This window comes from Henckelia pumila, chromosome 4, assembly GCF_033568475.1.
Source record: "Henckelia pumila isolate YLH828 chromosome 4, ASM3356847v2, whole genome shotgun sequence".
Classification (NCBI taxonomy): domain Eukaryota; kingdom Viridiplantae; phylum Streptophyta; class Magnoliopsida; order Lamiales; family Gesneriaceae; genus Henckelia; species Henckelia pumila.
Window position 1 is genome coordinate 28,451,891 of NC_133123.1, and position 72,089 is coordinate 28,523,979.

A 72,089-nucleotide genomic window follows, 5' to 3' on the forward strand; every position below is an offset into this window, starting at 1 on the left:
TGGTACAAAGAATTATCCGTAAAAATGGTATCAGAGCCTTAGGTTAATTATTCAGACATAATATTATTCGTTAATTCATGCTTTTCTTTGTTGAGAAGAAGATTTTTTTTTAAAAGATGACTTCAAACAAAGGTTTGAATCAAGAGGATTTTATTCATATGAAATCCTATAAACAAGTTAATCTATTCACAATAGATTACTTACAACAGCTTGTGATTAATGCTCTTAATTTTGAAGAGATAAAGAAAAATGATTTCTAACTCTTAATTTTTAGATATTACCCCAGATTCCTCTAAACTCTCCGGAAATCTTAGAGAAATTCAAAAGACGGTACAATATTACAGCAATCAGCTGTATGAAATAGCTCGGCAAATTGAAGAAATCCTTAAGAAACAAGAAGAAATTCTTGGAAACCTAAAGGATCTTCAAAATAAAATCATAAATCTAGAACACACTTCGGGTTCTAGAAAATGAAATACAGGAGGAAGGTTACCACTCTCATTTGGTACCGAACCTTTGTTACATCAGAAAGATAAAACCAAAATGGTTCAAAAACCTTTAACCAATGATGAAATGATGATTAATCTTATAAAAGCAGTATCAGAAAAAAACACTATCTGATGACTACTTTAGAAAGATTAAATCTCGAGGATCTACAAGATCTTGCGGATTCTTTTGCGAATCTCAAAGTAGTAAACCTAAAATTGAATTTTTCTGAGGGTGAACAACCCATAGGGAATCCCCCAAGATATGTGGTTAAAACAGAAGAACCACATAGTGAGTTCCAGGTTGGAGAAAATTCACATCTAGCAGGAACCAGATCGAGAAGGAGTAAAATCCTACTCCATCAAACTCCTTACGAAAAAACTGTTTTAGATCCAATACATCCTTACGGGGTTATGTTAAACCTTGATGTTCTGGACTTTAAAAACAGAGAAGATCTTATAGATGATTGGACGCCAGCTATAAGAATAGCAACAGTGACATTAGATCTCAATAAAGAAGAATTCATTAAAATTCTAGAAATGAGTCTAATGGGATTTGTTAAGATCGCATGGGAGATGACTATGCAAGAAACTAAGGAATCAATCTTAGCAGGAGAATCCCTCAGAGAGATTGGAGAAAGAATGACCACCCTATTTAAAGCACAATTCATAGGGGTAGACTATTTCAATAATCAAAATACAGAGAAAAAGAGAAGATATACTCAAGCTCTTTATAGCCTCGAGTTACATGATATCTGCTTAGTTGATGAATACATTATGTTATTCACTAAATACAGATGAAATTCGGGGGTCGAGGAAAATATAGCTATTCAGCTATTTTTTGCAAAAATGCCAAGTCCCTAGAGAGAAATGCTGATTAAAGAATATGTTACAGGCAATCTTGATACATTGGCAAGACGTGCCTCCTTTTTGAAAGGAAAATTAGCAGAATGGTGCCTTATGGCAGCATTACAGAAGAACTACAAGAAAATAAGGGGTATTGATAAGCGTACACCTTTGTGTTGTAGAGAAAATGATATTCCAACGATCATTGGAAACAAATCACAGGGATTTAAAAGAAAAAAATTCAGAAATAATCCCTATAATAAAAGAATGAAAAGTTATTGGAAACCAAGAACATTTTGGTCCAAACAAAAGGTCAGATCCTATAGATCAGGTAGAAAAAGTGGACCTACAAGAACATCCCCAGCAACAGGCTCATCAAAAAGCAGAGGAAGAACACCATCAAGAAGAACTTTCAGAAGAACTCATACAAGAGCAAGTGAAAGTTTCAAGGATTGCAACTGCTGGACATGTGGAGCAAGAGGACATATATCTACAAATTGTCCAGAAAACGAGAAAAAAGGAGTTAAACTCTTTGAAGCAACACCAGATATGTATGATGCGGTCTTCTTTCAAGATCTAGTCCAAGTATATCAATTTGAGGATATCCCCTCAGATGAAAGCATATACGAAGAAGAGATATTGTTTAGTCGAGAAGCTTCTGAAGATGAATCAGAATCAGAATCAGAGTAAAGAGGAAGTGTTTCGCCATGAAACACATGAAAGTTTGGCTGGTTTCTTTAGTCAAACCACGATATCTCATAATATGGTCCAAAGGATTATGAGAGAAAATCCAACATTACAGAAGTACCAATGATTTTTGGCAGGACAAGTTGAAAGAGTCTTAGGAAACTTAGGGCTAAGACAAAGAAGACATAATTTGATTTATAAGGTATCCAGAAGGGAAATGGCTATCCCTATGGAATTAACCAGTAATCAAATTGAAATGCAGTTAATTCCCTTTGAAGAAATTCGAGAATAATTACAGAAATTAAAAGCAGAAGTAGCAAAGACAATGTCTTGAATTCATATTGGAGCAATCCAAATTATGATCAAGGCTATTTTTAAAGAGGGAATAGATTCACCCATAGATATCGTAGTATGCGATAAAAGAATGGAGAATATACAAGATGCGGTTCTAGGAACTATCTCGGGAAATTTATGTGCAGAAAAAATTGTGGGAGTTATTTATCTAAGAATAGCCTACAATTTAGCTGATAGAGATTTTAGTCGAGCCTTGACTTTGCATCAAAACTTCAAGGAAAAAAAAACTAATGAAGGAAGGTAATAGGCCATATTCTATTGCGTATCAAATTTCATATGCTCTTTCTAATACTCACCATTCTGAATTATTTATTAGAAATGAGTTCATTGAAATTCCAGAGATCTTTGGAAAAGTTGCTCAAGCAATATACCCGGAAAGAATCAAGTTTCCTTTAATTCAGGAAACAGACATTCAAATTCAAGACAGACCGGTTCTATACAGAGACCTTAGAATAGAACCCCGAAGGTTATCTTTCCAAGGAGACAGAATGACAAGCAGGAGATGGGACAAATATCCTATTTAAGAAATTCCACCAGAAGAAAAAGAGTTTTTTATAATAGGAAAACTTAGATCTCCAGAATGATGGAAAGAAGTGAAAATAGTATTCGAAATTACAAGTCATCGGAACTTGTTCCCTTGTAACTAGATTTACTATTTGGAACAACAGAAAAAAGGAACTTACCAAGGAGTGATAAATATTAGATAATTGGAAGTTCAAATCTGGGAAATTCCAGGAAAAGAAATGGATCAACTCATTCTTGGTCTAGAATTTCTGGAGGACCATAAACCATGGAAACGCCTTGAAAAAGGAATAGAGTTCATGGCAAAAGAAAAGACTTGGAGGATTCAATAAGAATTCTACGAAATGGAAAACCAAGAGAATTGGATAAGGGACAATCCCTTAATCAGATTCGAGAACTCTGTTCACAGACAGAGGAAGAAGCAACAGTTAAAATTAGTAAGTCATAAACATGATTTACTATAACGCATTGAAGAAGTAGAAAGGAGTAATCGAATTACTGAGTTACAACACGGTCTGTTAAAAATGGCGGGGCCATTTAGTAATCCCTTTAAAAATAACAACAAGTCCTCTCTCCATATACATTCCGATAGAGATGTTATATGAACAATATAAGGCTGAGTATTTTGCAGCTTATATTGACTCGGGAGCAGGAATTTGTAAAGCAAAAAGAGGAGTCTTCCCTGAAGAATGTGAAGAGGAATTGCCAAAAATTGCTGGACGAGATTTCTCTCGAAGAATTTTAATTCTTTGCAAAGGAATAAAACAAGAAGAGATCCTTATGGGAGGTGCAGGTCAAACACCTTGTTACAAGGTAAAAATACCACCAATCTATTTTCATGATACAGGAGCTGATATCCTGTAAGGGAAATAACTTCTTACAAATGTTTAAGAAGTACACACAAGACAATGAGTCAAGAAGACTTATGTTCACTACAATTTGTGACCATAATATTATCGTTCAAAGACTCAAGGTTGATTTTTATCGATAATTGTCGATAATATTTCGCAGCCAGTGTGGTGATAAATGACAACTTTTTCACCCAAAAATGAAAGATCCAAGAAGGTTTGGAGAAACCATGTTGAAAATAACAACAGAACAAGAACTCCAAACAGAGGATATGGAGCTTCTCAAGGTAACTCTAAATCACAGAGATATAGAGTTATAGAATAAAATATCCCTTGAAGATGTCAAAAAGAGGCTCAAAGAAAGTTACAACGAGCATCCTTTGGCATGGTGGGATAGAAATCAACTCAAAGCCAATCTTACTCTAAAGGAAGGGAAAGAGTATGAATTCGTCAGATATAAGCCTATCCCGATGAACATAACAGATCAAAGGGATATAAGAATGATTATCAAGGAACATTTGGACCTTGGTTTAATCAAAGAAGGAGTTTCACCATATAGCAGCCCCGGTTTTCTGGTTAGAAATCATGATGAAATAAAAAGAGGAAAACCCAGGCTAGTTATTAACTACCAATGTATTAATAAAATCCTGGATTTTGATGGATACTTCATACCGAGTAGAGAACACCTAATTAGATGTGTACGAAATGCTAGAGTGTTCTCAAAATTTGATTGTAAGTCTGGATTTTACCAGATTCGAATGGAAGAAGGAAGTAAAAAATTCACAGCCTTCTCTACTCCACAAGGACACTATATTTGGGAAGTTATGCCTATGAGATTAGCAAATGCACCCCGGATATTTCAAAGAAAGATGGATAACCTTTTTAAATATTATTTCAACTTTATGTTTGTTTATATTGATGATATTCTTATAGCATCAAAAAATATAGACGAACACGTTAAACACTTAGAGATTTTCTCTAAAATTTGTAAACAAGAAGGACTGGTTTTATCTGAAAAGAAAGCAGTCATAGCAACGAAGAAAATTGAATTCCTCGGTATTGAGATTGATGAAACTGGAATAATTCTACAACCCCATATTGTGGAAAATGTAAAGAATTTTCCAGATAAACTCAAAGATGTAAAACAACTCCAGAGTTTTCTTGGAGTAGTTAATTTTGCAGGAATGTTCATTAACAATCTAGCAATGTACAGAAAGGTGTTCAGTCCTTTGTTAAAAAAGGATGCTAGGTTTATATGGACCGATGACCATACGAAAAGGGTAAACCAATTAAAAGAGATATGTAAGAATCTCCCAAAAATGGCTATACCCGTAGATGAAGATGATCTGGTATTATTTACGGATGCCAGTGACGATTGGTGGGCAGCAGTCCTTACCAAGATCACTCCAGATGGGGAAATATCATGCAGATACTGTAGTGGTCTTTTTTCAGAATCTGAGGCCATTAGATGACATATCAACGAGAATGAATTTTATGCAGTTAAAAGGGCTTTTGAAAAATGGCCATTATTTTTACTTGCTAAAAAATTCACTCTGAAGGTTGATAACACCCAGGTAAAAGCTTTCCTAAAAAATAAGATTGAATCTAAACCTGAGAAAGCTAGGTTATTAAGATGGCAAGCTTTATGTCAAAATTATATTTTTGATATTGTTATTATTAAATCTCATGAAAATATTCTTGCAGATTTCTTAACAAGAGATGGAAGACAGTGACGTGGATTCCATCATGAAAATGCAGAGGCATCTCAGGGAACACCTTAGGTTGCTTCAAAACGAGTTCAACCAGTTAGCCATTAATGCTGAAATGGCCGGTAGGTTATAACAAGCTGATCGGATCAAAGTATCTAATCGAATTACAGGATGTATGCAAGCTCAAACACAACTATGGGCTGCTATTCAAGGGCCAATTATGAAGGCTATAGAGAAACCATTGGTTTCTCATAAACAAGATATGCTAAAACCATTGGTTTTACAAGAACAAGAAATACAACCACCGGTTGTGAAACAAGATGTTGAGGAATCTAAAACTCAAGAAACAAGTGCTAATCTATCATCAGCCTTTGATGATCTGGATGAAACAACAATTGATGAGGATAACTCATCAAGTCAACCCTCCGCCTCTGGGGTAAAAGAGAAAGAGATCAATCTTAGGCCCAACACTGGCAAGAGCAAATCTAAGATTGATACTAATCCATCTATTATTTCTCCATTCCAGGTTTATCAACAAAGGTGGGAGAAATTGAATACAAGGAGTGAAATCAACCCGAACACTTGCAGGGTTGATGTTGCAGGAATATATCAAAGGGTTTGGCTAAAAAACAATGTCAATCCTAAAGATGTAAAACTCTGGTATGAATTTGGGGCTTTGGCCTCAGTTTATACAACATCACCAAGCTTTCCGGAGATATCACAGTTACCAAAATGGATCAGTCCAAGAAACATGGGCAAATAATGATCATTTGGCTAGAGGAGATGTGCTTGAGTTATACTTTTTCAGTGCAGCTCCAGAACCAATAGTGAAAGGATCACACGAACCCTTTCATTTTATCAAGCTGAGGAGACCTGATATAAACAGTCATAAATTTATCAAAGATCCTAAAACTGAAGAAATACTCTTGGTGTCCACTTTCGGGGAAAATGAGATCTCAACCAGAAGGGCATGGGGTATTTGGATCTGTCTTACTGAGATGGATAAAGTCAAGTTTCCATTCAAATTTTATTAGAATTATGTGAATGAATCGTTCCTGTTAAACACAATGACAGGAAAAACTACAGCATTTGCGGAAGAACTCTTCGAAAAGAAGAGAAATCTTTTGTGGAACAACAAGCTGCCGGGGAGTAAAGAAACTCGCCGAAAATTCTGTAACATGACTCATATTGGACGATGTTCAGAGAATATCTGCTCAGAATGCCCAAATCAGAAGGAGCCAGAATTTGGAAAAACCTTTAGACCCCGAACGAATCGAAAAGATTTTTCCGAGACAAGCAAAGGTAGACAAGGACCACCGAAGATGCGTTTTCACAGGGGCCTACTTCAAAATCAAAAAATGTCCCGACAACAATAAAGCAAGTATGTGAGGAGAATAAATCCAAAAGAAAATGACAGACATGTGATTCCTCCACTAGTAAAAGATACCATCAATAATGGCATAAAAAATTCAAGACAACTGCCTCCTTTACTAGTAAAAGATGTCATCAATAATGGCATAAAGAAATACAAGACAGCTGTGAGATTCCCTGAAGTTTCTCGGTGAAACGAGTGAAACTACGGCTATAAATACAGGCATTTGAGGAAGCTGAAAATATCGATCATTCCCTTCAGTTTTCTTACAAATAAATTATTGTAATATTTCTCTCTCTTTGTATTAAGATTTCTTTTATATATTTCAAGAACAAGGCTACTATGAGTAGCTAAACAAGTTGTCTTCTCCTCTTCAAAGGAGTTGATTTATGTAATAATATTATGTCTGAATAAATTTCCTAAATCTCCGTTCTTTCATGTTCATATTTTATAATTAAATTTATATACCATACGCCTTAAAGTAGAAAACGAATTAAGGCTGTGCTGGGTGTCGTTGAAGGAGCTTGTGCAGAAACCATCTGTTGCGACTGCGTGGTTGGAGTGTGAGGAGCACTTCGTAAAACTCGCCAGGTATGACCCGACGACATTATGGTCAAAAAGGTATTTAAATTTAATTCATCTTACGAAAGCATGTTGGACCCTAATCTGGAGTATATCGGCTGAAAACCTTACGTAACTAATAGTCTTGCATGGCCGGGACTGGTTCGATAGGTATAACAAAGCCACGTACAAAAGATTAGTTTTAATTATATTTTAATTCAAATATGGGGGCCACTAGGGAGTGAAAATAAAGAAAGAGGTGGGTAGAAAATTAAGTTAAAGAGAAGTTTGGTAGTGGGGAGTTTAAAATAATTTGCCCTTATAATAATACTATCAAAATTAGGGATGGAGTAATTAATTTAATTTGAAAATTCGATTGATTAATTAAAAATCTGATTTTTTTATTTTAATTATTTTCGTCAAATAGCGGTTAAAGTTTTATAAACATCATACACCGAGTTTCTAATTAAAATCCAAATATTTTTATATTCAATTTTTAAATAACTGTTTATTACTAATATTTTAATGCATAGATATCTTTTGTCAAGAACAAAAAAATATTTTTGAACATGTGAAAAAATATAAAATTTATCAACAGGAAATAAAAAAATAACTTTACCGAATATTGATAATTAGGTTTTTGTGAAGTTTTTTAATACAAAGAAATTATTATAATCCTAATTCCAAATCATGGATTTAAAACTAGGGAATTGTAATTAAAAAGAAGTCACTTTATTATAATTTTTTTAAAAAATATTATAAGATATTGGTAAATAATAATATTTTTTTCGTATATTATTATTAAAAAAAATAAAATAAAACCCAAGAAAATCTCGAGGAAGTGAAGCGTCACTGAAGCCAGAGCTGCCGTCGGATGAGACTGAAATGGCTGCAGTGTTGCATTCAGCTCCTCGCCTCCAAATCCCCATCAAAGGTCAAATCTTTTCCCCCTTCTTTTGTTCGAAATTGCAATTCTTTGGCAAATTCAACGTGGGAGTATGTGAAAATTCTGTTCCTCTGTCGATTTCTTTGTTTATTATGAATATTGTGTAACGTAGGCAAACGGGGAGGTTGCAGATTGATCGATGTCTCCCTTCACCGCAATAGGAATAAGAAGGAAACCCGATTTCTGAACCACTTTTTCTCTGCCAAAGCAATGCGTGCCGGTTACCCGGGAAAGAAGCAAGTGTGGATATGGACGGAGAAGAAAGAAGCTATGACCGCCGCCGTAGAGAGGGGCTGGAATACTTTCATCTTTCATTCTCACCGCCGTGAACTCGCCGCTGAATGGTCCTGTGAGAATACGCCGTCCTTGGCTGAAATTTTGTTAAAATGAATTAGTCAAAAGCGTAATTTTTAAATATTATGGTTTTCTTGACATTTATATACACAATTGAACATTGAAGATAAATCCATTTATTACATTGTTGCAGCTATTGCAGTAATTTGTCCTCTTTTCATTGAAGATGGAAATCTCTTTGATGGTGAGCACAGGAAAGTGGCTACTTACATTGAAATCTCTTCACCTCATGAACTGGAGAAGCTGCAGTCATTGAATGAAGAATCAGAACATGCTGTTGTTAATCTCCTGAATTGGCAAGTAAGCTAGCAATTTCTTGTATTTTTTGAGCGTGGAAATAATTTCATCTTGGTGCTACACAACCAGCCTCTGCTGTTAGTGTAGGGCTGTCCAAAACTGTGCCACGCGCTCAGAATGGACAATGTTTGAATGGGAACTTAGTAGTCCCCGTCGTCGCTTCTTATCAGCATGTCTTTTAACCGTGGTGTTGGTTGCGCTATTTGTCTTACATATGTCTACTAGGTGATACCTGCAGAGAATATCGTTGCCACAATTCATGGTACTCGAAAAACAGTCTTTGCCATCTCAAACTCATATTCTGAAGCTCAAATTTTCCTCGAGGTAGCATCTTGTTCTGAACCATTGTGTTACTTTTGCTTGGCTCTACAACTTTTTAACCTAATATATCTATATAGTAGGCACTGCAGCATGGTTTGGGGGGTGTAGTTTTGAAAACCGAGGATGTTGGATCCATCTTTCAGCTGAAGGTAATAAACTTATACATAATAATGATAATGCTCACTATATAAAGCTGCGGCATGTGGACCTTATGATGTACATATTATCAGGACTATCTCGACAGGAGGGACGAGGAGGGTAGCCTTTTGGAATTAACCAAAGCCAGGGTAACTAAGGTTCAAATGGCTGGGATGGGTGACCGTGTCTGCGTAGATCTCTGCAGTATTATGAAACCTGGTGAAGGCCTTCTGGTTTTACTTACGCTTACTTTTACGCCTTGGTTTCAAAATCCTATTTTTGACATATCTCATGAATCACAAACGTTAATCATTAATTGTGTGTTTCTGCTTAAGGTCGGGTCATTTGCGAGAGGGCTTTTCCTTGTTCATTCAGAATGCTTAGAGTCAAATTACATTTCCAGCAGACCTTTCCGAGTCAATGCTGTGAGTTGTAGTGAATTCAGAAAATTTATTTATTTCTGTAATCTACGCTTGGCTAGTGCAATATACTACTTTCTATCAGGAAACAATCAAGCACGCTCAAATTTTGAATGGTACAGGGTCCGGTACATGCATATGTTGCCGTTCCAGGGGGGAAGACTAGCTACCTGTCCGAGTTAAAATCAGGAAAAGAGGTTATTGTTGTTGATCAATCGGGATTGCAGCGAACAGCAATTGTTGGTCGTGTAAAGATTGAAACTAGACAATTAATCCTCATTGAGGCCAAGGTCTGTATATGCCAAGGCGCTCTTAAGTTGCAGGCGCGTTGTCTCTTGTCTAGTTCATTGGGGGCAATAACCGCCTTTAGTGTCCCATGTTGTTGTCAATGTGAGTCATTACAAAATGATGAGTACATGTTTTTGGGATGCTATGTAGTTTAGAATATCCGAGTTCCTCTTATACCAAAGCGACGGTTTTTCTCCAGTAGCAAACACCTGAATCTACAATTAGTACAAGAGCCATATTTACATGTCCGACTCCCATAAATTGTGATTATGCAAATTGGAGCAATAATTGCCTGCAATATTCTGTGTGATAACTGATAATAATTGCCTGCACTATAGCTTTTGGAGTAGGAACAAATATTTGGTCCTGCATGAATTTGAAAAGGTTTTTTTTATTGAGTATTGGCTAACAGACATCTTGGGGGTATATGCTGGGAGATCAGGATAACCAAACTTACAGCATTCTTCTACAAAATGCCGAAACGGTTGCTCTAGTCGCCTCCCCTGAAGGTAATTGAATCTCATTCAACACCGTATTCTCGAATGCAATTTGTTTTTAATTCCATGATAATAGATGTCGCGGCAGAGGGGCATCGGTGTACTTCATTCCCAGTGACCTCACTCAAAGTAGGCGACGAAATTTTGGTGAGAGTGCAGGGAGGTGCTCGGCATACTGGGATCGAGATACAAGAGTTCATCGTCGAGAAATGAATCATGGAGGATAACTTGATCTTCATCACGTGATTCCGAACGCTCGGGGTTCTAGGCTTGGCTTCTAACTTGCTTGATGTGAGTATTTGTTTGATGTGATGGTATTTGAATGCTCGTGTTAAGTCCTAAGCTTGACTGGTGGTATTATTTAAACAATTGTTTCACTGTGTTTGATCATTTGACATAGAATATGTTTATGATTTCTTCTAGTTATAACTTTCTTTTATAATTTTGTTTTTGTTTTTGTTTTTTTTTAATGAAAGAAATGTGATTGGAGACAAATGGGAAGTACAGAATGCAAGAAAGAGAAACATGTTTTTGTATACAAACTATGGCCCACGCCAGAGTAGACCATCAGAAATCAACGGCGGAAGCATTTGTCTATTTGCAAAAGTAACATGGATCTTTTCTAACAAACGAATAAATAATGATCATCATATGATACAAAAATCATTTTTTTAATCTTATTTTGCAAATTAAGTATTCCAGAATATATATATCATTACTCTCTGAAAAAAACACACATGTATATATACATCAAGAAAGCAAAATTAAAACGGTATAATATTATTGATTTCTTCTATATGAAAAAAACGAAAAACAAAAAAAAAGTGCATATATAACATTTTGGTGTATAATCCATGAACATACAACTTGCCCATTTTGTGTTCGATTTAATGCAATAGGTTTTGTTGTTCAGGCCAAGGCCAAAATTCCGGGTTCTCGTCTATGTTACCAAAAACATTGCAAAAACCTTCATTCGGAGTTGCGGCCGGGCCGGAGAGATGATGATGATGATGATGATCTTGCCTTGACATGCTGTGGAGCAGTACTTGTGTCAAGCTACCAGAAGGAGGTACCACACTCGACGAAGGCAAAACGACTGCGTTTTGGTTGCCTGTACAAGGATATAATGTGCTGTCTTTTGGTGTCGCATTAAGGTTGACATGATCAAAACTGTTGTCACTTCCATGGCCCCAAGATTTCTCATTGTCTTTGTTGAGGTTTGCAGGACCTGGCCCCATCGAGTCTCCACTTTTGAGAGCCAACAGCTGCAAATATATACTCCAACCATTATGCATGAACAATAAAAAAAAAAAAAAAACAATTGTAACCCAACAGTCATAATTTGTAAGTCTCCCTCATTTGGATTTGGGTAGCAAGATTAAAATTTTAAAACTTGTTCATTTCAAGAAAAGGGATCATGATCCTCCTGGTTTTATGTCCCAGAAAATTTTGAAACCAAGGCCAAAACATTTGCAATGATAAATGAAACCTGAGCCTGAAGTTTCTTGTTCTGGGATTTCAGGTCATGATTCTCTGCTTTAATGGCCTCAAACTGTTTCTTCAAGATATTGTAATCCTTCTCCAGTTGCTTGGTTTTCAGTCGGGCCCTCCTGTTTTGAAACCATATAGCGATCTGCCTGGGCTTCAGCCCCAGAGCCCGAGCGAGCTGCATTTTCCTCTCGGGCTCTAGTTTGTTTCTCGACTCGAAGCTCTTCTCCAGGGCCTTCACCTGGTCTAGGCTCAGCCTCCTCTTCTTAATCTCTCCGAGCGACAGCGATTCGTCGTCCGACATATCATCCTCCGGCTGCATCAACTCCTCGGCCCGATCCATCCCCGGATACGAGACCGATGTCCTCATCATGAACTGCGCCACACCTGCAGACAAATTTCGACAAGAATTAGCCATGAAATTTGGTTTTCAGTGACCAAAGTATTGCCACAAATTAAGTACCATGGTAGTCTTGTGGAGCAAAGGATGATGATGAGGCCAAATGGCTACTTTCTTCATGGTTCCCAAACATTGGATGTTCAAAACCAAGAAAATCACACCTTTTGTGCGTGAAAGTTGAATGTATAAGTAATTTTCTTAATTTATAAGTAGAGATTTTGAAGTGGGAACATGGGTAGCCAGCGATAATCTCTGTTGTGACAAAGAGAGAGAGGAAGAAACGTGAACTGTTGAATATATAATGCTCAAATTAATGTTTACTTGCATATAGAAACTAAATTATACTCATAATAATGTTTACTTGGCTGCATTATTTTAACTAAAACGTCATTATCAAAGATACTATTGCATGTGATTTCGGATTATACCCCTTATTTTAACACTAAATATATAATGTGGAATCATGGTTGCAAATTAAGGTGTGTTTGGCCTCTTTTTGATATTTTTCATTTCGAACCAGAATCACACTCCATTATGTTGCATTTTGATAAATGGATTTCAAGTTTCAACCATAAAAATAGGAGAAATACTAAGGTATAACATAGATATTTTAATGACCGATATGCAAATTCTCGATCAAAATATGTTTTGTATTTTTGGGGAAAAAACTTAGATATTTTAATCACCGATATTAGTTAATAATCTGCTCAGAAATACGGGTGTTTATGTTGTCTTCACGATGTATTTAAATTGGTGAAGTAGGTGAGTGCAATGCTAAATATTTATGAGTACAATGTATCTGTCAATACGTTTTCGCTCGAGACTATCACACAAAGCTTATCTTAATGATCACTAATGACTAGGTGTTGCCCATAAAAAAAAAAATTTTAAAAAAAGAAAGAAACAAAGAAAGGGTTCTATTAACAATTTGTTGAACAAAAACCTTGTACACAAAGGCATTGTTTGGCAAAGACAGAGAAATATGTAAAATTCAAGTTCTAGGACCGATTCATGGACACACAAAGATCATTCCATAATAAAGAAAACCCTACGAAAATTGGGTGAGGCCTAACGCAGCTAAACTGGGAATAGAGGAATATAGATCGACTCAATGCTAGCCATCAATGTCTCTATCACATGAATTATTATGTTAATGTTTCTCAAACTATGGTTTAAATTGATTTATCCTTTTTTGTGAAATTTTCATTTAGAAAAGTTGGCTTGATTCAGAGAATCTAATCAGTATTGTTTAAGGAAAATACATTCATTAAATTTCTTACTCGTAGACTTGGTACAAATTCTCGTTTATAAACAATTTGTGCATGTAACATTCTATATATATGGTATTTATTTTCGCTTACATCCCATATGTTTTCATCACTTTTGCATCAGTGGAACTTTATGCGAGTATTAATTACAAGCATTAATGTTTTGAATATGCATGTTTACATGACTTTGGTTGGCACTTGGCATTTAACTTGAGCATTTGAGAGTAGGGGTGGGCTTTCGGTATACCGTATTAAAAATATTGGTAGGAAAAAAATTCATACCGATACCGATATCGAATTCTGAAATTTTGGTATGGAAAAAATCCATATTGATACCGTATAGATATCGAAAAAAATTTGATATACCAAAATAATGTCTATATCTCGAAAAAATTTCGGTACGGTATCTCAAAAAATTGGTATTTTGGCTCGGTATCCCAGCCCTACTTGAGAGTTGAGTCATTTCAAAATTCGTGTAGAATGTTTTATTCTAGTGTGTGTATTTATTATCTAAAATACAATGAAGAAATTAAATGTGCATCAAAATACGAGTATGAAAAGATTAGGGAGAGAGGGAAAATTGCAGTTCTAGTTTTGCATATTTATATATTCACTATTTGGTTTTATATATTTTAAAATTTCATGTTAGTCTGTTATTTTTTTCATTTTTGTTTATTTTTCCAACGTGGCGCAATCTTAATACCGATGAGACATTTATATGTGCGATGCTACGTATCGACAGTTCATCACCTTAATGAAAATTAAAATGAGTAAAACTATAAACTACATATATATTACAAAGAACCACTTTTGACAATATATATATATATATATATATATATATATATATATATATATATATAAAGCAAATTTGTAAAAAAAAGCAAATTAACATTAAATACGATAGTTGAAGTTTTCCAAGAGGAAAATGTGTGATTTTAATAAAATAGAAAACGAAGTGAAATAATATATAGTTGAGTGTTGAAACTAGTCGTTTATTTGGAAAGTTGAATAATAATTTAATTAAATGAAACAATTTAAAGCTCAGAATAAAATTAATAACACAAAACTCCTATAAAATAGTTTCACGATGCAATTTTGGGAGATAAATCTCTAATTCAATTGGATTCATGAAAATAAATATTACTTTTTAGGTCAACAATATAGTTTCGTTATAAATATAAGCCAGATCGATCCATTTTATGTAGGAATGACAGCGGGGTGGGTTCGGGGCGGGTTTGTACAAACCCGAGACCCGCCCTGCCTATTTTTGGACCCGACCTGTCCCGCCCCGTGAACCCGACGGGTTCAATCCGGGTTAGACACGTTAGACTCGCTAAATTTTATATAATTAAAATTTTATTAAATAAAAAATTTTAATAAGTAAAAAATTAACAAAAAATCATTAAATTTATTTTCAAATTTATATTAACAATATTTAGGACAAAAAATATTCTCACAAGTTAAAATGTATCATTTTTTATTTAATTAATAATTAAGAACTAAAGAAATTTTATAATAATATATTTTCATATTAAAAATATCATATATCATGATATATTAAAATCATTTCAACGCAAAAAATATTATAAACTCAAATTATAGATAAAGTATTGATTATTTAATATAAAAATATAATTATATTTTTTTTTTGACCAGATATAATTATATATTATTAATATATATATATACATATATTTTATATTTATAAAATATTAATATATATTTTTGGCGGGGTGGGTCCGGCAAAACCGGGACCCGCCCCAGACCCGCATGTGGACACGCCCCGTCAGGCCGGGTTCGATGCGGGGTAGGGTTTAGACTCGTCCTATTGTCATCTCTAATTTTGTGGATACAAATTAAATCAATGAAATCGTATTAGAAGAGACCTAATCAATTAATAATATCTTTTTAGTTGAATCGAATGCTATTATTGAATTTGGAAGTCCAGATTGACCACACCTTACTAATTTTTATTTAAAAAAAAAAAAAAAATCAAAACAAAGTCGCGCTCAATCTTTTTCTACGAATACCGAAAATTTCGAATTGAGGAAATGATGATCCAAGACGTACTGGGGTAAATCTGAACGAATGTTAATTAGCTTTTTCGTCTCCGTCTCCGAATCCTTATCGAATGCCTCGAGCCTGGCTAAATAATCTGAAATTCGATCAATTGTTGTTACAACTTAACACAGAATCTTCATACAACAACTAGATGATTCTGAAGTTAAATCCACTGAATGGGTTTGATTAGCTAACTATACGGGGCTAATTCGAGCGAATCACATGATGTGTATATGGGAAACACTTCTCGTGAAGTGGAGTACTGGAGTAATTTCATTTGGGACGTGTGCATTAATGGAGGCCAGGACCACAACCTGAGATATTCATGTTTGGTGACCAAGCTTAATTAGTCAGTAGTCATCACCCTATTCCAAGATATATATACCCTAGAGGACAATAGTAAATTAAATATTGGACATTCTTAAAAATATCTGGCTTTGATGCTTAATTTGTGATATATATACTCACACCTCATTTTATTGAGGCTCTTTCTCTTAATCAACAGCGTGTGTTTCTGCCGTATGATTCGATCGAGATCATGTAACGCACGAGTTTACGAACTCGAATGCGAATGCGATTATTATCGTTGTTGCATCCTTTGATTCTGAGGAATGTTGAGGGATATATATACCAAATCGAGAACAAAAACAAAGTATAGGGACGTATAGTAAATTATACCCCAACTCTTATAATAGATCGGCCCAGGGCCTCGTCTTTGGACTAGAAGCATTTGCCACATTTTTAAATAATACAGATCAAGAATCTGGGCCCTGGATTATCAAGTAGTACTAGTTCGTTCCCACTAAAAATGGCTCAATGGGTCCTGTTCAATAAATACAACATTGTCTTTTTATTGCCAATTTGGCCTGGTGGGCCTCTACGCTAAATTCATCATTAATATTTCAACAAAAAAAAAAATTAATAAAGAAAATAAACATACAGAAGAATGCACCGTTATGTTTGGTCATACGCACACATTTCGAAATCGCATACGTTGGATTGAAATGATTATCCTGTTCGCAAATCATCGAGTCATTGTGCTTACATCTCGCTCTATCTCTCTTGGGTTTGCTCTCAGTCACGAAAAGAAAACAATCAAAATTTGACGTTTATGTTATTGTTGTTATTTTTAGAAGTTTTCAGTTACATCTATATTACATGTAATATTTGAGACATAGCGCAGACAAAATAGTGTTCTACGACAATTTTTATTTAAAAAAAATCTAAAAAACTTTATTAAAAAAACCGATCATACAAACACGGGATGATGGACACATAAGGGCTAGTTTTAATTATTGCGAGGCAAAGTTTTGGTATAGTGTGTCACATGCAGATCCTATGATATACGTTATTAGATTATTTAACATTTACAGGTACTGGAATTTAGGGAGGACAATAAATAAGGCCAGTGGCGTTATTGAAATTTAGGGAGGACAATAAATAAGGCCAATGGCATTATGATATCATATTATGCCAAGTACTTGAAAATTGAAATCCCCATGCTACCTATTAATAACTAACAATTTTATGATATATTTAGCATATGTTTGGAGAAATATTTTAAAATTGGTTTTAGTATTCTAATAGTTTAAAAAACTTAATATGTGTTTTGATAAAAAAAAAATTTAAAATATTTTTGAAAAATATAAGTGTTTTTAAAATATAGTTTTAAATAACAAATAACATGTTTTTTTTATGTTTTTAGAAATTGAAAACAACGATAATAAAACAAAATATTCTAATTTTCAATTATAAACACCTTTTTATAAAACAATTTTTCAAACACATACTTATTCTTTAAAAAAAATTAAAATATTATTTTTATTTTTTTAAAAAAATTTATATAAAATTTTTATTAGTACTTGTCCAAACGAATCTTTAAATTGATAGCTAAAAGCCCCTTATTATTAAGTATCTGTGATGCATGCACTTTTTTAAACATGCGCGTGAAATTACCCCAATATTAGAATCGTCAAAGACTAATGTTTGTAATTTTGATATGAAAATACATGTTCTTTATATAGATTTTGCCCAAGTTAACATGCATTTTATGCTTTATTTTTGCTAGATATTGGATAGAGGTGCAAACAAATTATCCTTGCTCGAAAATAAATACTTTAAATGTTCCTCGATAATTTCGAATACGAAGTTTCGAGAGCCTAACTCAAAATTACACCAACAATCGCCGGCTCCTTGGTGCCACTCTCTATTGTCTCCTCGTAAGATTTTTTTTATTTATTTTTTATTTTCTTAATTTCACACCTACAATTAAAAACAATATAAAGTATTATTTCACCAACCCGACGCCTTTCTTTGAATCTTTCTATTGCAAATTGTGCGGCACCACTCATTGCACTCATCGCTGTATGGGGGTCTTTTCAGTTAATCCCATTTCTTTACATTCCCATTTCCTATTCTTCCACACGGCTATCTATCAAAAAGTGAAACCAAAAGGGAGGTGAAAAGAAAGAGGAACAAGTTGCTGGATAAAGAGCCTTTTTCTTCATCGGCTTCTTGTTTTGACTTCCTATTTCGTTTTTGCTTCCCGATTCCAGATTCAAAACATCTGATTCAGCGTTTCTATTTATTGCCCGTCCAAGATCTCCGGTTTTCTTGTTGATCATGCTCTCAAGTTTCAATTTTTGGTGTTTTCCATTGATCGAAAGGTGTTTATTTCTCTTGGTGTGACTGAGTTTTCGTTTTCCCATGATGATTACATCATTCATTGCTGTGTTTTGCAGAGAATTGACAACCAAGTTTTCTCTCTCTCTCTTTAATGGGTCTGAGATGTTGAGTATTTTATTAGTGTTTCTTTCTCGATCTTTCATTTCAGGCGCGTAAATCTCTGTTCCCCGGGATTTTTTCACACATTTTCAAAAGGCTTGTGGGAATATTTAACGAATATATTACGTACAGCCAGCTTGTTCTTATGGGAATGTTTCTTCATCCTCTAAATCTTTTTACTTGCAATTTTCGATAAAGCTGTCAATTTTTTTTGCTTTTTTGCATTGCCTTGATCATTTATTCTTGTGGGATTTTTTGTGTTCTTTTTGTGATAATGGGTTGTGGATCATCGAAAGATAAGGTCTGCCAGAATTGCCAGGCGCCTTATATTCCGGTGAGGAGGACATATTCAATGCACGTTCACCATCCATCCAATGGAACAGGGGATAGCTATCATCTGGTGGCTCTCAAGTCATCCACGTTAGGTTCTTTGAAGCTCGATCCTTCGATTCAGAATCGTATGGTAAATGCTGAAAACGAGGATCAGGCTCTGTTGATACAGAATCGTGGTGTTATAGCGGATAAGGCCTTGATTAGCAATGGACCAAATGGGGCCAAAATTGGGTCGGAAGGGGCAGCTAAAGATCAATTTGCGATGGGTATGATCGAGGCCAAGACTTGGTCTAGAATGATCAACGAAAAGATCCCGAAATTTGTTCCTAAAACACCGGTCAGAACGCCTCCGGGAGAGCCAGAGATGATCAATGCTTGGGAGATGATGGAGGGTCTTGAAGACATTAGTCCTCCTCGACATGTTCATCATTTTCGCAGTTTTTCGTTAAACGTCCCTCGAAATTCTGGTCTGAATCCTATGGATGATCAACACACTCCTAGAGTGCAAGAAAACGGCACTGCATCACCTAAGCCCTCCTGGTTGGACTTGGCTGATAATGACTCAAATTCTAATTCTAATTCTAATTCCAACGACACGTCTATAGTATCTGAATTCGATCCTGAGGTGATTGCGGAATTCAGAAAATCCCTAGAGGATCTTCCTCCGACCAATCCCTTTTATCTCAAGTCATTAGGCAGTAGAAAGAAACCGGCCTTGGCCGGTGAGGGTCGTGCATCATCGGAGGATGTAACGGATGACAAAAAGGCCGGTAAACACAAGCTGATCGTGTATTTCACAAGCCTCAGAGGGGTGAGGAAGACGTACGAGGATTGTTGTCATGTTCGAGTGATTTTGAATGGACTAGGAGTTAAAGTTGATGAAAGGGATGTGTCAATGCATTCAAGATTCAAGGATGAGCTGAAGGAGTTGTTGAGAGGGGAGTTTGGTCATAGTGTTGTTAGCTTGCCTAGAGTTTTTCTGGGAGAGAGTTACGTCGGCGGGGCGGATGAAATACGACGTTTAAACGAGGAGGGAAAGCTCGAAAAGATGGTGGAAAGGTGCGAGTTTGTAGGTTATAGAAAAGGAGGTGGAGGTAATGGTACTCATGTTTGTGAAGCATGTGGAGACATTAGGTTTGTTCCTTGTGAGACATGTTCGGGTAGTTGTAAAATCTATTACGAGGGCGAGTTCGAGGACGAAGAAGACCAAGAAGAAACCGAAGGAAACGAGCACGAATACGGTTTTCGTAGGTGTCAAGAGTGTAATGAAAATGGACTTGTGCTGTGTCCGGTTTGTTGTGATTGAGTTGTTTCGGTGTCAATTAAGGATTTAGGTTTCCCTTTTGTGAGTTTGTTTGCTGTACAGTGCGGAGTTTTGATTGATTTGGGGAGGAGATCAATGATTTCTCTATACCATGTTTCCCAGTACTTTGAGAAGCATGTTTTCTTTTTTCTTTTATATACGACTTTATCCCGATTATTTAGATTTCATTTTCTTAATTGGTTGTATCAAATATATAGTTCAGTTTATACTTTAGTAGTGTTTTAATTTTTTTAAACAATGTAAAAAAAACACAATGTAGTCTATTAACTATGGTTTGGAAAACGTGCAACTATTTATTCGATGAATTAAATTTAGTAAAAAAATAGAAAGTTTGTTTGTGAATTATGATTTTTTAATCTGCATGAAAAAACAAGAAGTTTATGTATTTAAGACGGATGAAGTATAGTATATATTTAAGAGTGCAACTTTATATTTTTGTAAAAACGTTCATCCATCAAAACGCACGCATACGATCATATATATGATGCTTAAAGAGTTGTTAACTAGTCAGGTGAAAAGTTAATGGTGAACACATGAGCATTATTGCAATTTGCAAATTAAGTCACCTATGTCCAATTGAAATTTCCCACCAAACCGTGCATCTAACTCAAGGTATTGAACGAGAATTTAGAGTAGTTAAAACTCTAACTTTTTGGATGTTTCTTCATATTATAATATAATTATATTTTTGGTCAAATAATTTACACGGTTTTTTTTTTAAAATTTTGGTCGTGTTGTCGGTCAATTCACAATCTCAACATGTTAACTTGTATTTTCCCCTTTCTGATTTCAGTCATTTTGTTTTCATGGAATTCAAGTTCCCAAAAAAATTGTAAATTACATGATTAAAAATATAAACTTTTTCATTGCTTATTTTTGCTTTATTCAATTATTTTACACATCACCAACACTTCCTTTACAATGTTTTTTTGAAACGAAATTTTCTTGAAAAAAAAAGACAATGTTATGCTTTCACAATTTAAACTAGCATATTTGCACACCAGTTGTGTGTGACGAAAAATTTGATTTTTTTTTATTAAAACTAATTTTGAAAAAAAATTAATAAATTTATGGAAACAAAAAATAAATGTTTTTTGGGTTAAATATCAGTCATAAGTTTATGAATAGTATTTAAAAAATTATGAATTATATATTTATATTAGTTATTTTCCACTATTTTTTTTCAAATAATTTAAAATTTAAATTAAGGTCATGCTAAAAAATCAAGTTGGTTTCTTTAATGCTCTCACACTTAAAATAAATAGGTATAGATGTATAGATAATGACATAACTTAGGAAATAGAACCTATTATGGGCCACCAAATAGCAATAGAGGGAGCGATTTCTTTTAATTATACAAGCCTTTTATTTCTTTCAGCTGCCACATTAAACGTCCCAGCTGGTTAATATTGTTTTCTATATCATTCAAATCTTGTTAAATATAATTCATATTATAATCATTATAAATCTATATCGCTCATGTCCTCGGTTAAAGTTTTTAGGGAACTATATATATTTTATTAATTTATTATATTGAATAACTATGTTGTGTCAATGTTATTCATACAATTTGTAAAAAAAAAAAAAATTAGGGGTCACAAAGGATCGAATGCACAATATGTCATATGTTGGTATCTTAAATTGGTGATAATAATAAATAACGTTTTACGTTGGTCGTTGGGCCTTATTGTTGAGTTTACTTGTGCAGTTATTTTGATTGGGCTTATTTTGGGTTCTTATTATATGAGAGGTATCAGGGCTTGTCTAACATGGACTTCTCCTAATTGGGCTAATCGCATTCGGTCCATGTGAAATCCATATTGTATATAGGTCTCCGAGTAAAATTAACAAGCTAGCAAATCCTCAATTTCTCAAATACGAGCTTGATTTTTTTTTTTTTTTTTTTGAAAAAGAATACGAGCTTGATTTGAATACAACCACATATTATTAGAGGTGTGTATCGTGTCGTACCAAAAATTGCATACCGTACGTAATTCGTACAAAAAATTACGGTATAAATTTTTTTATATCGATATCATACTGAAACTTTTGTCATACCGAATTTCGATACATATAAATAATATATTGATTTCGTCGAAATTTTATGTGTATCGAGATTGCGGTACGATATCGGTATATACCGTTTTATACCGAAAAAAATATATTATAAATATTTTAAATTACCATAGCGAAAAAATCGGTATCGTCACCGTAACGTAAAAAAATCATCGGTATACACAAAATTCTATAAAATTCAATATTTTTTCGGTACGATAAGCTCGATCGAAAACAACCGAATATATTATTATTGTAAAAAAATTTATGTATCCTTAAATTAATTATTAGAAATCATGTTCAAATCTAGTTATTAACGGGTCTTTGAGTTTTAAAACTTTTTAAACATAAGATGAATTAAGATTATTCTAAATAACATTTCACAAGTCAATCATCCTAACACTGTGTTTGGAATCACGGAATTGCATTGGATTTGGTGGGATTTGGAATTGAAAATACCGTTTTAGTGTTTGGTAAAACGGAATTTTAAAACGGGATTGGTATTTGATGGGATTTCATGGGATTTCATTTAACTAACTGAAATCCTTATAAAATTGGTCGGATTTCATGGGATTTCACGGGATTTGAGTTTATAAAAATAATAAAAATATTTTAATAATAAATATATATACTTTGGTTATAAATTTTAAGTTTTCTTCAAATTTTTTTTATAAAATATCATTTATATAAAATTTATACCATCAAATTCCAAAATATATTTTAATTTTTTTTCAAACACCAAAATGGAATTCAAATTTCATATATTTAAAATCCAATTCCAAATCCAATTTCAATTTCAAATCCAAATCTTATTTTTTAGGTATCCAAACACACTGTAAGTAAACGCAATCTTACACTATTAATTACACACAACATGGACTTTTCATAGCGACCGAATCCAATTAACCACGAGCTATTATTTCGATTTGTTCAATTATAGTGATACGCACATCATATTCCAGACACGATCGAGAAGCATCGGTTGAATTCTCCCACACAATTAACGATAAATTAATTACTTTTCAAATATTAATTTAGTTACATGCCCCCTCATTTTTTTTTTTTGCTCCACCAAACACATCAATGATTATTTCACTTAATCAAAGTTTGGACAAAAACCTTAATTTAAATAATTGCAATAAGCCAAAACCCAATCACCCATGATTATCGTCTTAAATCCCATTAAATACCCACAATTTAATTAATTAATTATCCCATCCCCTCATTTCCAATCCACAAAACCAAAAGTACAGACACTGAATTTCATGTCATCCCCCCCTCGAGGTGACCGGAATAAATAACTATGTTTATTAGGTTCAAAAAATAAATAAATTACACTGTTTTTAAACAGTCATATTAATATATATAGGCCTATTATCCTTTTAATTATTGGCATTAACTAAGATGCCTTTTTTGATTAAGACACAAATTCAAGCCAAAAGGCAATGTCCTTTTCTTTCTTACTTAGGCTGCATATTAATATATACATTTTTTGTACGTAAAAGAAATCGGGTTTGATTACATATCAACTTTTTTATTAGTTTGTTAGTCGGGCAAATATGGGGAGTATATGTTTTCACCATTTACATTAAAACGACTTGCTAATCGTCATTATAGTAATGTAACAGTGAATTATATGTAGTCGGCAGCTTAAAAATTATTATTTTAACTATATAAATTTATAGAATTTGTGATTTAGATTTTTTTAATTAGTTTTTGGGATGAGGTTTGTTGCATTATAGGTTCTCGAATCTGATACTCCATTCCAAACTTAGATCTTGGTGTCAGATGAACTATAAATCGATAAAATATTTAATTTGTTAGCGTTGTCGGTCGAGGTTGCCCCAGAGACAAACCCTAGAGAATGAGATGCAGTTGTATGATGTTACTAGCTAGGTTTTTGTTCTCGAATTTAAATATTTACGTATAATCTTGGTTTATTGTATAAGATATATAGGAATTTAAGAAATTGTAAATATATATTCACATACGGGTAAAATTTCTCTAATAAAGATTTTCATTAGCAGGAAATAATTAAGCCGGACTAATTCCAAGTAAGAAAACAAGCTTTCGAATATTATAATTCGACACAGTTACAATTTAACATTAAAAAAAATACGAAACATATATTAATACATACAAGGAACCTTAATTAGCAGCAAAGTACGACTATCGGTTCCTTTATTACAAACAATAGATACGCGTGATTACTAAATTCAATGCACCTATATATAATTATCTTACTTAATTCTAAGAAAGGTTCGATTTAATATATAATAATAAATTATTAATTTAATGACATGATAATTATAATAATATTCCATATGATAACATCAATTAATTAAATTAAACTCCTAATTATTGCAGCCTCCGGGCTATTAACTTCTATAGTAGACAGCAGCTGGGATAGCCTCTGGCTCAGATCATCCACTTCTTTGTTGAGGTTTCTGATATAGTTGCAAGTCTCCTCCAGCACCTTATTAGCTGATGCCTGCTTTATATAATAAAACAAATCATTTCTAATTTTTTTTTTGTTAAATTTCTCATTTAATTTATATAATTTTTGCATGAAATGTTATACTTCTCGAGAGAAACATATATATATATTAGAATTCGTTTCTAATTCTTCACAAATCAGTCTCGTGCTCACAAAGGTGCGATGAAACTTGATAGACGAAGGTCTAATTTTGGCCTAATCCGCGCTATTTTTGCTATATAGACGAGTAAGGGATCTGTCGAACTCCCTCCCTCAACTAGTTGGTGTTTTATTATTATTTTTAAAAAAAGGATTTTTACTGAAAGGTGTGATCATACATGCATATAAAATGCAAAATATCAAGATTCTAAAAGATAGAATTGTATACAATATATATACACACGTATATGTATGTATATGTGTGTATGTGTGTGAAATGTGGAAATATTTTGATTTGGTTTCCCGTTTGTCGCCGTGCATAACACGTAGAAAATGTAGAAGGGGTTTAAGCAGTCTTTGTTGAAAGATTTTTTGTGTACGTGAAACATTTTTTCCTTTATGGGGATGAACAAAAGTGACTTCTCGGAAGGACAAACATTCATGAATCAATTTATTGACCTCCATAGCGCAACATGATTTAGCTATTTAATTAATTAATATACATCTGGTGAGTCACTTAAATTAACCCTCAAATTAAATTATGGAAACTAATTGACAGCTAATTACCCATAATCTCTATCTAGCTAAATTCAAGAATCTTGATATAGGCATGGAAGATGATAGTTTGAAGGATCGAAGGTAATTCTTCATGATATAGTTGTTATTATCATTCAGTACTGACGAAAATTCGTGGATGTAACTCGATCATTATCAAACGAGCTTCTTATTGAAAGAAAGGTCCACCGGTACTCTCAAGTCTTACCTATTTTTTCTAGCTCTGCTACAATTATAATTAGTACGTAAACTGGGATTCAAAAGCAACAAGTAACTAATTAAGAATATACATGACACATATATAAAGAAACACACGCATCATGTACGCGTATATATATAAAACCCTAAAAGCTTTGATATCGCAATGTATATGTACCTTGTTGGAGCGCCTAGTACTGTTGCGAATCTCCGGAAGGAGTTGATGCAATTTGGACACAAGTTCAATGATCTGCTCATCGGTTATCCTAGTATTCGAGTTACTCGGCTGCCTCGACGACCTTCTCCCGGACATTATTATATCTAGTTATGTGTGTGTGACTTTGTGGGATGTTTTGAAAACCGAAAGAAGGTAGCACGCACTATAAAGCAAGAAAGCGGAAAGGAAACTTGGGAGGAAAGTTTGCAGATTGTGTAGGAAACAAGAGGAAGATGAAGCATGTATATATACACACAAAAGAAAGAATGAATAAAAATTTGGTTAGATGATGGGATTATTAGCTTAGCTTGGCTAGGTGATGAGAAAATAAAGAAAATGATGTGTAATGAACAAGTGATAAAGTGGAAAGGACCACATGAAAGAGATTAATTACTGAATGAAAGGAGAAGGGGATTCAATGGAGAGAGAGAAGAGAGATGAGAGAGTACACAAAAACATAGAAAGTGATGTTGGATATGAAGAAGACAAGTGCACTGGGGAAAGATGTGGTCTACACAACACCAAATTGGGAATTCAATTATAATGCTTCGGTTCAATTTTTGCCCACCCTTGAATTTGTGATTCAACATCCCTTATATCATCTACTTGTATTGATGGAGCTGGCAAAAATTGCAACTCTCCTTTTTAATCTCTTTCATGGGAGTCAATCTTGGAATTGAAATTGGGAAAATAAGTTTTTTGTTCTATTAACTTGTTCATGTTTTGGTTTTTGTTCGTTAACTTTTTCGATGTGGGTTTTGGTACACTGACTTTGCATTTTCAGTGTTTTTTGGTCCAACTGCGCACGTGTCAACTTTTGATTGGTCCAAAATGATGACATGGACCAATCAAAAGCTGACACATATGCAGTTGAACCAAAAAACACTGAAAATGCAAAGTCAGTATACCAAAACTCACATCGAAAAAGTTAATGGACCAAAATCCAAAGGGATAAAGTTAGTGGACTAAAAAACTTATTTTGCCTTTTTCATTTGGCAAAAAAATAAAAAATAAAATAGTAAATAGATTTTGAATTTTATCGGAACAGATAATTAATTAGGCAAAAAATAAAAAAGGATCCGGTTCATCCAAGTAAATAAAAGGGAAAATCATTTTTTTTCCCCTTAAAGACTTGTCCAATTTTTTGTTTTGGTTCGTTAAGTTTCCAAATTTGATTTTTGTACGCTAACTTATAATTTCGTGTATATTGGTTCAGTTGTGACGTAACATCTGACGAGTAAATATATTTCGATGTCGTGTTAACAATTTTTAATGACATGTCAGTATTTTCTGGTGATCACATATATCAGCAATTGAGCCAAAATAACTGAAATTAAAATTCAGTGTACCACAACCAAATTACTTTGAAACTTAGTGTTTAGGATCTTTGGACATCGATTCGTCGAAGCCACAAAATGTATTCAACAACTATGTGTGTGCTCTATATAAAGCATTAACTCGTACGTCCATAATTAGAAGGAAAAAAAATTTCTAGGTTAGAATTCAGAAACACCTAGTTACAAAACCTATTGGATATATAGTCACGCACGCATATACAAGTAGTAAATAATCTCCATCTAGGATGATCAAACTCATATTCGAATTACAACAACACATCAAACATGACATATTGTGACCTCATGGAGAGTTAGAAATTAAAACAAGTCTCAATACAATATTGCTTTTCTATTAATGTCGCAATGGCTTCTTGGGTCGTGAAGATTAATAAAGAACAAAATTTAACTCAAAATTTGAACTACTCGAATACCTAATGAATCTAGGGTAAAGAATGTTTGGTGAATTCATCTCACACACACACACACACACACATATTATTATATATACACAAGTATATATCTATCTATATATTTGTGTTCACCGATGTTACTTTTATGTAGGTTTTTAAACCTAATTAAATCATGTAGGTAAAAGATATAAATTGTTTGCTTTAAATATTCTTGTAAGAATGTGTAAAAGATATATAAATGTAATTGTAAATATTGGATATCATATGGACACGCACGTCCCATGGAGGATTTGTTATGCAGACTATAGTACGCATACCAATTAATATATGTTACCATTGTCGACTACCGTTCACTGCTCATATCTTAAAAACTATGGATTTATTTAGTCGAAATATGAAATGAAAGAAATGAAATTCAATATATGTAAATTTGAACGAAAAAATAATGAAATTAATTACGTGGTTAATGTTTAAAAAATAAGGCAAAAGTTGTTTTTTGGCATATATTCATTAATCTATATATCAATCCGTTGTTGATCATCATCAAATGTTACATAATTAACTTGGAAATAAGAAAAGAATTAAGGGTTCTGATATAATTGTATTTGATCGAGAATTCGAGCTTATACTCGAGAGATCGAATATTTCGGCAAACTCATGTTGTAGCTCAATTTAAGTTATTCATGAGCTTGTGAGTTTAGCTTTTATTTCATAAGAATTTACACTGTGAATTAATATTAACATTATATATTAATTATGTCTAAAGAACACGTTAATAGCTCTAACTGATCAACTAACTAAACGTACTAGCGAGCCGAAGCTGGAGCCGAAGCCGAAGTCGATTTAGGTCTTTTAATTTGTTGAGTTGGAGTCTGATTTTTTATCAGTTTATAGAGTCATTTGTATCATTGTATGTATGGGGGGAACCTTTTCAAACAAAATTGGTCACATCGATCATATTAAGAAAAACGAGGAAGTGTATGAAGAAAAAAAAAAAACAGAGTTGATGGCTGAATAATTTTTCAAGGTCCTACAATTTAATTGTAACAATAAATAATATATAGAGAATTATGGTTAGAGAAAAGGAAAAAAGTAGTGGTCTAGGTTTTATTTTTGAAAGGAGCTAGTAATTGGGAATATATTGTTACATACACAAAATCTTTTAAATTAATTTTCAATGTTTGCAATGTTGGGGTTGATAGGTCAAGTTGGCTTTCAAAGTTAATGTAACGTGCTTGTTATTGTACTGACAAGTGGGCCTTTATGTGTATGTCTCAAAACGCAAGACCATGTGATCATTGGACACTTATAACCCCTTATTAACCCACCACTCAATCAAATTAATTTGGTGTGACACTTGTGTTTCATATTAATTACATCATTCCCATATCAATCATTTATATAATATATATATATATACACATATATGTATATGTATGTGTGTGATTTATTCGATGTCATATTGATGCTACACTAAATTTTTTAAAGTTATGTTTGGATGAAAGAATTTAAATTTATAAATTCAAATATATTTGTTGTTTAGAAAAATAATATTGTATATTTCAATACCTTATATTTAATTAATGTTTATATAGTATTTCATGTTATTAGGATGGATTTTAAGTTCACCCAATAAGTTGTGTCATTTGAAATCTATTATACTTTATATAAGTAATGTGTAAGTAAAATACGAATTTATAAAGATTTGATATATTGATTCATTGTTAACAATAAAATTATAATCGAAATCTATATATTTAAAAAAATTTCATCTATATGTAACTAAGAGTTAATTTAATGGTGAAGTATGAATAATCTATTTTTCTCCGTGTTGTTTAATGCATTATCCCACATGAAAAATCATATGTAACTCTTTAGATCAATTCTTAGTACATTACTCTAGAGATAAATATGGAAGTAATTAATTCAAAAATATGACACCCTTTTTTCATCTTCACCAACTATAATAGGAGCACGATTATTTCTTTGATTAATCGATCAAATATTCTTTAGACTTCGTCTTACATAAAATAAATATTATTTTTAGATTATACAACATAATTTAACAAATAATGTTGTTTTTTTAAAAAAAAAAAATTTGTGGACACACTCCGATAGCGATAAAGAACAGAGAATTCCCAATCAAGTGGACTGTTTGTACATGTTTTATGACATTAATAATATTTGGTATGTTATCACATGATTGGCACATGATTAGCACATGATTACTGTCACTATATTTGTTGGAGGCAATACTATTATTAGGCTCGGGTAGTTATGAAAATTCAACATATTTTATTTCGGAGTATGATATATCAAGGAAATATTTCACATTTATACTTAAGAATAAGATTTTTTTGCGAGATATATATTCATGAGACGTGTCGAATGGATCCATAGGTGCAATAAAAAACAACATTATTTACATGAATCGACTTGAGTTGAAGATCCGTTTTAACAAAAATAACATGTGAGATCGTCTCATATCATTAAATATATATATATATAATAAAATAATATATATATGATTATCATGTGTTTTATATATTGTTGATGTGTCAAATCATGAGACATTAAAACTATCATTGGGATATTACCCATATGATAGGTTGAAATCTACCGTGTTTGATGCAGATACGAAGCCACAAAGTGGAGGCGATCGAATATGGAAGATTACCATGAGTTAGATTCAGATACGGAGCCAAAGGACCGCCCCCCTCAACTCCCCTCAATCTCTTCTTCTTATCCTTATTTTATTTTTATTTAAAAAAAAAAAAAAAAAGTTAACATCATGTCCTCTTTTAATTTAGCCAAAATCTCTCACAAATCACGACCCTAATATTTCTTTTAAATATGATTTTTTTTAATTTAATAATTAGTAATTTATTTTTTTTGTTAAAAAAACTACTAGTTCAATCAATCCTCGGGTAAAATTGTTAAATAATAATTTTTTTACTATTAATATTGATTTTAATAGTATTTTAAAAAATAACAATAATAAATATTTTTCATTTCCCAATGAAATTTCTTAACTCCGTCCCTGATTGAATCACAAATCGAAGCTTACACAATTACTTAGCTTAACGTTTCTTTGTTGTAAAGCAAGATTAATATATCATGAAGATCATCCAGTGCACGCAGACTGCAACATCGTTAAATGATGCGAATTCTTCGTAATTTTATGGAAGATTAACCTAAAGTATTGGAGATGAAAACTTTTATAGGATATTTTACACTTGGTGGAGTGAATATGAAGGAGTTTCCTTCGAGTAAGAGACATGACCACGAGTGTGTTTAAATGTAAAAAATGGATGTCACATGAGTTTCCGGTGCTCCACCCACGACATGATACGTGGCACAGTAACATATTTATTAATAAAAGGAGATATTATTACTTAAAAAGGCAACAGCATTAAATAACCCTTACTATTGTCGACCCTTGCTCACATGTCAGATGCAATTTTGTTGACCATATACTATGATATTTTCTTTTTATTATTACTTAAATTATATACATGTCCTCTAAAAAAAATTATATATATGTGTGTGTTGTGGAAGTATTTTCAACAAAGTGTTAGCAAAATTCGAGTATAGAATTATCATCTGTTACGACTATATGCATACATGGATTTATTCGATTGAGTTGGTCCAACGATTTAATATTATGGACATATTATTTTTCATATTATCCAATAAAAGATCTTTACATAAAAATCATATGTAACTCATTGTATGTAAGTAGATATATCCAAACATTCTTCTCCGAAATGGAAACAAAGGCAATAGCATCGAATCAACAGATGATCTTATGTATTGGAAATATTTTGATCAACAAGTGGTAGCAAAAGTGGAGTGTAGAATTATCATCACTTATGACTATGATAAGTTTTGATTGATTCTAGAGGAATACATAGAATGCAATTATGCAAGGGACAAACGCTTGATACTTCACTGAATTTTTTTATTTAAAGTAAAATTTGTCAAAATTATTAATATCGTTCTTCTTGTTGTTGTTCTTATTCTTATTCTTATTCTTATTCTTATTATTTAGTATAAGAAGTGTCGACAAGTCGTAGTACAATTATTAATATACAAATATGTGGACTAGTTTATTCGAACCTAAGACATGTGGGCAGTTTTCAGTTTAATTAGCTGCGAGAGATTTCAAGAAATAGAATTATAAAATATGTCATAATGTATAGCTCATGGTCTAATTCGTTCGATTTAAAAGAGAACTACTTTTGATAAATATTGATATGGGTAGTAATAGCACTTCAAAATAACCATTGATTCAATTAATTATTAGCTAGGCTTGTATGTCCAAAATGTAAATTGTTAATTAAGCTCTATTATAGGGCACATAAGGATAAAATCTCACTTTCAACCCTAAAACATCTATAAATAAGTGGATAGCTTCCATGTTTAGAGAATTTTTTCATTCTCGCATTTTAGTTTTCTTCATTAGATGTAGTTTCTGAATAGTGTTGACATTGTTCGTGACGTGGGTAACAATTTAGGAAGTTTGATCAAAATGAATATATCATAATTATTCAATTTTAGACTTGTATGTTATGATGTGTGACATTTTTAGTCTTGCATATCTTTCGTTGAATTTTAAGCATTCTCGTCAAAGTTAAGTGATTAATTGACTAATATACTTGTTACATTTATACAATTACATTGCCAAACAAACATGCTTGATAGTAGTTAATTACATGATTTTTATAAAAATGACTAAAATGTATATTTATAATATAATTACAGGCCTATATATAATTGATTTTCAAAAGATACATAACTAAAAATGTCAAGCATAAATACATTATGAACCAAAATTGGCGTTTTGCCTTTGTTAGATTATGTTGCATAAACATTAAATAAAAATTTATTTTATGTAAGACGACGACTGAAGAATATTTGATCGATTAATCAAAGAAATAATTGTGTTCCAGAATTTGGAAATGTAGTAATCTCTTATGAAATTATCCCTTCAAGAAAGGTCATTTTTATTAACAATTAATTTTTTTTTCAATTTTCCTAAAAAAGGGTGCAGTTTTTCTTCTTTCTTCCTTTCTTTCTTTCTTTTTTTTGTTTATTTATTTTTATTTATTTTTTTGAGAAATTTATTAATTGTTTATTATTTTCTATGAAAATCTACTGCTCATTTGACGTATCAACATCCCTAGCCCGATACAGATATTGGGCCAATTTTTACTGGGCCTGTTAATTAAATGGGTTGGGCAGATATGTGGATTGAGTAAATTAAATCTTAAAACCACCTTAGCCCAGACTATGAAACATCAGACTATCCATTAATCAATTTTTAGCCCAAATATTTGGGCCGTTGTTCATTAACATCTTGGAATCAAGCTTGCGTTTTGGAATTCGGTTAAACTATTAATAAAGGAAAATTTTGTCGACCATCAAAACGGTTAGGGCTGGCATACCGAATCTAAACACCGAATTTTTGATATTGAAATTTTTTCGATATACAGATATTTTTTTGGTATACAGAATTTTTTTTCAGTATTTATAAGATATCAATATGAATTTTTTCTATATCAAAATTTCGAAATTTCAGTATCGATACCGATATGAATTTTTTTTCATATCGATAATTTTGATACGGTATATTGAAAAACTCACCCCTAAAAATGGTATTATTTTAAGATTCGACTGCTTCCTTCAATATATTCGACAAAGAGCATCTGATTCAAAAATTTTATTGCAAAGTCCACATTTATTGGATACAAAAATATTATTATTATTATTTTGAATTGAAAATATTACTTATTTTACATAAAAGGGTCTTGTACTTTTTTACTAAAAGATCACAAAATTCATATAAGGATCAATTTTGTGATACATGTCTCTCATTTGAGTCATTCGTGAAAACATATTGTATATGTCAAAATATTACTTTTTATTATAAATATAAGCAGGATCAACCAGTCTCATATATATCGTCTCACACAAAACTTACTCAAAAAATATATACAGATAATGTTAATGGGATGAAATGGTGATTCCTACAAACTTGTGGCACCACAAGTGAATGTTTTTTACCCCCATCAATTATTGGTCTTTACACACAAAAATAGAGGTGAGAGTGAGAGTAGTTGTATATCATCACTAGCAAACAAGGCAAAGGGGAGCGAGTCAAAATGAGCGGCTCCACCCCACAAAAATAACCGAAACACCACTCTGAGGTCCTTCATTTTTTTAACGAGTCTTTGGAAATATCAAAAGGGTCCACCCTGAATCACTACACATGATGGCCTATTAGGGGTGGGGGCTCTCCCCACCATCAAATCTCCATGTGAATTGTCCTATCCCTAGGACCATATTACCCACCCTCCCTATCTCAATCACACACAAGTTACTTCGTTCGTCCCTACTCTCGATGTAATATTCTAATGTTGAATTGAATCCATATAACATTCGTGTTACGTTATAGTTTTTTTATTTTAAATCATATATATAAAGAGAAAACCATGAGTACTATCGCATGGATACATGGAGGAGTTATTCTCACACCCGAGATACTATCGGATTGGATCATGATCACTCGACCGACCCCATCGATCGAGAAAGTTTTAATATTTTAATCAATAAACCATATAAAGAAAAAATTTGGAAGTGTCAAATTTGGGTGCATTTGTATTTTAAAAAAAAAAAGATGATCTGAATTGATTGAATGTGCAAGAAAATGAGTATTAAAATTGAAAAAGACCATTCCAATTAAACTGATTAAGAGGGTGTTTGGCTAAACTTATTAAAAAGAGCTTATAAGCTTTTAGAGCTTAAAAGCTGTTTTACGAGCTTATAAGCTGTTAGAACTTATTTTAAAAATAAGTTGTTAAAGTGTTTGGGTAAACTTATTTTAAACAACTTAAAGATGTTGATATGTTTGGTATTATAAGATCTTTTATTGTCAAAATTACCAAGAAGGGTATAAATTCTATGAAAATAATGTTTCGAGTTATACATATACAAAAATAGTTTTAGAATAAACCTATATTAAAAAATAATTATTTTTAATATTTTACTTTTAGAAAAATTTATGTGATTTGTAATTTTTTTTAAAAATAATTTTTAATATTTAATGAGTGGAGGATAAGATGGAGATTTATTAAAATATTCAAGGATATTTTAGAGAGATGAAATATTAAAATAAGATCTTTTTTAAAAAAGTACCTTCCACCTTACTTTTTTTAAAACAGCTTATAAGCTGTCAAACAACTTATTTTGACAGCTTATAATCTGTTTTTAAAAAATTTTACCAAACAAATTTTCAGAGCTTAAAAGCTCTAAAACAGCTTATAAGCTGTTTGAAAGAGCTTTTAAGCTCTGCCAAACACCCTCTAAAAGGATGTGGTGGATATTTCAATCTCACTTTCACGTGAAAAAGGGCAGGCCAGTACGGTATGTGGGCCAAGCCCAGTGTAAGATTTAATTATTGCTTCTTTACAGATGTAAAAATCAGCGCTTGATGTTTGGCGAGTGAATTTTGTGGACCATCCATGGCCCATATGTTCTTTTTTTAAAAAAAAAATTAAAATATTTGTACGTCTATTTTATTATTAAACTTGTAACTTTTAGTGTCATAATCTATCGTCACAATGTCAAATTTGGCATAAAGTATTTTAATACTTCTTTGATAACTCTTTAATTATGAAAATGTTATATTTTTGTGTGGATATTTATATATGAAAATGTCATTTTTGTATTTTTTATTTTCCCATTTATTTTTATTTTTGTTAAAAAACGAGTTATACAAGCACGCAACGCGTACATCTGAGTATTAGTAATAATAATATACAGACATATTCCACTCTTAATTCGTGTATTTGGATGAAAGAATTTGATTTTAAAAACGATTATATTTGATATGAAATTCATTTTGGTTGTATATTTACATAATTAGCAAGAATTTGTGTGGATTTGAAATACACTTTCATCAAAGCAATTGAATGACTTCAAATCTCGATCCAAACGCATCCTACTTGTAATTTTCAATTTCGATTTTGCTTTAAAGTTTCTTCCTACTTCGTTTTATTTCTCTTTTTACGAAGTTATTGATTGCATGCCGATGTTTCTAAAACAATGAGCCATAAACAAGAATCATATCTTAATGTTTGAATCTGGATTTCGAAAAATAATACATCTTCGGTTGAGTACAATAATTGTGAGTACGAATCAAGTAAGTTTCAAAATGACATGAACAACATACCTCTAGATTCGTTTGCCCTTTTGGTAGGATAAACAGATACTTTTCCCCGTTTTTTGTTATTATCCGACATTGTAATTGGATCAAAAGATTTTGATTTGATCCATATTTCAATCGAGGATTTAAAATGACTTCATATCAAAATGTATTTGAAATTCATTTTAATCACTAAAACTGATTGATGTTTAAAATTCATTGCAAGTGTATTTTATCAAACAAAGTATTGAATGTGTTATTATGTGTTAAGATAATTCCCAAGAACAGCACGCGAGAAGAAGAATTCAAGCACTTCAATAATACAAAATGCAAAAAACTAAGAAAGCAAAGACGCAAGAATTTTACTTGGTTCGGATACACTGATCCTACATCCAAGGTTCTTGGGATGTCCCAATACGAATCCACTATCAAAGAATGTAATCGATTTACAACACTCAAACCTCACAGAATTACAATCGGGCAAGTCTAAAGTAGCTAAGATCTCTAATGAACAAGAAGATAATAGCAGCAGCCTTGATCTCTGAAACCTTGAAGTCTCGAGCTCTATTACAGAGAGTTTTTTGTGTTCTGTTCTCGTAAGGATGATGAAGAACAACCGTTAAAATTAATCAACTAACTCACCTTACAGATATTAATAGAAAAATCTAATAACAAGATTTAATCCCAGCCGTAGGATCAAGATCTAAAAATCTCTTTAGATCTTGGCTGTTGAACTCGTATATATATTGAGCCAAAGCAATCTTCACAAATCTCCACCTCTTTGGCTCAATCACTCTTATTTAAGTGGTTCGTCTGGAATATCTCAATGCTACTGTATTCAGCATTCATTCCATTACATTGAGCATGCTCAATGCTTCCTTGAGCTTTTCCATTGGAATTACTTTAGTAAGCATGTCAGCTGGATTCATTTGTGTGTCTATCTTCTTCACATGAATCAATTCTCTTGAGATGATATCCCTCACAAAATGTAGCCTCACATCAATATGCTTTGTTCTCTCATGGAACATAGCATTCTTGGATAGATGAATTGCACTTTGTGAGTCACAGAAAATGGTTGCCGACTTCTGTTCCTGTCCCATTTCAGTTACAAATCCTTTAATCCACAAAGCTTCCTTTACTGCTTCAGTGAGTGAGATATACTCGCCTTCTGTTGTCGAGAGAGCTACCACATGTTGCAAGCTTGACTTCCAGCTAACAATATTTCCTCCGACAGTGAATACATACCCTGATAATGATCTTCTCTTGTCAAGATCAGCGGCATAGTCCGAGTCACAATATCCAATCACTTCACAAGATAACTGTGTATTTGCTGAATATACTAATTTCAGATTGGTTGTCTCCTTTAGATATCTAAGTAACCATTTCACAGCTTGCCAATGTTCCCTACTTGGCTTGCTCATGAACCTACTGACCAATCCCATGCCATAAGCGATGTCCGGCCTTGTTGATACCATGGAATACATCATACTGCCTACTGCATTGGTGTAAGGAACAGTCTTCATTTGTGCATATTCAGTTTCAGCATCTTCTTCTTTAACATATCTCAATTTAAAGTGAGCACCAATTGGAGTATTTACTCCCCTCGCATCCTTCATGCCAAACACATTAACAACCTTTTGTATGTACCCTTCTTGAGATATTGTTAATGTCCTAAGGTTCCTGTTTCTTACTATATCTATTCCCAAAATTCTCTTTGCTGCCCCAAGATTCTTCATGTCAAATTCAGAACTGAGAAAAAGCTTTAACTTTTGAATCTCCTTGGAATCTTTGCATGCTATAAGCATGTCATCAACATAGATAAGGAGATAGATGTAGGACTGATTCGGCAGCTGATATGAATCTTATGTATGAAAGGCAACACGATTTCAAAGAATCACACCTTAATTCGATAACAAAAGAATTCAACGATTTTTCCCTATCTTTGAAACAAGTAAGTTTGCAAAATCCACCTCTAGTTGAACCTGTAACTAGCAACAGATAATTGCGGAATAAACAATCGATCTCAACGGGACCTTCAAAGGAACCTGTCTTTGACAACCCATGAAGATAATCAATCGACAAACGCCACAAAGTTGTTAAACTTTGATAAGTTTGATTTTGATAAAAACAAAGCAGAGCTTTGGCAAAATTCTAGAAAAAATTTTAAGAATTGATAAAATCAATAAACTGAATAATTCATTAATTAGTTCTCATGAATGAGAAGTTTACAATATATAGAAGAAAATAAACTAGGAATCCTAATTGAATTAAACTAAAAATTTCCTAGTTGGATTATAATTCCAAAATCCTAAAGATAATGCAAAATAATGCAAAAGATATCAAAGATATTATCTAGAAGTTTCCTAATAGACTTAAAACACTCAAAATAACATATTATATCAAAATATAAAAAAAAATACTCAATATTCCGCGCACACACACTACACATCGAATTGTGTGTGAGAGAACGTCGGCGCGGGCGCGCGGCTAACAGGAGCAGGCGCGCTGGCCTCTCGCAGATGATGGCGCGGGCGCACGTGTACAGGAGCGCGGGCGCGCCTATGCTTCGAACCAAAGAATTCAATTTCATGATTTCTTCAATATTTTCTCCATTTTCTTGATCCTTTTGACCTCCGAAAACATTATAATAATTTTCAAAGTTATTTCCATGCTCTCCAACCAAGTTTCCATGGAGCCCAAATCCTGCAATCCTTGATGGCAAATTAAGAGACATCCCTTGGAACAATATGAATCGTCGGACGCTTCCTAGATTCATATCAGACTCCCCTTTTTCAAAAATATTTGTCCTCAAATCTTGCCATTTATCTACAAAAACCAATCAAATATTAGAAACTTTAAAAATATTTTTCACAAACAATAATGTACTTTGCACACTCAAAACCATATCAAAAATCACGAAATTTGTCATATACAAATGAAACACCTTATAACTACTCGCATGCTTAAACATGATTAAAATTCTATTTAGCAAGACAAAGATCAAATTCCTCCCCTTATTAGACCTAGTTAACCCCAACACAAAGTTCATAGTTAAGTACAACCATTGCTTTCTAGGAATAAGAAACAATGCACTTGAAATATGCCACTCACAATTCCTCTCAACATATCTCTTCATATGCAACCACAACAAATATTCATGCAACGTATTCATTAACTTTATACTACATTCTCCCACAACAAGTAACTTATTCAATGACGAAGATGGAATAAAAGTGCTACTCGTCTTAAACAAACACTTATTGCTCACATAGTATTTCTCAAGAGTTTCATGCAAACATAACTCAAACACATATTTCAAACCATTATCCAATGCATATAACTCATTAACATTCTCAATCCATAAAAACTTTGTAACCAAAATAGATAAGAACTCATATCTTTGTGATAGTGTAGTAACTACCACATATTCCTTACCTCGTTGGCATTGGATCAACTCTTCACCAACAATTCTAACATGTTCATGATCCAACATGATTAACACAACTCCATAATGTTCAACATGCACATTAAAATTTTTGTTATACACTAAGATATAATCAAAGTATATCACAACAAAGCTACCCATAGATGCATGCAAAACACAACCCATCAATCCCATGAAAGTATTACGCACATTAGTTAGCCCAAAAGTCAACAATAACCAATCAGGCAAATATGACTTACCACCTATACTATTCTTGTAGTGACCCGTATCCGTGATTAACGATTAATGAGTAATTAATCATGTAATCATGTTTGGGTTAAGTAAAACATGATTAAGGAAATTCTAGGAGGATTAACGGAGCCCAAAAATGGATTCAGGACACTCGAAATTGGTTTAGAGGGTTCCAAGACTCGAGTGGGATCGGAAGCAACGATCTAGGATCGGAGCGTCCGATCGATGATCGGAACGTTCGATCAAGAACGGAGCTTCCGATGGCTATCGGTGACAGGTGTGTGGTTGCATGTGGATCGAATTGACACGTGGCAAACGGAGCGTCCGATCGGGGAACAGAGCTTCCGATCTGCCGAAACGGAACGTCCGATCGAGGAACGGAGCTTCCGATCGACGTCTATAAATATAGGGTCCGAGCTTCTCATTTCTTGCCAATTCCGAATTCCTCTCCTTCGCCCTATTAGCTCTATTTTGGGCTTTGGGTACTCTTATTTTAGAGTTGGAGTAGGAAATATATTTTAGTATAGTCAGACAGTGTCTGACATAGTAGCGGGGCAGTGCTCGTGTAGCGGAGCAGTGCTCGAAGCTGTGGAGCTGCAGCAGGGGTATGCCCCTAGTTGCGGGATAGTCGCCATCAATGGGCTGACGATGGACGCAGGTATAGCTATGGTCTCCTTAAATTATTTAGGAGTATGCAATAGCTTAGTTAAGGCTTTTAGAGCTTATTGAATACTGCATGGATATTTGCATTGTAGAGTTGATGATAGGCTTGGAACCTAGAGTAGGACTGCTAGGATTTGCCTGTAGTAAGGTACGTAAGTACTGACTGAGATGGCCAGCATGATATATATTATATGTGTTGCATGAGTATGTGCTATATGTTTTACCATGTTTTACGGCTTTAGCACATGCATATGTTTTTACGGAGACTGCATCGGGATGATGTGAGTCATGACAGTTTCCATCAGTCGAGGCGATTCTTCCTGAGGATTCGTGTCTTGGGAATATATGAGTACCACGCGGAGTCGCTCTCTAGCCCGGTACTGTGTATTCCAGGCGCCCAGAGAAAGTGATTTAACCCTGATTTTTGAAGTCACTTATGTGTTGCATATAAAATATATATCATTGCTTTCGTATTGAGCTTAGAGCTCACGTCCAGTGTTTCTGTATGTCTGGACACCCCATTCAACGGGGAAGTTGTAGGTGCATGGTTGGGCACCAGGAGCTTGGAGTAGCCAGCGACCAGTGAAGACAGCAGGATTTAGCTGAAGGTTTTGCCTTTAGGGTTATTTATTTCGATTGAGTTGTATAATCGAATTTATTTATCCGGTTGTATTCTGTCGGTCTGTTTTAACTTAAGTCTTCCGCAGCGATTTATTTAATGCATGTTTAATTATGCTCCTAAACTCTGATTAGGTAGTGGATCCGGGCTGGGTCGCTACATTCATTGGTATCAGAGCATATACATGCAAGAGACTTGGGATATAATACTAAGACTTTGGGTTATCCTTGTAGGATTGGTGAGACCTAAGGATAATTTTCTTCATTTCCAAGGTCTGCGGCAGGAGTTTTCATTATAAGGAAGGCAACAGTGATGAGAACACCGGTAGTAGCATGAATATGCTGACTACAGTTCATCATTTGATGCATTGGGATGCTGATCGAAGAACATATGGATTCCAGCAGGAAAAGACTGGGAGAGAAGAAAGAGAATATCCCTTCAGATATCTTTGAGGGCTTTTTGGAACGAATGGTGTATAATAACCCATGTGGTTCTAGTCCGAAGAGATTCTCCACTCGTAGTTGGAGAGATTGTCATTTAAAATCATGCAGAACATGGTTTTGCCGGTGTGCGTGTATCGATGCTTTTGGTACGCGTACGGAAAACTTCATGTTCAAAAGCATGATTTAGTTACAAGAAGAAAGCTGACGGTAGATCGTGAGCATAAGAGGTCGATTGACATGCACTGACGCAGAGCATAGTTGGTTAGCTAACACGTGCCATTTCTCCGGAGTTCTTTGCGGGAGGACATGTAGAGAGACTTGGACGGGAGTATGCTTGTATCGATGCGTGTGTCGATTAGAAGCTTCATGCTCAAGGAACGAAGACTAGTACGATGATTTAAATACTGTATTGTTGTAGTTGTAAACAGTGTTTCAGTTGTAATAAATCATCAGACTCGGTTGTATCATTCAAGTTATTGATTGTACATTTTGTATTTTCGGAATACTGTAATTGTATTACATAGGGATTGTAATCAAGAAATTGTACATAACTTAAAGCAATGATACATGTTTTATTAATCTAGCAATTCGTGGATGATTGCGTGTTTTTGCTAAGTTTAGCATTGATCCTAGTTGATTAGTATTCAACTGTTGTGACTCATGGGATTTGAGTAGGGCCAACGGTGATTGTTGACTTGCGGTTAGTCTAGGTGTTTTCCTAGGATTGACCTAGTTAGTCAGTGGACTAAGATAGTGCCAGCGATGGGTGGACTCATCTAGAGGCATTAGGCATATTGTTCGGTTTAGAACATTTGGGCTTTGTTCTAGATTGTTTCTTGGAACAGTAGGCTGTCTGACCTTCGTTAGATTGAGACTTGTGATGATGGGTTTTCATCAGGATGCCAGGTCCAGTATATACCAAGAGTTATGGAATATGATCATGACTAGATGTGATGGGGCGCAACCCTATGCCAGTGTTACTCTGGGAGTCTTTGCACTTCAGAGGATTACCTGGGAGCCTTTTGTGCTTCAGGAGATGGCGGTGGGAAGGCTACTCAGTCTAGGGATTTGGCAGTAGTCACAACAGGGTATGACCTTGGATTAGATATCACAGGTTTGATATTGATGGTTCGATATCGTCTGATGTGTCAGAGATATCAGTGATAGTGTTCTGCTGTGGGAACCAGTCTTGGAGGGATTTCCTTGACAAGTGTGTGCTCTGAGCAGATAGATTTAATTTTTGGCCGATGATTACTGCTAGACGTGTGGATCTAGTAGGTGGATGGAATTCTACCAACAATGACTTGTGGTTGTCATCAGAGTTATGGATAAAGTTTCCTTGAGATAGGAATTATCCGAGATCCAGGATGGGATGCAGTTTCGAGACTTCGACTCGAATACAAGAATTACTTCATGATGATTGATTTCATCAAGTGTCGGATCATATGATAAGTATTGTACAAGGATTATTGAGATCTGAGGGAAGCATGGCCTATATCCGTGAAGCCTTGGTGGTTGTCCAGGTGGGTTATCGAGGTAAGCTACCCTAAGTCTTGAATTGTCGTACAGTCTTAGCAAGGGATCTGATCCGGAGCATGTTCGAAGATTGTGAAGATATTTGGTATTCGTTAGTTATGCTTCTTGGACTATCTTGATGTTCATCTTGAAAGAACGAGGCAAGAATAATGAGTCCAGTGATTGCGCCAAGAACTGTCTGATATTTCGGAGGTTGAGCGTAGGATTTTCCCTGAGATGGAAATGGTCTAAGTTGATAAGATCGCGAGAAGATCTTGAACTTGGTTTGTCTTGATGATCATCTCGAGTGAACAAGACAAACGAGTAGTAGTGCTGAGACGGCACAGGATTTGTGCCAATGACTACTAATGGTTAATGATTAACTTTGTCAGAGTTAGATTGATTAAGTCAGTGTACGAGATAGCTGTCAGTAATAAGACACGAGATTGTGTCATTAGATTACTAATAGCTATGTTTCGGTTACCAAGCGCGGGTTTGTTGTAACCAAAGAGTTTTTGTGTAATCCAATGTTTGGAATAGTAGACTTGGATCAGTCGAGTCAAGAGTAATTGATCGAGCCACTTAGGTGTTGACGATCAGTGGTTATCTGATTTGATAAGTATGAGTATCAATCAGCAAATCGACGAGGTCGATGAGTAAGTCCAATCAGCGATGAATTGGATGTAGCAATCGAGAAATGCTTAAGAGATGAGTACTTGGTACAGTCTCGGAGCAGGTGGTGCTTTGAAATCTCTAGGTGGCCGGAGATGAATTCACCAAAGAGTTTCAATTGACTTGAAGGGTCAAGTTAAGGGTTAACTTGACAGGAGACACAAGTGAAGGAATTGGTAACTTCCAGGATAGTGCTTTTGTGATGATGTCTTAAGTGTACCATTGGAGTTTGGGATCCAACGAAGATTGGATACTCATATGGACATCAGTTGTATGATCGCGAGGTGTGACATTAGCTGGAACTTAGTTCTCGAGATCCAGCAGGGGGGATCACTAATTTTTAGCATATGGTGCGTAAGATTATTGAGACGATCGAAGCAGTCGTTGATCGACTTAGTGGTCAACAAGATTGTTGTGGGAATTGAAGACTTCGCAAGACAGCGATGCAGCGAATTTGTTCTTTCAAGTTAGTAAGTCACATCCGTGCAGACTGTTTGTCGAAGATATTACGTTGCAGCAGTAGACAATAGTCGGAGGTGTTATATGTGACACACTACTCTAAGCACAAGTGTTTCCCAGGATCGTCTAGGGAATCGACAAATTAGTCTTTTCATTTGCTGAGACTGATGAGTTCAGCAAGGGAAGCTATTTGACTATTGAGAATCCGTTGGGATTTAGTCCCAGGATCAGTGTGATTAACCTTGGGAGGTTGATATGCGATGATGGTATCATCAAAGACTCCGAGTTGAGTTATACCAGGCACTTACAACTGTCGAGTTTCGAAACGGTATAGGAAGCATTTCCATATGTCTGTGTACTGTGAAATGTCCCAGTCGAGCATATTGGTGGGAGCTTGCCTTAGTCTTGATTTGTATACAGTGATTGCGAGTATGTATAACTATCGGGGGATGTCCATCGATGGAATTCATGGGTGAATAACCTATGATTGAGATGATGTTAATCATCAGAGGCTAGAAATGACATAGCATCATTATTGGTGAGTGATGATGTTTTCATCATAGCAGGGTAATGAGGTATACTAAGAAACATGAACGGTGATTGGTATTAGACTGGATAGTTCCCAGTGTTGCCCTTGGGAAGCTGTTTTGCTTCGGTGAGGCATGGGGAGGATAATCAGTCTATGAAATCATGTTAAGCAGTTATATTGCAATATAACCCTGTGTCATTTAGATTCTCTTGAAGAGGATTAGAGCTTTGTTGTGTCAGCACAGTGTTGAGATTAGTGTTTACTCACTAGAGGTGTTGGGCACTGAGGACTTTTGGTGACCAGTGGATTGTTGTATGCTGCGTGATCAGTAAGATCGTGATTGTGATGAAGGACGTATCAGTGCTGTGGCACGTTAGTGTCAAGCGAGGTTAATTGTCATCAAGTAATGAAGTGGTTTCCAGCTCGGAGAATGCTATTGTGATTTAGCATTTATGCAGTTTGCATATAATTCGACAAGAGTCTAGGAGGATTAACGGAGCCCAAAAATGGATCCAGGACACTCGAAATTGGTTTAGAGGGTTCCAAGACTCGAGTGGGATCGGAAGCAATGATCTAGGATCGGAGCATCCGATCGACGACCGGAACATCCGATCAAGAACGGAGCTTCCTATGGCTGTCGGTGATAGGTGTGTGGTTGCATGTGGACCGAATTGACACGTGGCAAACGGAGCGTCCGATCGGGGAACGGAGCTTCCGATCTGTCGAAATGGAACGTCCGATCGAGGAACGGAGCTTCTCGACGTCTATAAATATAGGGTCCGAGCTCCTCATTTCTTTCCAATTCCGAATTCCTCTCCTTCGCCCTAGTAGCTCTATTTTGGGCTTTGGGTACTCTTATTTTAGAGTTGGAGTAGGAAATATATTTTAGTATAGTCAGACAGTGTCTGACATAGTAGCGGGGCAGTGCTCGTATAGCGGAGCAGTGCTCGAATCTGTGGAGCTGCAGCAGGGGTGTGCCCCTAGTTGCGGGATAGTCGCCATCAGTGGGCTGACGACGGACGCAGGTATAGCTATGGTCTCCTTAAATTATTTAAGAGTATGCAATAGCTTAGTTAAGGCTTTTAGAGCTTATTGAATGATGCATGGATATTTGCATTGTAGAGTTGATGATAGGCTTGGAACCTAGAGTGGGACTGCTAGGATTTGCCTGTAGTAAGGTACGTAAGTACTGACTGAGATGGCCAGCATGATATATATTATATGTGTTGCATGAGTATGTGCTATATGTTTTACCATGTTTTACGGCTTTAGCACATGCATATGTTTTTACGGAGACTGCATCGGGATGATGTGAGTCATGATAGTTTCCATCAGTCGAGACGATTCTTCCTGATGATTCGTGTCTTGGGAATATACGAGTACCACGCGGAGTCGCTCTCTAGCCCGGTACTATGTATTCCAGGCGCCCAGAGAAAGTGATTTAACCCTGATTTTTGAAGTCACTTATGTGTTGCATATAAAATATATATCATTGCTTTCGTATTGAGTTTAGAGCTCACGTCCAGTGTTTCTGTATGTCTGAACACCCCATTCGACGGGGCAGTTGTAGGTGCATGGTTGGGCACCAGGAGCTTGGAGTAGCCAGTGACCAGTGAAGACAGCAGGATTTAGCTGAAGGTTTTGCCTTTAGGGTTATTTATTTCGATTGGGTTGTATAATCGAATTTATTTATCCGGTTGTATTATGCCGGTCTGTTTTAACTTAAGTCTTCCGCAGCGATTTATTTAATGCATATTTAATTATTCTTCTAAACTCTGATTAGATAGTGGATCCGGGCTGGGTCGCTGCAATTCTTGCAATACTCGCACATATCAACATAAACCAAATAACCAACTCTTGTAGTATGCACAAACTCAAGAGACTTAACATCAAGATTTGAACTTAAAGCATAATTCATAGCTAACACTTTCTCAAATTTATAGCATAATTTATAGCATAATCTCACTTTTTTTATCACTCTTTTTTTCAGCCATATCACACAAATTTTCAACTTCCAATTGATCCTCAAAAAATTCTTTTAGACTCAATTGAATAGCAAAATTACAAGACTCATCCAACAAAGTACTAGTCTCACTTTGAACATCAATAGGACTCTTATCTATCACAAGAACATTAGATGACTCCTCAACACATACAAACTCACCTACCACTTCACATTTAGATTCAACACTAATACCACTATCAACCACACCATGTACAATAGAAGAGTTTTCATCAAGCCATTCACCTTCCACCGCACAAATTTCAACACCCTCATCAATAATCAAGGAAGTTTCATCCTTAATTCTTGACTTAACTTCAACTTTTGACTCAACCTCCACTACAACATTAGATTCAATCTCTACACGAGAATCCGCCACTTTCATCATAGCCTCCTTAAAACATTGGCTCATATCATGCTTATCTTTTCTATGACCACATAAGCATGCAATATCAAAGGTACTAGAATTTAAAAGTTTAGATGTACCTTGATGTTCACGTTTGGAAACTCCACTTTTCTTCTCATTAGGAGCAAAACGTGTCCGCATAGCTTTCTTCATCTCATCCCATGTAGAAATAGGACTCATTCTGAAAGGGCCCGTGTCCTGATTTAATATTTAATGATCAAACAACCAGGATTAATTAATGTAAACAGCGAAAACGAGTTAAAAATTTGCGTTTGGGCCTACAGAAATTTCGGCATGACCTATTCGTAAATAGGACATCCCAAAAACTTGTACAACACAACCAACAATATATACTCGAAAATAGAGTCACAACTCCAATTTACACACCTATAGCCGCACTGGCCAGGACTAAACACATGCAGAGCCGGCAAGGCTCGATCATACAAATAACAATTCAAAACAAAGTCCAAAACTATTTATACAGATACACAGGGCATCACCCCGGCAAATATAAAACTCGCTGAAATGATATATATACATATATATCTGGGAACTCAACTCCACGCTCGCCTCACTGGGTACCACTAGATGACGCTCCACCAGATGCGTCAAATCCCCCTGGATAACCTGCTATGGAATCACAAACAACCACAGCATAAAAAGAAAACAGGGGTCGGACCCCAGTACGACGAACTATAAAAATTACGACAAATATAACTGACATGAATAAAATCAAGTACAATGCAATGAAATGCAATGTAATGCGTGACAGGTATCAATGAAATAAGGAATACCAAAAGGAGTCCAAATAATCGTATCACAATAAACTCAGTGGCCACCCGTGCCAGGAACGCAGCAGACCTCGAATCATCACTGCTAATCCATACACGTAGCATCGGAGGGTGACAGGAGCGACCCGTCCAGCCTCATGCTGTCATCAGGAGTGTCGTACGTAGCATCAGAGGGCGACAGGAGCTACCTGTCCGTGCCTCATACTATCTCAGGAGTGCACTAAAATAATGTCACTCGCTCCATGATGACTCAATACATCTCAAGAGATCAATATCAATAGTAATCAAAGGAGTCAAGGCTCAACGTGCTATGTAAACTTATAAATGAGTGAATGCAATCATATAATCCACGTAAGCACATAAAACACATTATCACTCATTACAAAATATTTAATATCATTACATGTCATTATAGACGTCGTAATATAAACAGCTCATACGTACCTCAACCGACACTTAATTACCACAGAAATATCTCAAGTATTTCTCGGATATTCCAATCCCAAATTTTCAGAATCTGTAATTCCAGAAAAATTGCTCATAAATCCTAAAATTTAGATTTTAATATTAAAACATCCTATCAATAACCAAATATCGAATTTACGACTCTAAAAGTCGAAATACCAAAAGTATAATAATCTGAATTTTTTCCAGAAAATTCCCAAAAATTCTGAAATTTATATATATGAATTCTAGCACATCTAGATATCCAAACAGTGATTTAAATAACTCTAAACTTCAAAAATTCCAATTTAAATAATCTGGAAATTCGAAATAATGCCCCAATAATTTCTGAAAAATAGTCAATACCTCCAATCGAGTCCGGTATAATACCTACAACCAATAATAAATCAAATATCAATTATCGGATGTCAATTGAATCGAAATACCCAAAATTCAAAACCCTAGATTCAAAATTATACCTCAAAGCTTGGAATTAAAGGGTTAAACAACTAACACAACCTACCCCTAAACTCCGGCGACGATCGGCGGCGGCGAACGGCGGCAGCTGGTGCGACGGGTTTTCGGAAATGTCAATAAAAATATGAAATATGGATACCAAAAGATAGCTCTCGTCGAGAGGATTCCAGAACTATATTTACTTTTGAAATCCGGCCAAAAACGAAGGAGATACGGAGATTTGAAGCGATAGGAAAAATTGGAAAAATTCAAACAGAGGAGACGGGGATGACGGAAACGTTTGTTTTTTGAGGAGAGAGAAACGAGAATATATAATATATTGTATATATATCCATTTTATGAGATATACATTGATTTAATGTGTGTCATATTTTATTCATTCGGGGTTATAACTTGACCCGGTTTGAGTTATTTCAACTCATGTGTGCTCTATAAATAAAATATGCATTTTAATATCGTCTATAAACCGATATTTATAAATACATATTTTTAACACACAAATTAATTAATTCGGGTCCTTACATTTCTCCCCTTCTAAAAAGAAGATTTCGTCCTCGAAATTAAACACACATCAAACTTATATACAAAGTGGTTAAACCTCTACCACTGATAGTACATAGGGAAATCAGAGTACAAGGCATAATTCATAACATTGTCAAACAAATGAGGCCATTCTTGACGCATTCGAGACTCCAATTCCCATGTAGCTTCTTCTCTTCCATGTCTACTCCATTCTACCATAACCAAAGGAATCGTCTTGTTCCTCAGTTGCTTTTCTTTACGATCAAGAATCTGCACTGGATACTCAACATAGCTAAGGGAACTATCCAACTCCACATCATCAGCCCTCAAGATATGAGAAGGATCTGGTTCATACTTCCGCAGCATAGATACGTGAAATACATCATGTATCGCAGACAAACTCTGCGGCAAGTTCAAACGATACGCTAAAATACCAATCTTCTCAACAATCTCGTATGGACCGATATAACGAGGAGCTAATTTCCCTTTACGCCCAAATCTCATAGTACCACGAAATGGTGATACTTTTAAGAAAACAAAATCGCCAACCTGAAATTCTAAAGGTCTACGTCTGTTATTAGCATAGCTGGCTTGACGATCCTGGGCTGCTTTCATTCTTTTCCTGATTAGGTCAACTTTTTCTTTCATCTCTTGAATAAACTCTGGTCCTGACAACTGTCGTTCTCCTACTTCTTCCCAACATATCGGAGATCTACATTTTCTGCCATACAAGGCTTCAAATGGTGCCATCCCGATAGATACATGATAACTATTATTGTAAGAGAATTCCACCAAAGCTAAAGATTCTTGCCAACCGCCACTAAAATCCATCACAACAGCTCGTAATAAATCTTCAAGTGTCTGAATAGTTCTTTCAGATTGACCATCTGTCTGTGGATGATAGGCAGTACTCATGGCCAATTTAGAACCTAAAGATGATTGCAAACTAGACCAAAACTTAGAAGTAAATCTGGGATCACGGTCTGATACTATAGTAACTGGCACACCATGCAATCGCACTATCTGATCAATGTACATTTTTGCCATTTTCGTATATGTCCACGTACGATCATATGGAATAAAATGGGCAGATTTAGACAATCTATCCACAATAACCCAAATGGCATCACAACCACGATTAGATCGAGGTAGGTGTGTCACGAAATCCATAGTAATGTGTTCCCAATTCCACTGTGGTACTTCAAGACTAAGTAACATACCACCTGGTCTCATTCTTTCAGCCTTAACTTGTTGACACGTCAAACACTTAGCCACAAAATCAGAAATATCATTCTTCATACCTTCCCACCAATAATGGGCTTTCAAGATATGATACATCTTTCTAATTCCAGGATGTACACTATGTCGACTACAATGAGCTTCTCGTAGTATATCGTCTTTCAAATCTATCAAATTCGGAACCACAAGTCTACCATTATAACGCAAACATCCATCAGAAGCAACAAGAAATTTCCCTGACTGACCAGCTGGAGTTAATTCTTTCAAATGATGAATATATGGATCAGTCTTTTGTGCTTCTTTGATTTTCGAAATTATTCGTGGTTCAACTTGTATAGATGAAACTATGAAATGATTACCTTTAGCTCGATAAGTCCATCCTGAAGTTCTCAAATGCTCATGAACTTTAGAAATAGTTAAAGATGCCAACATCTTAGTATGAACTTTTCTGCTCAAAGCATCTGCAACTTGATTCACGTTTCCTGGCTGGTATTGAATATCACAGTCAAAATCCTTAAGCAGTTCCAACCATCGACGTTGTCTCATATTCAAATCAGACTGTGTGAATAAATATTTCAGACTCTTATGATCGGAATAAATCACAAACTGCTCACCGTACAGATAATGACGCCATAGTTTCAATGCATGCACAATGGCAGCCAATTCTAAATCATGAACTGGATAACGAGTCTCATGTGATTTCAATTGACGTGATGCATACGCAATCACGCGTCCATTTTGCATCAAAACACAACCCATTCCATTCAAAGAAGCATCTGTACAGATAACAAACCCACCTGAGCCTGAAGGTAATGCTAGTACTGGAGCCGTAGTCAATTTCTCTTTCAAAGTCTGAAAACTAGCTTCACATTCCCCAGTCCACACAAAACGTCGATCTTTTTGCGTTAATATAGTCATAGGCCTAGCTATTTCAGAAAATCCCTTGATGAAACGCCTATAATATCCAGCCAAACCCAAAAAACTACGAATCTCAGAGACATTGGTTGGTCGAGACCAATTAAGAACAGCTTCAATTTTACTAGGATCGACAGATACTCCTTGTGCTGATATCACATGTCCTAGAAATAATACTCTGTCCAGCCAAAATTCACACTTCGAAAACTTAGCATATAATTGTGATGTTCTGAGTGTCTGAAGAACTAATGTTAAATGTTCTTTATGATCCTTCCTTGACTTAGAATAAATCAAAATGTCATCAATGAAAACGATAACAAATCGATCTATGAATTCCCGAAACACACGATTCATTAAATCCATAAAAACTGCTGGAGCATTAGTCAACCCGAAAGGCACAACTAAAAATTCATAATGTCCGTAACGCGTTCGAAATGCTGTCTTGGAAACATCTTCCTCTCGAACTCGAAGTTGATGATATCCGGAACGAAGATCAATTTTAGAATATACAGATGTACCCTGCAACTGATCAAACAAGTCATCAATTCGTGGCAAAGGATACTTATTCTTCACAGTAGCCTGATTCAATTGCCGATAATCGATGCACATTCTCATCGTTCCGTCTTTCTTCTTCACAAACAAGACTGGAGCACCCCAAGGTGATACACTTGGTCTAATATAACCTTTTTCCAGCAAATCTTGCAATTGCATCTTGAGTTCTTTCAATTCTGCTGGAGCTAATCGATATGGGGCTCGAAAAATAGGACTTGTCCCTGGCATTAATTCAATGCTAAGATCTATTTCTCTTTGAGGCGGAAAACCCGGAATCTCATCAGGAAATACATCAGAAAAATCCTTAACGACAGGAATATCTGAAACTTTCAATTTTTCTTCCTTCGTCGCATCTAGAGCATAAATCATAAATCCTTCATTTCCTATCGACAATAATCTAAACATTTCCATTGCCGATACTAATGGAATGCGAGATTGTGAATCACTACCATAAAAATTCCACTTATTGCCATAATACGGTCTAAATCTCACAATGCCATGAAAACAATCAACCGTAGCTCTATAATTCATCAGTGTATCCATACCCAAGATACAGTCAAAATCAGACATAGCTAGTTTGATTAAATTAGTTATCATGATCTTATCCTCAAATCTAATCACACAATTCAACACTATCTCATTAGACATCAAGAAAACACCAGCAGGAGTAGCAACAGACACAGTATCCAATAACGGAGTAAAAGCAATCTCATGCTCATCAGCAAATGTAACAGATAAAAATGAATGAGATGCTCCTGTGTCTATCAAGATACGTGCAGGATACTCAAAAATATAACAAATACCTGCAATAACTCCCCCAGGTGCATCTTGTGCCTGATCCTGAGTCATAGCATGGACTTGAGCCTGCTGTGGACCTGGAAAACGCTGCTGACTCTGAGAAGATGGATATCTAGGCTGCTGAGTGGACTGTACTGGAATATAAGGCTGTGTAGGAGCAAACTGTGGTACAGGAGCATATGGCCTGAATGATGGTCGTCCAGGAAACTGGCCAAACTGTTGTGGCTGAAATTGCTGTCTTCCAGCATTTGGACATACTCGAGACGAATGTCCAGCCTGCCCACAAGTATAACAAGTTCCTGGAAATCCTGTACAATGTGCACTCAAATGATTACCACCACATCTGTCACAGTACACTCTCCCAGATGATCCAACTGAACTTCCACCACGACTACCACTGGAACTGGAGGAACTAGACTGTGGTTTCTTTTTAAATGGCTTCCCTCTAGCTTTAAACCAAGGCCTTTTCGCTTGCTGAGAAGATTGAATAGGCTGATATGAAGGTAAACCCATTGGTGTCTGTGAACTGCTTCCAGCTCCTTGAGGAACAGATGCTGGGATTGATTGTGGTTCACTCCTTAGTAGACTTGCTTCAATTTTCTTGGCCTTTTCTACTGCTTTCATATAAGTAGATGGAGTTCCAGTAGTCACCAAAGTATGGATCGTTCGTGTAAGCCCTTTCAGAAAATGTGAAAGCTTTGACCGATCATTCTTTGCAACATGTGGGACATAAGGCAGAAGAGCAGAGAACTGAGAAGCATATTCAGCAACAGATTTATTGCCTTGCACCAACAGATTAAATTCATCTTCTTTAGCAGAATAGTATGATGGTGGTGCATATTCTTGTGCAAACTGCTTACAAAATACTTCCCATGTGATCTTTTCACCAGAATCAGAAAGTGTTTCTGCTGTCGTTTCCCACCACAGTTGCGCTCGGTCTTTCAGCTGAAAAGGAACTAACTTCAGTCGAATGTCATCAGGATATTCTAATCCATTAAACATATTGTTGAGACTTTTCAACCAACTAGTAGCTTTCTCACTTCCTTCATTGCCAAAGAACTTTTGCGGACGCAACTCCTGAAATTGAGAAATTATTAATCGTATTCCTCCCATTTTCTCAGTCAATTGGGTTACTGGATCAGCCTCAGCCTGAATCGCTTTTCCTTTGTCAGGATTTACCCGTGGTTGTTGTTCCACCTCTAATTCCACATCTTTCGGAGGCTGAACAGCTGGTCGACCACGTCTTCCCCTGACAATATCATCAAGATTTCTAACATTTATCGCTGCAGACTCTTCGACAACTTCCTTCCCTTTTCTACCTCTTCCTCCTGGTGCCATTCTACAAGACACAAGGATTTAAATACACAGGCAAAAATATCTTAACGAATAGAAAACGATGATAGAAATTCAGAGTTCTAAGAGACTTCATAAACTAATTCTAAAGCCAAGAACTACTGGTTCTAACAAATACGTTCAAAAATAAGCACCACAAGTAAGTCACGTAAGAACAAGTAGTCACACACATACGCAACCATTTTGTTAGTGTCTAAACTCGAGTGTCCTAGACTCTAATTCGAGCATATCCCAGTATATGCTCTGATACCAAATGAAAGGGCCCGTGTCCTGATTTAATATTTAATGATCAAACAACCAGGATTAATTAATGTAAACAGCGAAAACGAGTTAAAAATTTGCGTTTGGGCCTACAGAAATTTCGGCATGACCTATTCGTAAATAGGACATCCCAAAAACTTGTACAACACAACCAACAATATATACTCGAAAATAGAGTCACAACTCCAATTTACACACCTATAGCCGCACTGGCCAGGACTAAACACATGCAGAGCCGGCAAGGCTCGATCATACAAATAACAATTCAAAACAAAGTCCAAAACTATTTATACAGATACACAGGGCATCACCCCGGCAAATATAAAACTCGCTGAAATGATATATATACATATATATCTGGGAACTCAACTCCACGCTCGCCTCACTGGGTACCACTAGATGACGCTCCACCAGATGCGTCAAATCCCCCTGGATAACCTGCTATGGAATCACAAACAACCACAGCATAAAAAGAAAACAGGGGTCGGACCCCAGTACGACGAACTATAAAAATTACGACAAATATAACTGACATGAATAAAATCAAGTACAATGCAATGAAATGCAATGTAATGCGTGACAGGTATCAATGAAATAAGGAATACCAAAAGGAGTCCAAATAATCGTATCACAATAAACTCAGTGGCCACCCGTGCCAGGAACGCAGCAGACCTCGAATCATCACTGCTAATCCATACACGTAGCATCGGAGGGTGACAGGAGCGACCCGTCCAGCCTCATGCTGTCATCAGGAGTGTCGTACGTAGCATCAGAGGGCGACAGGAGCTACCTGTCCGTGCCTCATACTATCTCAGGAGTGCACTAAAATAATGTCACTCGCTCCATGATGACTCAATACATCTCAAGAGATCAATATCAATAGTAATCAAAGGAGTCAAGGCTCAACGTGCTATGTAAACTTATAAATGAGTGAATGCAATCATATAATCCACGTAAGCACATAAAACACATTATCACTCATTACAAAATATTTAATATCATTACATGTCATTATAGACGTCGTAATATAAACAGCTCATACGTACCTCAACCGACACTTAATTACCACAGAAATATCTCAAGTATTTCTCGGATATTCCAATCCCAAATTTTCAGAATCTGTAATTCCAGAAAAATTGCTCATAAATCCTAAAATTTAGATTTTAATATTAAAACATCCTATCAATAACCAAATATCGAATTTACGACTCTAAAAGTCGAAATACCAAAAGTATAATAATCTGAATTTTTTCCAGAAAATTCCCAAAAATTCTGAAATTTATATATATGAATTCTAGCACATCTAGATATCCAAACAGTGATTTAAATAACTCTAAACTTCAAAAATTCCAATTTAAATAATCTGGAAATTCGAAATAATGCCCCAATAATTTCTGAAAAATAGTCAATACCTCCAATCGAGTCCGGTATAATACCTACAACCAATAATAAATCAAATATCAATTATCGGATGTCAATTGAATCGAAATACCCAAAATTCAAAACCCTAGATTCAAAATTATACCTCAAAGCTTGGAATTAAAGGGTTAAACAACTAACACAACCTACCCCTAAACTCCGGCGACGATCGGCGGCGGCGAACGGCGGCAGCTGGTGCGACGGGTTTTCGGAAATGTCAATAAAAATATGAAATATGGATACCAAAAGATAGCTCTCGTCGAGAGGATTCCAGAACTATATTTACTTTTGAAATCCGGCCAAAAACGAAGGAGATACGGAGATTTGAAGCGATAGGAAAAATTGGAAAAATTCAAACAGAGGAGACGGGGATGACGGAAACGTTTGTTTTTTGAGGAGAGAGAAACGAGAATATATAATATATTGTATATATATCCATTTTATGAGATATACATTGATTTAATGTGTGTCATATTTTATTCATTCGGGGTTATAACTTGACCCGGTTTGAGTTATTTCAACTCATGTGTGCTCTATAAATAAAATATGCATTTTAATATCGTCTATAAACCGATATTTATAAATACATATTTTTAACACACAAATTAATTAATTCGGGTCCTTACACATTCCATGTCTTTTCCTATTCACTACCACTTTATCCCACCAAGTGCAAGCATAGTCGGTAAACTCTTGTAAAACAAGTTTAAACTTCCTAGCTTCAGAAAAATCACGACCTTCAAATAAAAACTCTACCATTTTCTCCCACTTCAAATACGACTCCGAATCTGAATAACCATCAAACGATGGAATTTTATTTTTCTTAATCCTATCCAAATAATATTCAAAATCTTTTTCTCCACGACAACCATCATCATTCGCTTCTCTCTCTCCTACTACTATCATACCCATATAATCTTTTTTTACTCTTCCTATACTCATCAAAGTTTCTTTGAAACATTGTACCTGCAAGAAAAAGGTTAGTAATAAAATATCCTCACCCAAATTTTCACTAGTCACTCCAAAGAAAATCACTCAATCACTCTTTTTTTTTTCCACTCAAATATATGGAATAGCTTATGCTTTGTGATTTTAAATATCAAACTCACAAGTTCAAAACTTGTAAACACTTGTCAATCAACTCACGTAGATTGCACAAAAATAAAAAATTGACTTTATGAAGATTGAAATAGACTTGGCACCCAAGACTCACAAGACACAAGAAATTTTGACCACAAGTTATTTTGCTTTTTTTTTTTTTTTTTGACAATTTCGGTCTCTACTTTTTTTTTGACCGATTTCAAATCACTTTTTTTTTAAATTTCGAATTTTTATTTTTTTTTTTGAATTTATAACTTGTAGCACAAGACATGAGACTTGGATAACAAGTTTGAAAGAATAGCACAGAAATTTGAGTTGATATAGATGAAAAACAAAGAACAAGGAAAGATGAACGAAGAATGAAGAAAGAATATAGATTAAAGAAGGATACGACTTACTTGAGTCAAAACCTTAAGCTTTGATACCATATGATATGAATCTTATGTATGAAAGGCAACACGATTTCAAAGAATCGCACCTCAATTCGATAACAAAAAAATTCAACGATTTTTCCCTATCTTTGAAACAAGTAAGTTTGCAAAATCCACCTCTAGTTGAACCTGTAACTAGCAACAGATAATTGCGGAATAAACAATCGATCTCAACGGAACCTTCAAAGGAACCTGTCTTTGACAACCCACGAAGATAATCAATCGACAAACGCCACAAAGTTGTTAAACTTTGATAAGTTTGATTTTGATAAAAACAAAGCAAAGCTTTGGCAAAATTCTAGAAAGAATTTTAAGAATTGATAAAATCAATAAACTGAATAATTCATTAATTAGTTCTCATGAATGAGAAGTTTACAATATATAGAAAAAAATAAACTAGGAATCCTAATTGAATTAAACTAAAGATTTCCTAGTTGGATTATAATTCCAAAATCCTAAAGATAATGCAAAATAATGCAAAAGATATCAAAGATATCATCTAGAAGTTTTCTAATAGACTTAAAACACTCAAAATAACATAATATATCAAAAAATATAAAAAAATACTCAATATTCCGCGCACACACGCTACATGCCGAATTGTGTGTGAGAGAACGTCGGCGCGGGCGCGCTATGGAATGGCGCGGGTGCGCTTGTCGTGCACAGGAACGGCGCTGGCGCATGTGTACAGGAGCGCGGGCGCGCCTATGCTTCGAACCAAAGAATTCAATTTCGTGATTTTTTCAATGTTTTCTCCATTTTCTTGATCCTTTTGACCTCCGAAAACATTATAATAATTTTCAAAGTTATTTCCATGCTCTCCAACCAAGTTTTCATGGATCCCAAATCCTGCAATCCTTGATGGCAAATTAAGAGACATCCCTTGGAATAATATGAATCGTCGGAAGCCTCCTAGATTCATATCAGCAGCTTTGAATAATAGACACAACTATCAAATTTTGATCTTTGAAATCCTCTTTTAAGCATGAACTCATCGAATCGGAAATACCATTGTCTTGGTGATTGCTTAAGTCCATAAATGTATTTTTGTAGTAAGAAAACTTTTCCAGCTTCCTCTTGTTTGATAAATCCCTCGGATTGTGACATTAGGATCTCTTCTTCCAAATTTCCATGTAAGAAAGCCATCTTGACATCCAATTGTTCCAATTCCATGTCATGAATTGCTGTAATGGCCAATATGATCCTAATCGAGGTATGTTTAACAACTGGGGAAAAAACATCATGATAGTCTATTCCTTCAACTTGAGAAAAGCCTTTTGCAACTAATCTAGCTTTGTATCTAGCTGCCTCTACTCCAGGAATCCCTGACTTTCTCTTGAACACCCATTTGCATCCAATGACCTTCTTGCCATGAGTTTTATCAACTAGCTTCTAAGTATTGTTCTTATGCAATGACTCAAGCTCTTCTTCCATGGCTTTCTTCAATTTTGGCCAATCCTTACTTTTAAGAGCTTCATTGTAATTCATTGGCTCTTCCAATTCAAGTATATCAGCCACATTTAGAGCAAAAGCTGTAAATTCAGAACTTGCATACCTACGAGGTGGTCTTATTTCCCTCCTTACCCTATCTTTTGCAAGAAGATAACCATCAAATTGCTGTTCACTTTGTGTTTGTATTCTGTTTCCTTCTTCAATCGGCACATCATGAGTTTCAATGTCATTTCCAGATTGATCATGACTGGTGTCGAAGTCAGAGGAATTTTCAGGATTGTTCTGAGTTTCTCCACCTTGATCTTGACCCCTGGTAGCTTCTGAATCTAAGAAGATATCCAGATCTTGTGGCTGTTCCTGAAACTTGGAATTCTGCTCAACTTGTTTAGAGTTGGCTGTAGCTGTTTTGTTCATGTTAGTTTTATAAGATTCATCCTCATTAAAGATTACATTTATACTGATTATGCATTTAAGATCATCCAATAACCAAATTTTGTAACTTTTAACTCCATTTGGATATCCTATAAAAACTCCTTTCAAGTCCCTAGGATTTAACTTTTCTTGATTAGCATGAATATATGCTATGCATCCAAATAATTTTAGATGATTATATTCGGGATTTACATTAGACCATCTAAATTCAGTAACCATGAAATTTATGGCAGAACTTGGAGACCTATTTATTAGGTAGTATGCGGTTGAGGCAGCTTCTGCCCAAAATCTATTAGGCAGTCCACTTTCACTTAAGATGCATATATTCTTGTCCATTATGGCTCTGTTCCTTCTTTTCGCAATCCCATTTTGTTGAGGTGTATATGTGCATGTTCTATGTCTTGGAATTCCATGTTTTGTGATAAAATCATTAAATTCATGATTACAAAATTCTAAATCATTATCCGTTCTTAATCTCTTTACTTTGTTTCCTGTTTGATTCTCGACTAAGGATTTCCATTCAACAAATTTATTAAAAGCCTCATCCTTGGTTTTAGAAAATAAATCCACACCTTTCTAGAGTAGTCATCAATTAAAGAAATAAAGTATTGAGATTTAGATAATGACAGTGGTACCTTTGGAGAGCCCCACAAATCCGAATGTATGTAATCAAGGGTGGATTTTGTCTTGTGAATTGCTGTATTAAATTTGAGTCTATGAGTTTTACCAAGGACACAACTTTCACAAAAGTCCAAGCTGTTAATCTGCTTTGAGTCCAGCAGTCCTTGCTTGCCAAGTTCCTGTAGTCCTTTGAGGCTCATGTGACCAAGCCTCTTGTGCCACAGCTTTGTGTTATCCTTGGCCGAGATCACTGCATTCGTTTCTGCTGCAATAGTCTTGGCTTGCAAGATATACAAGCCTTGATTCAAGCTTCCTTTCATAATAACCAGTGCACCTTTTACAACCTTTAGGATACCATTTTGAGCTTTGTAGCTGAATCCCTTTTGATCCAAAGCACCTAAAGATATTAGATTTCTCTTCAAGTCAGGGATGAACCTTACTTCTGTGATAATCTCCACTGATCCATCCTCCATTCTTAGCTTCACAGATCATGTGCCATGGATCTTACATGACTGATTATTTCCCATCAAAACTTGTCCTGTGTTTACTTCTTTGTAGTCAAAAAATCAGTCTCTCCTTGGTGACATGTGATATGTACATCCGGAGTCCAAGATCCATTCCTCCTTTGGATCATTTGTGGAAATGGCCAGGACTTCTTCGTCTTCAAAATCTTCAAGTAAATTTGCAGCTTCGGTTACAGGAGCAGAATCAAATTTAGTATTGGGCTTTCTTTGAGGACAATCTCGTCTAAAGTGACCTTCCTTCTTGCAAAACCACCAAGTTTTCTTAGGCCTGGACTTTGATCTTGATTGTTTTCGGTCTTTATTCGAATATTCCTTTCTTTCAATAGACCTTCCTCTGACATTTAAGCCTTCACCAATAGGTTTGTTGAACTTCCCAGTTGCCCTCAGATCCAATTCTTTCGAATAGGCAGCTCCAATGACTTCCTCAAGGGATAATGTCTCTCTCCCATACTTGAGAGTATCCCTTAATTGGTCATAAGCCTTTGGCAAAAAATTTAACAGGAAGATAGCTTGATCTTCCTCATCAACTGTAACATCCAAGTTCTCCAAATCTGATAGCAGCTTTGTAAACTCGTCTGTATTTTCATCTATGGATTTATTCTCATCCATCTTGAATCCGTAGAACCTTTGTTTCAAGTAGATTCTATTTGGAAGTGTCTTGGTCATGTATAGCCGTTCCAGTTTCATCCACATCTCACAGGCAGTCTTCTCCTTCACCACTTTTCTAAGGATTTGATCTCCTAAACTCAAGACAATTGTGTTTCTTTCTTTCTTTAGGATCTCTTCCTTGTTTGTGATTGAGTCAGGCATCTTAGTCTCACCCTTTAGAGCTTCATCCAGCCCCAAGTTTCCCAGGTGAGACATCATCTTTTCCCTCCAGAGATTGAAATCGTTTTTCCCATCAAACTTCTCCACCTCAAATCTTGACGTTGGCATTTTGTGAGATTGCCCTTGGCCAGTAGACATCCTCTCAAGAAACCAATTCAATAACTTCACTCAGGCAGAAAGTCGAACACCTCTAGAGCAACTCAAGATAGGTCCCTTGATCAGTGAATAACCAAGGGCTTTGATACCAGTTTGTTAAGATAATTCCCAAGAACAGCACGCGAGAAGAAGAATTCAAGCACTTCAATAATACAAAATGCAGAAAACTAAGAAAGCAAAGACGCAAGAATTTTACTTGGTTCGGATACACTGATCCTACATTCAAGGTTCTTGGGCTATCCCAATACGAATCCACTATCAAAGAATGTAATCGATTTACAATACTCAAACCTCACAGAGATACAATCGGGCAAGTCTAAAGTAGCTAAGATCTCTAATGAACAAGAAGATAATAGGAGCAGCCTTGATCTTTGAAACCTTGAAGTCTCGAGCTCTGTTACAGAGAGTCTTTTGTGTTCTGTTCTCGTAAGAATGATGAAGAACAACCGTTAAAATTAACCAACTAACTCACCTTACAGATATTAATAGAAAAAGCTAATAACAAGATTTAATCCCAGCCGTAGGATCAAGATCTAAAAATCTCTTTAGATCTTGGCTGTTGAACTTGTATATATATTGAGTCAAAGGCCCCGTTTGGATTTGGTAGACATTCTTTAAAAAAAGCACTTTTTTAAGCTATAATTTTTGACTTTTGAAAAAGCTCTAATTTTGACTTTAAAAAGTGCTTATTTAAGCACTTTTTTGGTCAACCAAACACTTTATTAAATGAAAAGCACTTAAAAAAGTGCTTTTTTGGCCTAGCTTTTGAAACCAAACGGGCCCAAAGCAGTCTTCACATTATGGTCTATGGATTTGAAATCTCGGGCTTCAAATCCATGTATCTAAATGCAACATAAATGTTACAAAATTTGAATCACTAATTTTTTTTTACAATCACTCTATTTAACCTTTTAGTTATGTAACAACAATCAGTATATCACTTTATTTTCAAAAAAAAAAAACAATAATATGAAAAATAAGATAGAGATCGAACTCCCAAACCCTTTCCTTTCAATATTTCAAGCAAATGGACCAAGATGAATGCATCTATTACATAATGTCACATATAAACAAGAAGACACTTTGTGGTCGTTAAGGAGGTGTCCAAATTGGTGGAGCAGGTAAGTACTGGAGGTATTCGATTTTCTCTACCAACACTTTCTTAGACTAGCATGTCGCACAGAGCTTAACTAGTACGATTTACTTGACTAGCATGATTTGCAGACTATTGTATTAGTTCGGAGATTTACCCAATGTACACCAAAGATAGCGTTTGTAGGTTCTCATCATAAAAAAAGGACACCTTGTGATTCGAAACGAATTATATAATGATTTATAATTATAATCCTCTGTTTCGGCACAAAACAACACCTTAATGAAAAGAATTTCTTCACATTATCCTTAGAAAGACTCTATATACTCAGCCATGGAAAAGTACCCGCACATTCGAATAATTTGATGTAGGCCTCAAAAGGAATAAGAAAGTAGCTGTTTTCAAGGAATTTGGACATCATATCCCACACTTACAAGAAAGTACCCTCAGACAAGAAAAAAAAAAGTCTCTCAAAGCTGGAAAGATACAGGCATGCTCACATGCCTTTCAAGTGTTAGAAAGAAAAACAAAAGATTGAAAAAAAAAGAGATTAATAAAATCTCCCTACAACACAAGTTGATGCATCAAAATTATTTATAATTTTAGAACATAATCCTCCGATTATAATGGAATTGTCGTGTTGCAAAGCATTCTTCAGAACCCACTTATCTACAACTGTAACCATCGTACAAAAGAAGCAAGTAATAAAAACAATGGTTAATCGACCCATACTTGTTTTTATCAAACATTTTTTTTTCTTTTTCCAGTTTCATATTCGATGGTTCTGTAGTTGAAGGAGTCTCGAATACGCGCCGTCGGGTCGACTGATTAGGTCGCTATGGCTGCCTTGCTCTACGATTCGTCCATCTTGAATGACACCAATGCTGTCGACCCCGCGTATTGTAGATAACCGATGGGCGACGAGAACGGTGGTTCGTCCTCTCATAAGCCTTTCGAGGGCTTCTTGTAGCACACACTCGGACTCTGCGTCGAGGGCACTCGTGGCTTCGTCCAGCAGAAGTATAGACGGGTTTTTAAGAACGGCCCGTGCTATCGCAATGCGTTGTTTCTGTCCTCCAGACAGCTGTACACCTCGTTCGCCGACCGGAGTTTTGTAACCTTCAGGCAATCCACTGACAAAAGTGTGCACGTTCGCGGCTCGCGCTGCTTCGATCACTTCGGCCTCGGTTGCTCCTTCTCTTCCGTAAGCTATGTTCTCCAGAATGCTTGACGCGAAAAGTGCTGGTTCTTGCTGCACCAAACCGATTTTGAGACGAAGGGACTTCAAGTTTAGTCTCCTGATATCTTTTCCATCGATCATAACTTTCCCAGACATGGGGTCGTAAAATCGCTCTATCAATGCGATTACAGAACTCTTCCCGGACCCGCTTGCACCAACAAGTGCCTGGCTCTGCCCGGCTCGGATTCTTAGGCTGAAGTCCTTGAAAATGATCACATCCGGCCGAGACGGATAAGCAAAGTCGACATGACGCAGCTCAATCTCACCGCGAATGGACTCAACCATCTCTGCTTCAGAATCATCCGGATCTATCCTTGTGGGGCGATCAAGAATCGAGAAAACGGAACCAACAGCCTCTCCACCTCTTATTATTTCGGGAGCAAGGCTCACGGTTTCAGCGACGGAATTGGCCGTGATGACCAATACTACGAACACCTTAATGACCTTAGAAAACGTAGAGACTCCTTTGCTAACAAGGTGTGCGCCATACCATAAGATTAAAGCTTCGGATGCATAGAGGGCAAGCTGAGAGAGGCCGAATAGAAAACCCGAGCACTGGCTGCGACGTAGGCTCTGACGTTGAGGGACACGTAGTTGATAGCAAAACAAAGATAGGATTTTTTCTTGGGCGTTGAATGCCGCGACTGTCCTAATGTTGCTTACTCCTTCACCGGCGATCATACTAGTTTTCGCGTGCGCCGTAGCGGTGTCACCAGCAAACCCTTTGAGAGACAGTTGCTGCAACATTCAATAGTAGCAGAACCCATACAAGATCGTTAAAAAAGAATCAAAAGATCTTTTAATTAATTATGACATGAGACTCTCAATAACGACGATGTCCGTAAACAGTTAATCGCAGGCGAGTTTCGAGTTCATCTTTGAAGAAAATTATAATAGCATTTCAACCTATCAACCTACCCCTGGTAGAACATATTTATCTCCCCTTCCTCAAATCCTCAACCTCTAACTCAATGTTTTTATTAATATCATTATTTACTATATATTGAATTTACACTTGTTTATACAAGATTTAAGTTAGATAAACTCTAAAACCAGCTTCATTTCGTTTACACCTCTAGATAAAGGTACCAATAGTAAATTTAATAAAACACATGCAACTCAAAGATTTGAGATCCATAAATCTGGAATCAAGAAAGTCCACTGACTCCTCCAGGTATCACTCCAATAAAAAAATCACATTTTTCAGTGTCATCGAAGTTGATGATCAATAATAGAATCTTACATACTTTTCCTCAGGCCCTACTGTACTACATTAATGCTTTTGTTTATTTAATGTTTGGTTTCACATTGTGTGAGTTTCAAAGAGTCATGTAGACGAGGTGAAGAAGCACATGCAGGGCACTATGACGTAATTACACCCCTTGTCTTCTAGTGCCAAGAAAACAGTGAAATTGGATTCCAATATTCAAACATATTCAGTAATAAATTTATCTTCTCAATATACTGGCCCCTCATAAATTTAATTCAAGTGAACCAATTTCATGGGCATTCTTTTACACCGGGCTTATTTAGCATTTTTTGCGGAAATATCGTCTGACATGTGAAAAACTTCTCATTTTTAGACGACCTCTTCTCAAATTTGGGATCTTGATGTTAGATATGCTACAAGTCATCGACCCGCAAACACTATTAATGACCGCAGAACTTGTATTCTTGAAAAAAATCTTAATTGGGTTGGCCCCTACTTGAATGCAAATGCCTAAACAAGTGTAGTCGGTGGATGGACTGAAAGGTTTACCTGAGCAAAATTTGCAAGCACTAGAAGAGGAAATGTGGCAAGTATTAGCAGTGAGACCCTCCATTCGACTATGAAGGCAACGATGAAAGAAGTGAGAAGAGAAGTCATGTTCTGTAGTATCACTGATATCCTCTCAGCGATGGCGGATTTTACATCAGCCGCGTCGGTTGCTAAACGGGCTGCAAGAAGGCTCGAATTGTTCTCCTCCTCGTCGAACCAGCCAACTTCATTCCTCAAGATCGCTGAAATAAATAAAGAAAATTAATATTTCATAACTTGATGGAATTTTAATCAAGGCAAAATGCTGTATAAAGATCCCTTTTACCGGCAAGCATCATCCGCCTCACTCGGGTGGTAAGGTTCTCTCCCATGATACTGAAGAAGTAGTGCTGAATTAGATATGCAACAACGGCATAAAGGCCTGCTCCAATATAGATGAAAACATACTCCTTTGTCTTTCGTTCCATGACCGCTGGATTTCTGTAGTAGAACACCTCAATCATATTACTCATTACTATGGCGAACGTAGGACCGATGAACCCAGAAAGAACTGATCCTACTGCACCCATGATTGAGTAAGGCCACTCGGGAGCATTTAGCTTAAGTAGTCGGCAGAAATACCCAGCTGGAGCTGGACTTTTCCTTTCGGTTTCAGCGTTTGATATCATCTCTATACGACCATCGGCGCCTGTGCTGTAGGAGTAGCTCAAATTTCTTAAACTCCCTGAACGAAGGCTGAGAGATTTTGTTGACAACGAATGGCTCAGCCGAGATGAGCGTGTTCGACGAGTTGATGGGTTTGAAAAATCTCTATTTCCTACCATTTCTTGAAATCGAATCAAGGAAGCATAGGCCCCAGCTTTGGCAATGAGTTCTTCATGTGTTCCGGTTTCGACAACTTGCCCTTGCTGTAAAACTGCGATAGAGTCAACATTTCTTATTGTCGAGAGTCTATGGGCGATGACTACCGTAGTTCTCCCCACCATCAGACGATCCAAAGCCTCCTGAACTATGCTTTCTGAGCCTGCATCTAGCGCACTAGTCGCTTCATCAAGCAGGAGAATCTTTGGGTCCTTCAGCATAGCTCTTGCAATAGCTATTCTTTGTTTCTGGCCACCGGAGAGTTGAACACCACGTTCTCCAACCTAAATTTATACAGAACAAGTTTATTTATCTAAGCTGATGATGCAACTCAAATATTGAACCGTGCAGCAGCTCAAGTAGAATGAAATTTACTCGCACAATTGCTTATGAAATCAACCTGAGTATTGTATCCGTTTGGGAGCAGTGTGATAAAGCTGTGAGCATTAGCAGCCGAGGCAGCGGCTTCCACTTCTACCATGGTCGCGTCGGGTTTTCCATAGAAAATGTTTTCAAGAATTGTGGTGGCAAAGAGCGCTGGTTCTTGGTTCACCAAACCAATTTGATTCCGCAGCCACCTCAGCTGCAGCGTCTTGATGTCTTCACCATCTAGCAGAATCGCTCCTACATAGACAAGGTACGATTAGTTCAAAACTTCTCCACGTATTCGATCTCGAAAAAGTAAGTTAGTTAATTAGTTACCCTGATTCGGATCATAGAATCTTTCTATCAAGGAAACTACAGTGCTTTTCCCCGAACCACTACCGCCAACTACTGCCATGGTCTTCCCAGCGGGAAAGAAAATTGAGAAATCTTTGAAAATTAGGACATCGGGTCTAGACGGATAGCTAAAAGTTACATTATTAAACTCAATGTTTCCATTAACATCTGTCAAACATTTCGCATCCGCCGCGTCTGGAACTATGGTCGGCTTTTGCCTCATTATCTCCATCAACTTGTATCCAGCAGCTTTACCTTTACTGAACGCCCCCAGATTAGAAAAGGACTGGCCCAAACTCCTGTTCAGATCAAATACATAAGAACCCTCGATTCGCAAGAACGTGAAAAGCTAGCATTATCAAATCTTACATGCCACCAACAATGGCGGAGAAAATAGCAGTGAACGCCTTGCCACCATCCGTCTGCCCGTTTCGAATAAAAACACCGGCGTACCAGAAAACAAGAGCCCACGACATGCACGCTATACCGTATGTACATCCTAATCCCAGCCCTTTCGCCATTCCAGCCTTGTAGCCCAACTTCAGCGTATTTTGTATCATATCCGAATACGAACTCAAGGCCTTCGTCTCACCAACATAAGAATAAACCGTCCTAACTTGCGCAATCGACTGCACATGCGTTAAGTTAGCAAAGCAGCTGCGATGCCAAAAGCTTAATAACTAGTGGAAGCATTTACCTGCTCGGCGATTATACCAGCACTTGCGTAGGATTCGCGACTCTTGGAGGTGAGTCCCGTGAGGGTATAAGCATATAAACCTCCGGCAAAGGCGATTCCAGGAATCACAGCCACACTGAGCAGAGCTAGCCTCCATGAACACACAAAACCAACCACCAATCCCGCCAAAAATGTTGACAGATAATGAATGAAATTACCCACCTGATATCCCAAAGCACAAAAACCAACAAATTCAGCAACATATATATACACGAATGAAACGGAAAAAATCGAAGTAAACGGTAAACCGACGTCCATTGTCCTACAATCAGAAACCCGAAGATGGTGGCGCAATTTAACAAAGTTGTGCTAACGTGCGCGGGTAATTAAGAATGGAGAATTTTGGAAACGGGCCCGCATTAATGGCACCAACTAACTGCCCCGTCCAATGAATGATCCAATTTTCCTTCTTTAGTGCAACACTTGTCTACTACTAGATTACACCGTTATCCATCAGAAAACACACTCCTTTGTTATTACACTCTGTTCTCTCACTTTCTTGTTTTTTAATACCAAAAAAACAGCACGAAAGTTAACTTTTTTTTTTTTTTTTATACTGTGAAATGGAGTCGAAATCATGAAACAAGACCTTCTCGCTAATGGCATCTTGGACAAGGAGTGTATCTGTGGAGACACTAAATACAATGTCCCCTGTTCTTGCGTCTGTGTCGAAGAATCCCACATCTTGTTTCAACACCGCTTCCAAGTATTTCTTCCTCAATGCGCCCACTTGTCTTTCCCCGGAGTACATCCAGCAAGCAATTTCTGTGTTTTTTTTTTTAAAATATAAAAATATGCGCCACAAACAAGACGTTAAATTTTAACTCCCAGAAAAAAGAAAAAAAAAAAGTAAAGGGCTAAGATTTAATTTCAAAGCAAAAGTGATAGGGATGTGTGATTAGATATTAGAAAAATGGGGAAACATTTAAAGAAATCGACAGGTGAAGAGGAAAACGACAGAGACACGGTCCACGGACCACGTGCGACTGATTCTAAGTGAACTGTCTTAAAACACTGTGAACCAAAAGAAAACATTAAAAATTAGTTTCCGTGATCTACCAAATATTAAATTTAGAACAATTATCAAAACACCCAACAAACAAAAAAAAAATCCCAAGAATCGGAGTAAACTCAGCTGAAAAACAAGCACAGATCACAAATCCCACCTCCATAGGATGAAATGCACACGATCAATCCAAGGTAGACGAAGTACAGAGCATACTGCATTAAATTAAGAAAATCAACAGTCAGATCTGGATTAATACTACGCAATCCAAAACATTTTTACTCTGAGACCCCATGAAACGATTCGAAAAAGGCCAAACCTTGGAAACCTCGTGAGTCATCTTGGGCAAATCCATTTGGTTTTTGCCAAAACCATTGACCATCTCCCCAAACAGCAGAAAGAAAACAGGCATCGAAGACCCGTGAATAATGGCCCCGACGCTGCCAGAGATCATCAGAAGGTAATCATACTTATCAGCAAATGAAAACAGCTGGTAAAATGGCAGGCTCTGCTCCTTCTTCTTCTCCGACTCCGGCATTGCTTTCCCCTCCGCAGCCTCCGCCATTTTCAAGAAAACACAGAGCACTCAAATTTGAAAAAATGAAGGAAAAAAGCAGCAAGCTTGGAAACACCCTCGAAGAATCAACCTCAAAAAAGGTAGAAAAATCACTTCTTGGCTATGAGTAACATGTGAAAGGGGGATCCCTACAACATAGTACTCCTCCCTCGAGTACTTGTAGTTGTAGCTCTGTCTGCGTACATGTTTTTGTAAGCAATGGGTAGTGAGTTTGACGATTCAATGGCCTTATATTATTAATAAAGCCCAGCTTGAGATAGAGGAAGAGACCAGAGAGAGAGAGAGTGTATGTGTGTGTGTGTGAGAGAGAAAGACAGAGAGTGTGTGTGGAAGAAGGCTAGTAGTGTGTGTTTGACGAGTAAGGTACTTTATATAGAACGAAGGGAGCCTTAAAAGTTTTGTATGGCTTACACGAGGTGAGATAACTAATTCTGGTAATTGTTTTTGAAAAATTTTATTTTTCAGATTTATAAGAGCATTCTGATTTCGTAAATTTATAATTTGATATACTAAATCAATTAAGTTTTATATGTAATTTGTTACTTAATATAATCATATGTGTCAGTGTGCGATTCAAATTTCATACATAGATTGTGGGGGAAGAAAATGGACAAAGTTATGTTATTTGATTTTGTTTTTATCAAATTCAAAAAATAAGGTACAAAATTCTAGACATATAAGAAGATAAATCAGTTTAAAATTTTAGGATATGCACTTGTTTTTTTTATCGGATGTATGAAAAATACAAAAATATCATTATATTAAGTTATCCGAAATTATTGAGTTATCATTTTATCTCAATATAAATCAAACATTTATAGGTATACTTTTTAATAAGCCCACAGACCCTAGATGATATCTTTGGTGAAGCTTTTTTCTGGCTTGTGTTCCCTTTAAAAAAAAAAAAAAACATATAGCATCACTATTTTAAATTTTTTATTAATATTTGTTAAGAAAAAAGTGCGTGAGTAATTTAACCCTTTTTTTTAATTTATATCGCATATAAAGCTTTTAGAAATAATTTTTATCTCTTCTTTTCTAAAAAAAGTTATTTCATAATTCAAATACATAGTTTTTCCATTGTTTTATACCTACAAAGTAGATATGTTACTGGTACATAATTAGCCGAAAGAAGACGATTGGCTGTCCTATTTACTTTTCCATATTTTGTCTTCTAGCATATGGATAATGCTCAAATCATGCATCTAACGATTCGTATTTTTATATATAGACGTAATTAATTATATATTGTTGACTTGACAAATCATAGAACATTAGATTTATCATTGAGGTATTACTCATATGCTAGGTTGAAATCTACCTTTAACTAGATGTATTATCATAAAATTTAACGTGAATGTAATGATAAACATGAATTAATAATTACTCGTAAACACAACACTAATAAAATTTAACAGATTTTATTACAAGATATAGTAAAATTTAATTTTCCTAGCAAAATATTTTTTAAAATAACTTATTTGCATGTAAATTAATTTATGAGAAATTTTGAATTTTTCTCATCGAATTATATATGGTGTATGTTGTCGAGTTAAATAATAATTTACTATATTTATTTTGTTTTTGACAATATTAATTTTTTTGTAATGTATAACTAATGTCATACTAATGCATTCATGTTGACGTGACACTGACGTATACAGTTTCATGCTAATAAAAAAAACTAAAATTATTTTTTAAAAATTACAATATTAAAACTGAAATATCATAATATATAAAATCAACATTAAAAAAAGTAAAGGTACAAAACAAAAAATGCAATTTTCCCATAATTTATGCATCATGAATTCAAATACTTTACTCTAAAGGTTAATTTGATATTTGATATTTAAAAAGTGGATGGATTATGCTCGTGCCAGCCTCAACACTGAGCCGGAATAAATACTGATCCTTTTCCGTTAAAAGCATTTGTAATTTTTTAATGCCAATTGTCCTTCCACTGTTTATTTTATTAGGTGGAAGAATTTGGCTTCATTTTATTTTATTTTTCCAATAACTGAAAGTATTTTTTATATATATCAGAAAATTATTTTTATTTTCCCAAAGTATGTGAGTCGCATGTGCCGCAGGTACTTTTTAAATCCAACGGATTAAGAATCGGTAAACACTGTAATTACTTTGATTTTACAAGTACAAGGCTTTCTTCTTCTTCTTCTTCTATATAAATTTTCCAAGGTTTTATTTGCACCAAAATAATTGGATTTTCAAATTTTTTACTTAAATTATTTGGTTCATTCAAATATATTTGAATCCATAAATCGACTTAAGTTATTTTTATAAAATTAAGATCATAATATTTCAAATTATATTTTTCAAGTTTATTTCTTAGACAAGATAATTTAATATAATGCTTCTGGAAACGAAGTCCAAACCCAAAGTATTTTAGTTATAATAGTTGATAATTTAATATAACTAAGTATTGTTTGTTTGTTTGTTTTTAGTTAGGGGGAGCTGGGCATCTAATTGTTTGTTAATAATGTAAATGTTTCACTATACTCAAACTTAGATATGTCAAAATGGACTAAATTCGTCGGATTGGCCCGCTCCGTCATACAAAATTGATGGGTTGAGTTGGCAATTTTCCAACCTACCTAAAAGATGGGCCGGCCCGGCCCGGCCCGCGCCGCCTAACGGTGGGTTGTGGTGGGTTGCGGGTTGGCACGTAAAAACCCGTCAATTTACACGTGAGCCCGTCGGGTTGACCCGTTCCGCCACCTAAAATAGGTGGGTTGAGTTGATGTTTTCTCAACCCGCCTAAAAGATGAGCCGACCCTCTCCGCCCCACCTCGCCTAATGGTGGGTTGCGACAGATTGTGAGCCGCCCCGCCCCGCTGGCCCGTTTTGACACTCTACTCAAA

At 35.5% G+C, this 72,089-nt stretch overlaps 6 protein-coding genes across 18 annotated transcripts; 2 read left to right on the plus strand and 4 right to left on the minus strand.

The window, feature by feature from the left end:
• Positions 1–8,205: 8,205 nt before the first annotated feature.
• LOC140860150 (uncharacterized) lies at positions 8,206–11,694 on the plus strand. Of its 13 annotated transcripts, none has more exons than XR_012143606.1 (10): positions 8,206–8,318; positions 8,443–8,679; positions 8,818–8,984; positions 9,207–9,305; positions 9,383–9,451; positions 9,533–9,865; positions 9,982–10,149; positions 10,560–10,656; positions 10,721–10,935; positions 11,558–11,694. XR_012143606.1 is itself a non-coding variant. In XM_073262987.1 (10 exons), exons 1-10 carry the CDS (start codon positions 8,270–8,272, stop codon positions 10,855–10,857), a joined length of 1,254 nt encoding a protein of 417 aa, XP_073119088.1. In that variant the 5' UTR covers positions 8,206–8,269; the 3' UTR covers positions 10,858–11,066. The 13 variants fall into 13 exon arrangements, 6 of the variants coding, with proteins under 6 accessions (XP_073119088.1, XP_073119089.1, XP_073119085.1 ...); XR_012143608.1 differs by having other exon boundaries at positions 10,804–10,935; XR_012143609.1 differs by lacking the exon at positions 11,558–11,694 and adding an exon at positions 11,121–11,272 and having other exon boundaries at positions 10,804–10,935.
• Positions 11,532–12,769, minus strand: LOC140860739 (homeobox-leucine zipper protein HAT7-like). The gene is made up of 3 exons (XM_073263743.1): positions 12,596–12,769; positions 12,134–12,519; positions 11,532–11,909 (listed from the first exon to the last, which is right to left on the minus strand). Exons 1-3 carry the CDS (start codon positions 12,663–12,665, stop codon positions 11,532–11,534), a joined length of 834 nt encoding a protein of 277 aa, XP_073119844.1. The 5' UTR covers positions 12,666–12,769.
• A 5,436-nt stretch (positions 12,770–18,205) lies between these two features.
• LOC140864155 (uncharacterized protein At5g39865) lies at positions 18,206–20,568 on the plus strand. Its single transcript, XM_073268106.1, has 2 exons — positions 18,206–18,530; positions 18,698–20,568. Exon 2 carries the CDS (start codon positions 18,923–18,925, stop codon positions 20,285–20,287), a length of 1,365 nt encoding a protein of 454 aa, XP_073124207.1. The 5' UTR covers positions 18,206–18,530; positions 18,698–18,922; the 3' UTR covers positions 20,288–20,568.
• A 3,865-nt stretch (positions 20,569–24,433) lies between these two features.
• Positions 24,434–26,417, minus strand: LOC140866111 (transcription factor PRE1-like). Its single transcript, XM_073271008.1, has 2 exons — positions 25,927–26,417; positions 24,434–24,851 (listed from the first exon to the last, which is right to left on the minus strand). The coding sequence occupies exons 1-2, from the start codon at positions 26,059–26,061 to the stop codon at positions 24,702–24,704; spliced, it is 285 nt and encodes a 94-aa protein (XP_073127109.1). The 5' UTR covers positions 26,062–26,417; the 3' UTR covers positions 24,434–24,701.
• Positions 26,418–51,066: 24,649 nt separating this feature from the next.
• LOC140860740 (uncharacterized) lies at positions 51,067–55,281 on the minus strand. Its single transcript, XM_073263744.1, has 3 exons — positions 54,625–55,281; positions 51,490–53,979; positions 51,067–51,151 (listed from the first exon to the last, which is right to left on the minus strand). Exons 2-3 carry the CDS (start codon positions 53,976–53,978, stop codon positions 51,067–51,069), a joined length of 2,574 nt encoding a protein of 857 aa, XP_073119845.1. The 5' UTR covers position 53,979; positions 54,625–55,281.
• Positions 55,282–62,658: 7,377 nt separating this feature from the next.
• LOC140860376 (ABC transporter B family member 19) lies at positions 62,659–69,565 on the minus strand. The gene is made up of 10 exons (XM_073263370.1): positions 68,953–69,565; positions 68,794–68,848; positions 68,217–68,392; positions 67,589–67,789; positions 67,261–67,520; positions 66,874–67,190; positions 66,572–66,795; positions 65,636–66,455; positions 65,311–65,552; positions 62,659–64,289 (listed from the first exon to the last, which is right to left on the minus strand). Exons 1-10 carry the CDS (start codon positions 69,196–69,198, stop codon positions 63,081–63,083), a joined length of 3,750 nt encoding a protein of 1,249 aa, XP_073119471.1. The 5' UTR covers positions 69,199–69,565; the 3' UTR covers positions 62,659–63,080.
• Positions 69,566–72,089: the final 2,524 nt, after the last annotated feature.

Excerpts from the sequence above, each read along its gene's own strand:
- LOC140860376 (XM_073263370.1), bottom strand. The coding sequence starts at position 69,198 with ATGGCGGAGGCTGCGGAGGGGAAAGCAATGCCGGAGTCGGAGAAGAAG. Across the intron at positions 68,393-68,793 it reads GTGCATTTCATCCTATGGAG|AAATTGCTTGCTGGATGTAC; the intron begins GTGGGATTTGTG and ends AAAAAAACACAG. Across the intron at positions 66,796-66,873 it reads ATTCTATGATCCGAATCAGG|GAGCGATTCTGCTAGATGGT; the intron begins GTAACTAATTAA and ends TTGTCTATGTAG.
- LOC140860739 (XM_073263743.1), bottom strand. The coding sequence starts at position 12,665 with ATGTTTGGGAACCATGAAGAAAGTAGCCATTTGGCCTCATCATCATCC. Across the intron at positions 12,520-12,595 it reads TGCTCCACAAGACTACCATG|GTGTGGCGCAGTTCATGATG; the intron begins GTACTTAATTTG and ends ATTTGTCTGCAG. Across the intron at positions 11,910-12,133 it reads ACAAGAAACTTCAGGCTCAG|CTGTTGGCTCTCAAAAGTGG; the intron begins GTTTCATTTATC and ends ATATATTTGCAG.
- LOC140860740 (XM_073263744.1), bottom strand. The coding sequence starts at position 53,978 with ATGGCACCAGGAGGAAGAGGTAGAAAAGGGAAGGAAGTTGTCGAAGAG. Across the intron at positions 51,152-51,489 it reads TTATATGCTAAGTTTTCGAA|ATGCTTCTTTGAATGGAATG; the intron begins GTGTGAATTTTG and ends TTATCTGTACAG.
- LOC140860150 (XM_073262984.1), top strand. The coding sequence starts at position 8,270 with ATGGCTGCAGTGTTGCATTCAGCTCCTCGCCTCCAAATCCCCATCAAA. Across the intron at positions 8,319-8,442 it reads CCTCCAAATCCCCATCAAAG|GCAAACGGGGAGGTTGCAGA; the intron begins GTCAAATCTTTT and ends TGTGTAACGTAG. Across the intron at positions 9,866-9,981 it reads GACCTTTCCGAGTCAATGCT|GGTCCGGTACATGCATATGT; the intron begins GTGAGTTGTAGT and ends TGAATGGTACAG.
- LOC140864155 (XM_073268106.1), top strand. The coding sequence starts at position 18,923 with ATGGGTTGTGGATCATCGAAAGATAAGGTCTGCCAGAATTGCCAGGCG.
- LOC140866111 (XM_073271008.1), bottom strand. The coding sequence starts at position 26,061 with ATGTCCGGGAGAAGGTCGTCGAGGCAGCCGAGTAACTCGAATACTAGG. Across the intron at positions 24,852-25,926 it reads GTACTAGGCGCTCCAACAAG|GCATCAGCTAATAAGGTGCT; the intron begins GTACATATACAT and ends TATATAAAGCAG.